The following is a 60,948-nucleotide window of genomic DNA, read 5'->3' as shown; positions in this document are numbered from 1 at the left end:
CCCTCACCCCTCCACACACACCTTCCGGGCCAGGTCCCGCTCTGCCACCGGTGGGCAGGGCCACTCTCGTCGGCCAGCGTCCAGGCAATGACGGGGACGTCTAACCCGGGGAACGAAGAGGACGCTGGCCGTGTCACTAAGAACGAACAGTACCACATTCTTGCTGTGGGGATATTTAAGATGAAGAAAGACACCCACTGGGACTTCAAGGCCCAGCTTCTGACCCGAACAACACAGTGAGAACCGGTCTCCAGCCACGCGGCCCGCAGCGGGCACCGGTGTGGACGTGCAGGCGCCAGAGGCTGCCATCGCGGTGACCCCGTGCTGCGCGGGTGCCGGACAGCAACACCGTGGCGACGGCGGAGTCCCAGAGCCCGGGCCTCCTGTCCTCCCGTCCCTCTGCCAATGACAACCTAGAGCCTGCAAGGAAAGAACGCAGGGGGCCCTAGCATCTCCTCCCAAAACCCACAGCGGGGTGGGTCCGGGGAGCCGGGGACAGTCCCTCAGAGGCCCGAGCGCAGCCAGCGGCACAGAACACGCACAGCCGCGCGGCCAATAGAACTTTATTTCGAAGACCGGCAGAGACACAGCGTGAAGGTGGCCGGGGGCCGCCACCGACGACTTCCGGAAATCACAGCGGGGCCCACGGGCCGACGACACAGCATCCATCGGAGCACGTGGCCCCTCGTGTCGCCGCGGGGAAACCGCCCATCCCCACCCCGCCTTTTGCCTCGCCTTCTAGGTGCTGCCTGCAGTGCGGGGGCCCCGCCGGCACCCCCGGGGCCGCACTGAACACCACCTCTGCCACGGCTTCACCCAAGGCTGGCGTATTAGAAACCACACCCAGTCCCAGTGATGCTGAGGGAAAGGAACCGCATCTCGCTCAGGTTAACTTCAGGGTCGTCGTGGGAGTCGTCACACAAAGCGTTTGCCACGGCGTGGGTTGCTCTCCTCTCGGCGTGGGGCCCAGCGTCGTCGGGGGGAGCGGCGCCCGCGACTGCTGGGGCCCGGGCAGGTCATGTGCACGCTGCTCGGTGGGCAGCTCTGTGCATGTGGGAGCGGCCCCGTGGGGCAGGAGGGGACAGGAGGGGGCAGAAGGGGGCAGGAGGAAGCAGGAGGGGGCAGGAGGGGAGTACATTGAGCCCAGGATGAAGGCCCGGGTCAGGCAGCTCCAGAGGCCCCTCCATTCCACACGTGGCAGGGTGAGCACGGGAACACCCCAGGTACAGCCATCGGGCGGGCGAGGGCTCTCGTCGCTCCGTCCCGGACACCAGCGCGCCGCACTCCGCACGTAAACGTCCTTTCACAGACTCAGGCCTCCCTTGAGAGCGTGCCTATGGAGCAAAACCAAATTTCACTGCAGCTGGAGTAAAGCACGAAAGTCTCTCGTTGCCAGTAAAAACCAGGGCTGTGGGAGCGACAGCTGAGCTCTGGGTCTGGCGCGGGACACCTGGCTCCGGAGCGGCGCAGCCACGGGCCTCCTGCCACCCCTCGCCGGCACACGCCACACTCACCCGCAGCCTCCCCACCGCTCTCGCCACTGTCCTCGTCCTCGTCCCTGCCCTCGGCACTCTCGCCCTCACTGCTGTCCTCTTCAGAGTCTGTCTCCTCCAGCCACTCCTGAGTTCCTGGAAAGCAAGAGCGCACATTCCGAGCGGCAGCGCGGCCCGCGCACGAGGCTCGGTGTGGACGCAGCTGAGCCCTGGCATGCTGCACGCTCAGAGGAAACGCGTTGTCCCTCGGTGTCCGAGCAGAGGCGGATGAAGGAGACGGACCGGCAAAGGCACGAGACCGCATCGTGCTCTCTCCCGCTCCCCGGCTCTAGCCTGGTCTTGCAGGAAGACGGAGGAGTCTCAGAGCCATGGAGTAACTTTCCCCAAAAGCGTGAATTTTAACTTTATTCCTAGTCTCCAGCCTTAAAGAAAGGAGCAGCAGCTTGCGTCCAGCAGCTGCCTGTGTAGGACGTGGAGGTGAGGGACGGAGCGTGCGGACCAGAGCAGAGGCAGCCTGGAGGTTCCCTGTGTCCCAGCCGGGAGGTGGCTATCATCCAACCGGGGGCTCTGGGAGGTCCATTCTCCTACATCGCCCCTCGGAGCAGCGCCAGGACGGGTGTGAGGCTCCTCGCAGTGCTGGGGCAGGCAGCCCACCCCCTCCCGCCCCCGAGACAGGGTGACTGGGCCCAATGAGGGGAGGGGCAGGTGGGCTCAGCGGCACAGGGCGGGGGGGGGCTGCTTGCAGGCAGATGTGGCCGAGGCTCTGACGGTGTGCCCGGCCCACGAGGAGGATGCCCCCGCCCCGGCTCACCTGGATCCATCTCCACCAAAGCCGTCCACCCCTGCATCTTGTGCAGGTCCAGGCAGTACAGGTCGCCAAGCGTGACCTGGCGGTCACCCGCCTCGAACATGCCCCCGTAGAGGTAGAGCCGCCCGTGCTTCACGGCCAGCATGGCGTTCGAGCGGGGGCTCGGCCCCACCACGGGGCCGCCGGCGCTGTCGGGGCTGTCCTCCTCGTCGTCGGACGGCGGCCGTGCAGTCGAGCCCGGGGCAGCCAGCGTCTGTCTGATGGTGACCACAGTCCCGTCCTCTGTGACCACCTCTCTGACCACCTCCAGGGGCCCCTGGGCTCCGGCGCCCCCACACTCCTGCTTGTCGGCACTGTCGGGCTCCGCGGTTTTGCCCCGCCTACGTCTCCTCTTCTCTGACTTAGGTCCCTGTTGACGAAAAGGCCACGTGTTGTACCCACAGACAGCGGGGAGCAGGCAGCGTCCTCGAGTCCCAAGTGGGGGCTGGGCCACACCGGAGAAGCCCCTGCTGCGGTTCAGCCTGGGGGCACGCAGCCCCCGACCGGGTGTGACCCTGAGAGAAAGGCAGAGAGGCCCAGGCGTCCAGACACTGGCCGCACATCTACCGGGTCTGTTGCAGAGTTTTTGCAAGCACAGTGAGTCCCTGCCCGAGTGGGCCGCCGACGCCGTCCACTCATCTAGACCTGAAGCCCCAGGGGGACCCCACTGCGGACACGGCCACCCGGGGGGCCACTGTGGTGTGGACGGACGGAGCACCCACGGGGCCCCACACACTGTGGGGCCCGGGAGGCCCCGGCAACCCGAAGCCTCGCCAGAAGAACTGGCCGGCGCGACGGAGGAGCAGGAGCGGTCCTGCACGGGGCTCGCTCCGGGCCTGTCTCTACCTTCAGCTGCCCTGCGAACCAGCGGTTCTTGGCAGCGTCGTAGAAGTGCAGGTCATTGAGGAAGTCCCCCTCCAGGCTTTCCTCCTCCTCCTCGTCACAGACGCCCCCGAAGAGCAGCGTCTGATGGTTTGGGGTCACGGCCACCGCGAAGCCAGACCTCGGAGTGGGCTTGGCCCCTGCAGGATTAATCCGGGTCCACGCCCACTTGCCTGGTGGAGGAGAGGGAACGTGGGGTTAGGGGGAGCTGCCGCAGGCGCGGCCGGGACCGCCCGACCCCAGTGACCGGGACGGGCGGAAACGCAGAACTGCAGGCAAAAGGCCCCCAGTTCACTCGTGTGGAGCGCTCCGCGGAGACAACACAGTTCATCACGCCCCAGAGTTACCCTGCTCCTGCGTGCACTGACCAATATTCCCACGTGCCCTCTGAGAGCCCCCCAGCCAAGCACGCCCCAGTGGGGGCTCTGATGCCGGGCCGGAGGGAGGCGGGCAGGCCGTGGTGACCGGAGAGCGTAGCGCTGCGCCACGCCCTGCCTGGGGAGACCGCGGACCGGAGACAGCTGCTCCGTGCAGGAGCCTCAGAACCACAGGCTCCCCCGCAGGCAACACGCTCACTCTCAGCGCGTACCCAGTGAACATGGTACCCCACGCCGGCGGTCCGGGGCCTGACGCCTGGGTACACAGGCTGAGCCCATGGGCTCAGGGGCCGGTGCCTCGAACACAGTCCGGTTCCAGCTCTGGCTCCCGGATGTGCACACCAGGCAGGTTTCTCCTCGGCTCCAAATCTTGGTGCCCAAGGAGGAAAAGGCAGATGTCCTCCTCGGTCACTGCGGGGAGCGGCGCTGGCTCCCTGCGAAGCGCCCGGCTTCACGGAGGTCAGGGCGGGAGGGAAGGAGAGGCGCTGTGCCCTGCCGGCCCCGGGGCAGACCCAGGACCAGCCGTGCCACTGGAGTCTGGCACAGCCGGCTCACCCCAAGACTCACAGATGGGCCACTACCAGACTTTCTGAACTTTAGAAAGCAAACATGGGGGCCAGTGGCCCACAGGAACCATGCCCAGGTCCCACATCCCAGCAGTCCCTGCTCTCAAGTGACGACAACCCAGGAAATGGCTTCCACCAGCTCTGACGGGAGCTCCTGGGTCAGCGCTGCTCGTACTGGCCGTCCCCAACACCCGAGGGTGAGCACACCTCGACGGTCCCCCATGAATAACCTGGGGTTATTCATGGAGCCCCCGGCCTGCCTGCTCAGGCAAGGACTCGCCCGTGACTCGGCACAGTGCATGGGGCTCACCGCCACCCCCCAGCCCCCCAGCGCCCCCTCCACGGGGCGGGCGGGCTCTCGGATCTCTGCCCTGCTTCCCGTAGGAGCCTGGGGCCCACGCCCATGGCCCACGCCCAGGGCCCAGTGCCTGTACCTTCTCTTCCATCCTCGGGCTGCAACAGGAACATATCTGAATGCTGGGTGCCTCTGTCCACATCCTTCTTGACTCTCTGCAAGAGAAACAGGGAGCCATGTGAGAACCGGCCGGGCGCTTCCTCCGGCACCCCGCACAGCCCCCTCAAGCTCAGGGTCTGGCTTCCTGTCGGGGTGCGGCGGGGATACCTCCGGAGCCTTCCTTTGGACCAGGCCCCCAAAATATCGGACCCGCAACCAGTTCAATTCTGACCTCATTGAGCAGATTATAATAAAAAACGCTGGTATGATTTACTAACCAAGAAGAGACTCTGCTACAAACTCACCATTCTTACCCGCACCATCCTAGCGGGGACACTCCAGCGCGCTCTTGCGGGAGCGTCTGTGGCTCTGCAGCGACCCTGCTGCAGGTGGAGGGGCCCTTCCCCCGAGGCCACTGGGAAACTCCATCGCAGTTCCCGCGTGTCCCCTGCCCCACCATCTTTCGATCCACGGGCTCAGGCGTCCCCGCAGAATCACACACACCGTCCAAGCCAGCCAGTCACTACCATTTCACAACTTCCCTGAGCATCTCCAACAACGAAACCAAGGTTTCTCAGCCCCACTGGCCGCATGGCCCCAGGCTCCCCCGACCCCAGTGACCCTCTGGAGTGGAGAGGTCGCAGCTCACCTGTGCTGTGTCTCCCGTCTCTCCACACATCCTGACACTTCTCTCGGCCCTGCACGGGGCTGCGCGCTCACAGATGACCGGCCTTCTCTCGCAGCACGCCAGCGGGGCACGCCGGCTCCACGACTCACCACTGCTGCCGACACTGGTCACGGGGCAGTCATGCCCAACCCCCACGCCCCAGCCTGCAGCTCTCCAGTCCTCCAGGGCAGGTGCGGAGAGGGCAACACTCCACGCCTCAAAGGCAGAGTCGGCCCCACAGCTCACGTGGAATTGCCCCTCACCCCTCGCCCCTGACTCATTTATTCATCCAGTCGTCGGCTTGTAATCAAACGGACTCACGGATTTTTACGTGACACTCTGGGCTGTAATCAAATCTGCTTTCCTCACCTTTGTTGCTAAAACAGTTCCAGCTTTGGCCACTGGGAATCCTTTCAGGGGCTCCTGTGTCCATCCGACACGCCCCCCCTTATGGGGGTTTCCTACGGGCCCTTCCGTGGGCGGGGACAGCACAAGACCCTCCAGCCTCATCCCTACATTTTTTGACCCAGGCCTACGATCAGCCATTTCCCCAAGGAGCCCTGGGTCCTTTCACTGGAGATGGTCACAAACCACCATCTGGGCACCAGGAGTGCTCGCTGCTGCTGCACACACACACACCCCCCCCCCACCAAATGCAAGACAAGATCAGGAGACGCACGCACGTCTTCTCTCAAACACGGGTGTGCGTGTACTACAGCGGGGAGAAGCTGGCTTCCTTCTGGAAAACAAAGCCACGATCCAACTGTCCACAGACGGGACATGTGACCTGACCACCCTAACACCCAGGAGGTCGGATCAGCCGTGCGTGGAACCGGCCCACGTCTCCGGAAAGGGGCACTGGGTGTCTCTCTGGTGCTCTTTCCAGACCCATGTGCAGGATTCAAGGGAGGCAATGTCTGCACGCCAGTTACTCAGACAAAACGTTCCCTTTCTCAAGCCGGTCTGCACGGCAGGAGGAGCTGTCATTCCACACCAAAAGGTCCGGCACCTGCAGGAGTGGAATTCCCACGCAGAGGCCCCGCCCGCCAGGGGGACCCGGAAGGAGCTCAGGGACTGCTCCACCTGGGCTAGAGACACACCGGACAGCGGGCCGCAGCCCCCACACTGCTGCACCCGCTGGCCTGTGTGCCGTTCGGCTGCTGGCAGTGGTCAGAACCTGCGCCATGCTGCACCGATTAAACACCTCCTCTCTACGCCCACCAGCCAGATCCCTTTCCGAGAAGGGTGATGCCACAAGCCCCGGGCACGGCTTTGGGGCAGGCTGGCGCGCAGGCCAGGGCTCTGGCTGGAGGGGATCCGTCGCACACCTTCGGACCAGAGTGCACTGGCCCCGGGCTGCCCGTCCCTCCCGCTCCCCAACTCCTCCCGTATACCAGTTTGTCCCCAGAGGGTGGGGGGAGAGTCCACACAGTGCCTGCAAGCAGGTCGAGAGTCAAACAACGTGAAAAGGACCACGTGCGAGAAGCACCTTCAAGGAACCCGTGTTCCCAGGGCCAGTCTCCTCAGCACACCCCGACCGGGGCCTGCGGGGACAAAGGAGGACCCCACATGCCCTTGGGAGAAGGAGCTCCCGCAGCTCCCGGGGAGGGGAGGGGCACGGCGGGGCAGGGAGGCCCACGGCCTCATTGCTCCTGCCCCAACGGCAGAGAACTGGCACGGAACCACCCGCAGAAATGACCCCGTGTGCCAGAGCTGTCCTCTCCGACGGCAGGAGGAGCGACTTTCAAACCAGGCACAAACGCCTGGCTCACCAGGCTACCACGGGCCGGAAGGCTCTGTCCCTCTCTAAGCGGCCAGGGCCGCCAACCAGCCACCTCAGCTTCTTGGCAACGGGAGGCCGGTCCCTTTATAAAGTTAGCGCAATCTCATCCCGGTTCCCTTGGATTCACAACAGCAAAGAGCTCTCAACAGCCGTCCGGGGACAGCTGTGGTGCTCAGGGGGCCGTCTGCGGTGCAGGAAACCATTAAGAGGCCGTCTCTCCCACCGCACAAGTTCAGACCCTGCCCCGCAGGCCGCCCCGAACTGCTTCCAGGGCATCCACACCGGACGCTGTGTCTGGCGGCTGTCCACTCGGCTCACCGCCACGGTGCCCGACGACACCTGCCCTGGGTGGGGACTCGGGGCAGGAAGGAGAACTCCGGCACGCAGGCTCCGGGACCTGGACGCGTGTTCCAGCCAGGGCTCAGGCAGCCCGCCACCCGCTCGGAATGACTCTAATATTTCACAGCAGCCAGAACTCAGTCTTCCCCGATTGTGATCAACCCCATGCAGCCAAACAGAAAAGTTTCTCACTGTGATGCAAACACCAGAGGCCTGGCGCAAGTGACCTCTGAGGGAAGGGCCTCGGCGGGTGCACAGCCCTGCTGGCGTTGCTGGCTGCAGAAAGCAGCTGCCGAGAAGCCCTCCTGGGAGCAGGCAGCGCGGCTCTTTCAAGGGTCATGAGCGTCCCGAGATTCCCTTCTGCGTCCCACTCGGGCCACAACGAAGCACGCGATGTGGGCACAAGCTTCCGGCCCAAACAACCTGTTTCTTGGGCCTCCCGTCAAACACGTAGCTGAGGCCTGAAAACCAGCCTAGGTCCTCTTTTCAGAACAAAGGCTGACCCCTTCCTGAGTGGCAGAGCCGTGACTCACTGGGGCGAGGCGGGTGGGAAGAAGGGAGAAGCGGGACACTCCCCCACTGCAGGACAGACCCCTTGCCCGCGCCATTCCGACCACCCACAGGCGACCTGCTCAGCCCCCAAGTCAGAGGCCCATTCCACTATGTGGGAAATGAGGTTTAAAACCACAGTGAGACACCACACACCCGCCAGAATGGCCAAGAAAAAACCAGACGGGCAGCGTCAAGGGTGGCCAAGGGCGTGGGCGACCGGTGCGGGAAGGGCTGCGACACGCTCCACCCCATGACCCCAGCGGTCCCACTCCTGGGTATTGTCCCAAGAAACCAGAAGGTGGAGCCACACGGTGACCTGCACAAGAACGCTCAGAGCGGCTTTGTTCCGAACAGCCAAGGCCGCAAAGAGCCCGGTGGCCCCCAGCAGAGCCGCGAACCTGCCGTGGGGGCGCCTGCTCGGCACGAAGCAGCGAGTGACTCAACGTGCGACGGGGTCGGACCTCAAAAGTACGTTGAAGGAAGGACGTCTTCCTCCACCGAGCACATCTGTCACAAGCCCCAGAACAGACACGTCGAGGACAAGGGGGAACAAAGACCCCGGCACCTGCCTCTGGGTGGGGGGAGGGCACGGCAGAGGAGGGCTCCCCAGCCCCCACACGCTCGTCTCTGTGACCGGTGGGTACACGCTTAAAACGAGTGCATCACGGCAGAGAAACCGTACATTCAAAATGGGACTTGGAGTGGTGCCCGACGGGCTCAGCCAGAGGAACATGCGCCTCTCGATCTCGGGGTCACGAGTGTGAGCCCCTGACAGATGCAGAGAGGATATAAGATAAAGTTAAACAAACTTGAGTGCTGACCTCCATGCGCTGCTATGCGCGCTCGGGCATTCGGGGGAAGGGCCTGATGCTGCACTTTTCCCTGAAACAGGCCCAGAAAGGACGGCGGATGCTGTGAATGGCTCCAGGAGGACGCAAGGACAGCAGACAGCTAACTACAGAAGGGTCTGGGTGGGCGTGCGTTAAGGGCTCACTAATTCTTTTAAGTCACTTTGCACTAGAGAAATTTTCACTCTGACGACTAAAAAGCCTGCACTGAGCCACAGGCTCCGTGGGCTCCGAGGCACGTGCCAGCCGGGGCAGGGCCGTGGGCAGGCGCAGACGCCGGGTGGGAGGCACGTCCCCGGGGAGGGGGGGACGCAGGGGTGCTCACGCCAGGCCACCTGCACTGCCCTCGTCGGCAGCCCTACCGCCACAGAACGCCGGACCGCGGTAGCTGGCGTCTGGGGCTCAGCACGAAGAGCCCCCGCGCCCCCAAACGGAATCACGCACACTGCGGCAAGCCGGGCCACGTGCGTCACAACGCAGTGTGGCTTAATACGGCTGAAGGAGTCTTCGTACATTCACAGGGAACAGGGGAACACTGCACCCATTTCTACTTCAACAGAAAGTGTTTCTAATAAACCAATTCACAATCCTATTTGGAAGTCTCCATTCCTGGTGACAGCGAAAAAGGCCAGAGAGGAGCTCCTGGGTCCTGCCTGCCACATCCTTACCTGTTTCGAGTAGCCCCCGTAGATCACGATGCTGCCCTGAGGAGTGACGGACATCTGGCAGCCTGATCGTGGTGTGGGCCCGGCCCCTGATGGGGACAGTCTGCTCCACGCGAACGTGTCCAGGTTAAAGGCATACACGTCGTTGTAGTAGATGTAATCTCTGGTTAGAACACAGGGACACAAACAGGGAGGTGAGGACATTAGAAAGTGAACCTGATTCAAATTAAAGGTAAATTTTCTGCCATTTGTAGTAAGTTCCTGGTTTCTTTACAGTTTAAATCCACAAGAAGGGAGGAGGGCGCATGTGAGTTTGCATCTGGGAACTAGAGATAACGCTAGCGTAGTTGCCTTGAGCGGAAAGCCTTTTTTAGCCTGAGAGCTATACCAAACTTCCTTACAAAGTTTACAAAATCACAATCTTGCAAATCATTCCATTAGCTTACCATGCGTGTAATTCTAAGTTCAGGACTTCCAGAGCCAAGGGCATACTCCGGAAGGAGACGCTCAGAGCTGCGCTAGAGCTGGGTGGAGACCCTGAGCTGGGCTGAGCGTTCCTGAGACTGGCGAGCCCACAGGCCCGTGCCCAGAGCCCAGCAGCTGGGCAGCAGCAAGGGGGCCCCGCCGCTACGCCCCGCCTAGCGCTCCTGGGACTTTAGTGGCAAAGGACTTGAGCACAGACAGGACCGTGAGCAGGAGCTCGTGCAGGGGAAAGCAGCGGCTCGAGGAGGCGGTGTTCTGGCATCATGTCATGGACAGCCACGGGCAAAGCCAAGGCCCTGGGTCGGAAAGACACGAGAAGATGCCAGGAGGCGCTCTCCAGGTGTTCAGGACAGCCCGGCCTTGCGTGGGAAGCCGTCCCCCCAGTGTGAGCAACTGTGTCTCTCCGGCTGCAGCTAGCCCGAGTGTGGCGGCCCACAGCCAGCGAGTGGAAGGGCAGCCGGAGAGGAGCGCTGGCGAGAGACCGGTGTCCTCTGCCACACAGAGCACGGGGACACGCCGCCACCTGGCAGGTCCCCTCCTGACTGGCACCCGTGGAAACACACCTTCTGTGGGACAGCTTTTCATACGTGCATGGGGGAACACGGAGGCTCCGAGTTCTGAGAAGGCATCACTCGATTCTACGTTTGCGCAGATTTCGCACTGCAGGCGTTCAGTAAAAAACTATCCAAGGGGGTGCCTGAGTGGCTCAGTGGGTTAAGCCGCTGCCTTCAGCTCAGGTCATGATCTCAGGGTCCTGGGATCGAGTCCCGCATCGGGCTCTCTGCTCAGCAGGGATCCTGCTTCCCTCTCTCTCTCTCTGCCTGCCTCTCTGTCTACTTGTGATCTCTCTCTGTCAAATAAATAAATAAAATCTTTAAAAAAAAAAAAAAAACTATCCAAGGGACACCTGGTGGCTCAGCGGGTTGGGTGTCTGCCTTCACCTCAGGTCACGATCCCAGTGTCTTGGGATCAGGTCCCGCATCGGGCTCCCTGCTCAGCGGGGAGCCTGCTTCTCTCTCTCCCTGCTCGTGCTTTCGTTCTCTCTGGCAAATAAATCTTTCTTTTAAATTCTATTCTACACATAAACATCAACTGCTCCTTGGTTTAAAGCCAAACTAACTTGTTTCCTATGGAAGGTGACTACCCAGGTGGCTTTCCTGGTATCTTCGTCTTTTCCTGCGGGTTTAAGCACTTCTTAAACAGTTTTAAGCGACGTAACAGATTTAATAGTTTTGAAAACAGTTCTGACTGGAAAATGTTGCAGATTACAACCATCACAGACCTCGACGCGCCGCCTAACCTGTGAGCTCCCAGTCCAAGGGCCCGGGTTGGTCCCACCATCTCGCACTCAAGAGGTGAACTACGGTACCAACACACTCACAGACCCGTGTGTGTGTGCGTGTGTGTGAGACAAATATTTCCTTGTTTAAAAAAGAAAATGTCAAGAATAAGTCATAAATGACAATCCCTTAGGTATAAACTTTTACCAACCGCCCAGGCTCTGTCAGCCAACACAGCAATACGCCCTCACGCCGGCGGGGCCGGGGGGTGAGCACTCTCCAGTGGAGGCCACACTCCGCGAGGCAGCGGGGAGCCCGGCTTCCTCACCTAGGACATGCGGTCTCGACCTGCTCCCACACAGCACGGACGTGGAGACTCAATCTTAAAGCATTATTACACCCACGTTACACCTTGAAGGACACAGAATCACTCCTGTTGAACTTGAATTATGTCTTTAAAAAATGCCCCCCAAATCTTTTAAGAATTTATGTCCCCTTCTCTCAAGTAGTAAGACCGTTCACTCACGAAGACGAACCGCAGCTTCAACCGAGCCCCACCCCCACCCCCAACGGAGAGCGGGCGCCGCGGAAACGCCGGCGAGACCCTCCTCCTCCACACCAACATCCAGCGAACGGGCAGGAGCCGGACGCTGTCAGGAACGATCGAGCCAGAGAAATGGGAGGGGCCGGGACGGGTCATAAACGAGTGACTCTGCTACCTGTTAAGGGGTTAGGAGAGGGAAGCGTGGAACATGGCCACCGGGAGAGACCCCCAGCCACCCTCCCCCAGGCGGGGCCTGGTCAGACGCAAAGCACAACACAGGGGCCTCCGCCAGGCAAGACAGCCTCGTTGTGCTGCACAGACCAGCACCGCATGACGATGGTGACAGAACAGGGACCTGTCACGTGTCCTGCTTCTCTGGACTCCACTCAGGACCTTTGAGAGGCTGCGGTGTGGACGAGAGGCTCCCAGCAGCCGGAGAGCCAGTGGGCCTGGCCTGGCGTGAGCACACACAGAACACACGGTCACGGCGGCCCGCACCAACACGGCCACACACAGGCGCGCGGGAGGCCCCTCTTCGGGCGGCGCTGCTCTCGCCCGGTCCCCAGCACAGACAAGGTCAGTTCTAGCCCAGAGGCTCTCCCAGGGGGGCCCTGGCCGGCAGCACCGGCGCCGCCGGCACATTTGCCAGAAGGCAGACTCTCAGACCCCGGCCCTGCCGTGTCAGAAAGCAGAGGGTGGGACCCGGGAACCAGACTTCCCACGCGTCCTCTGGGCGAGCCTGCACCAGGGTCAAGGCGGAAACTCCTGTGTTACGCAGGATCGGCCGTATCTCCTCCAGGTCTCGGTGTAAAACAAGGACACGGAGCCGCTGCTCAGTACTGCGGACTTCAAGACACTGAGAGCAGAGCGGGGGGCCGCTGCTTCGCCGCGTATCCACGGAGCTGCTCCGGTTTTCGGGACGGGCAACGCTTCCTGTGCGTGTTCAGAGCGGTTCTTCCCACAAAAAGAACCTCCTCACTGTCCCAGGAAAGAAAGAGATCTGCCGTTGGTACCAACCTTGTGCTCTCATGGAAGCCACCAAAGAGGACTAACTGTCTCTTCCAGGCCACCATCCGATGCCCGCTCCGGCCCGAGGGGCCTCCCGGCGACCTGAAATGGAGGAGAAAGAGAACAGACCACCTTCACACCGAGTTCTGACTTTTCACACCGAGTTCTGTTTCCTGAGCCCTTACCGAGAACCGTCTAACTTGACCGCAGGTAACCCAGACCGTCTGGAGTCCACTAGCTCCTACAAACACAAGAACCAAGTGGAGACCGTCTCCATGACCTTGGATTAAAGACACCTGAGTGCAAACAGGGCCTTACAGAAACTGGACTCGGTTAAAACCGAAAACCTCGGCTCTTCAAAATAAACCATTACAGAATCCAACAATGGGAGACGGAGAGTGCGAAGAGATTTCTGCACTCACCTGACCAATGACTTGCGCCCAGAATACATAAAAGAACTCTTGTGTGTTTTGAGGAAGATAAACCCAATACAATTACAGGCAAAGACAGAACAGAAGGCTGAGACAAAAACAGGAAAGAAAAGACACGCGAACGGCCAACAAGGACAGCAAGAGACGGTCACCTGCCTCCGCCATCCGTTGCTGGGAGCAAAAGCCCAAAGCACAGTGTGGTCCCTACCCAGGCCACTAGCAGCAACACCCAACGACAGGCTCAAGTTCTCCCGAAGCCACGGGCCGAGCGCTGGCTCACCCGCACAGCGCGGCGGCAGGGGCAAGGTAGCAAGACTGCCGTGACTGCTTATAGTGAGACGCGCTTGGAACACGACCCGGCGACGGGATCCAGATCCTCACTCAGATCTGAAAACAAGTGCATGCAAAGACCCACACACACACTGAGAGAAGCTTTACTCCTGTCAAACACCGGAAGCAGCCAAGATGTGCCTCGATGAGGGAGGCATCGAGCGTGGCGCGTTCGTACAATGGACTACTTCTCGGCAACAGAGGAGGACAGTGCCCTGAGACACGCCACGTGGACAGGTCTCGAACACACCACCCCCAAGGGAAGCCGGCAGCCAAAGAGCGCACACTGCAGGATTCCGTGCTCAGGAGTCTTTTTTTAAAATATTTTGTTTATGTATTTGGCACAGGGGATGAGAGAGCACAAGTAGGCGGAGGGGCAGGCAGAGGGAGAGAGAGAAGCAGGCTCCGCCGGGCTCCATCCCCAGACCCTGGGATCATGCCCTGAGCCGAGGGCGGACGCTTCACTGACTGGGCCACTCAGGCGCCCCTAGGAGGTTCTTAAAAAGGCAAAAATCCATCCGTGGTGATGAGAGTAGCTGCCTGGGGCCAAAGAGTACAAGGGGCCTGACAGCAAGTGGGCAGGAGAGAACTTTCTGGACGGATGCACACCGCATCTGTCCCGAGCACGGCAGTGGTTAGACAGGTCTGTGTATTAGCGGAAACGCCTCTCTACCCGTCCAGCTAAAAGGCTGTCATTTTACTGAATGTGATTTTATCTCAATAAACCCGACATAAAAATACATGGGATAAATAACCGAAAGAAGGGACCTCTGAGCTCTGGTCTGGCATCAAAGGACTTGGAAGTCACCACTTGGTCCCAGCAAGCGGGAAGCTGAACAGACTGAAAGTCGCCACGCTTCCTGACTCGCCCGCAGGTCGAACCGCGGGCCCCGAAGTAAAGGCCGCAGGCGAGCACAGGAAGGCCGGCTTCTGGAAGCAGACGCTCACGGGCGGACGCTGTCAGGAAAGCCTACACTGGACAGACACACTGCAGGAGGCTCAGTGCAGCCACACACGGAGTGGGACGCTCCATGGGGACCCGGTCACAGGGCCCCCATATTGGGAGACTTACCCGAGGGGCTCAATCGCCCTCCCACAGAAGTGCCACCAAACAATCCCCTCGAGTTTCCGGCAGCGGCAGGGAATGGGGACAGGAGTGTTCTGAGAAGCGCCCGAGCATTCTGTACCCTCGGGGGCAAGCAGTGACCCGAGGCCCACCAGGGGCTGCAGTGGTACCAGAGGTGCACGGACCGTAGGACAGGAGACGGCCGGCTCCAGCTCCGTCTGGGCACGCCGGCCCACCTACGAAGGGAGGAGAGAAACCGAGAGGCCCTGGGGAAGTTCCAGGAGGGAGCCGAGCCCTCCTCCCAGGACAGGTGCGCACCTGCCCACACACACGCCTCCTCCCGGCCAGTAATCCCAGCCCGCGAGCGAGGGGACACGTAGGAGGCGCGGCAAGAGGCAAAAATCTGCCTGCAGGTCCAGAGCAAGCACCAGAAGCAGACAGGCAGGGGTGCTGGGACCGCCACACACGGTCTTAAAGCAACTGTGATGAAACGCTTAGGGCTGCGATGGGTAAAGCAGACGGCGTGCAGGGACAAGCAGGCAATGAAAGCAGCGAGACGGAAAGCCTAAGAAAGAACCAGAAAGAAATGTGAGAGATGAAACTACTAACAGAAACGCAGGCTGCCCAGAATGGCTCCGACGGGCTCGCAAGCAGGCCCGACACGGCTAAGAACCCCAGAGCCAGAGGATACAGCAAGGAAAAGCTGGAAAACCCCAGACCAAGGGGAACCAAGACTGGGGAAAAACAGAGGACAAGACCCAAGGACCGTGGGGCAATTATGTTAAAGGTGAAACAAGCATGATGGGCTTGCTGGAAGGAGAAGACAGAGGAACAGAAAAAAAACACGCAACGATGAGAAGTTCCCCAGACTGAATTCTGACATCAAACCCCGATGCAGGTCAGCGGACACGAAGCGGATTAAATGCCAAGAAAGGATGCCAAGGCCTGTCATTTTCAAACTATAGAAAACCAAAGGTAAGGAAAAAATCCCAAAAGAAGCGGTGGGGAGACGACACCTTGCCTACAGAGAGACAAAGATGAGAATCCGCTCCAGCTCCTGCTCAGAAACCAGGGCAGCAAGGACAGGGGACGAGAAGTTACGGTGGTGGGAGAAAACCCCACCAGCACCCGACTCCGCGCTCTGCGAGAGCGTCCTTCACAAGCGAAGGAGAAGCAGGACTTTCCCCGACAAACCAAAATTAACGGACTTGGTGCCAACAGACCTGCCTCACGAGAAATGCTCGACAGTTTGAGAGAGCGAGCGAAAGAACGTGTGTGCACGCGTCAGAAACTCGAACCCACGCAGAGGAAGGATAAAGTGAAGGTAAAATAAAATGTTTTCTTTTCCAGATTCTTCACCCAACAAATAACAACTGGTGCCCAGTGACAGCAGCAGCGATGTGTCTGACTGTGGGAGCTTCTATACACACGTGCTCTTAAGCTTGTTCTCGGGGGAGAGAGGACAGCAATGACACAAGGGACAGGGAAGGAGTTAAGATTATGTCGCTATCTCAATGCATCCGCACAACTCACGAAGTGGTACCAAGTCATTTGAAGGTGGACTTGGGTCAGTTGTACGCGCACACGGCCGACCGTAGGGCAGCCACCCAAAACAGCAGAAATGTTGGTATAAAGGATATACTAAGAAAGGAGAAAACTGGAATCCTACCACATGATCAATTAAAACCACAAAAAACACCCCAAAAAAGCCAAAGACAAACAGAAGAACAAAGGACAAGGGCAACAAACAGTACGGCAACAACACGGTAGACCGTGATCCAGTCTGCCGGGAGTGACAGTGAGCGCCAATGTCTAAACCCACCATTTGAGGACAGAGAGCGCCAGAGTGGATCAAAGCACAAGCCCCAGCCACGTGCTGTACAAGGAGCCCAAACACGGAGACACACGCAGGAGTATACACACGGAGAAGCTGCACACGCCAACAGAGAAAAACCAGAGTAACTACATTTTGGACAGAGCAGACGTCAAAGCAAGGAAATTAACCAGGGATTTAAGCGGGCGCCACCTAAGTATACAGGGATGAACCCTCCAAAAAGATGGAATGGTTCTTACCACGTACAAATCCAACAACAGAATGCCAACCGACAGAATGTCCAACTACGTGAGGCAAAAACTAACAGAATTGCAAAGAGAAGCAGACTTATCTGCTGTTGCGGTGAGAAAACTCTATGACCCTCTCTTAAAAACGGACACAGCAGTGGAAACCGATAAGGACAGAGCTGAACTCAACCCCACCATCAATCGGCAGGATATAACTGACATCCACAGACCACTTCATCCAACAACGGCCAAAAACATTCTTCTCAAGCTCACTTAGAACATTCTCCACGACAGACCACATTCTGGGCCACAAAACACACCATAATGAACTGAAATAACAGAAATAGGACATTGTCTGCTTTTAGACCAGTAGGAATAAACTAGAAACCAGTAATGGATTGCTGGGAAAAGTCCCAAACACAAAGAGGTTAAACAATATTCTTATAAATAACATGTGGGTCAAAGAAAAAATAGGAAAAATTTAAGAATTTTTGAACTAAATGAAAATGAAAAAACAATTTATCAAAATTTGCGGGATGCAGTGAAATCAAGTGCTTAGAAGGAAATTTGTAGGACCAAATGTACTAATTAGAAAAGAAAATATATCTCAAGTCAATAATCTACTTTTCCACCCCAGGAAACTTGAAAAAGAGGAGGAAACTAAATACCCAAAGTAACCGGAAGAAAAGAAATAGTAAGAATGAGAGCAGAAGGGGCGCCTGGGTGGCTCAGTGGGTTGGGCCTCTGCCTTCAGCTCGGGTCATGATCTCAGGGTCCTCGGATTGAGCCCTGCATCGAGCTCTCTGCTCAGCGGGGAGCCTGCTTCCCCCTCTCTTTCTGCCTGCCGCTCTGCCTACTTGTGATCTCTGTCAAATAAATAAATAAAATCTTAAAAAAAAAAAAGAATAAGAGCAGAAATTAGTATTTTTGAAAACTTTGGAAAATACTGAAATATTTGAAAAATAGAGAACAACAAAATCAAAAGCTGATTCTTTGAAAAGCCTGATAAAAATCGATAAGCCTGGGGCTCCGGGGTGGCTCAGTGGGTTAAGCCTCTACCTTCGGCTCAGGTCACGATCTCAGGGTCCTGGGATGGAACCCTACATCGGGCTCTCTTGCTTGGTGGAGAACCTGCTTCCTCCTCTCTCTCTGCCTGCCTCTCTGCCTACTTGTGATTTCTTTCTGTCAAATAAATAAATAAAATCTGTCAAATAAATAAATATCGATAAGCCTCTAGTCAAGCTAAAAAAAAAAAAAAGAGAGAGAGAGAAAGAATACAAATTACTATTAATTAAAAATGAAAGGGGACACCACTACAGATCCTATGGAAACTAAAAAGATTTTTAAAAGCAATACTACTAACAACTCTATGCCCATGAATTTGCTAACCTGGATAAAGTGGACCAATTCCTTCAAAGAGAGAATTTACCAAAATCCGTAACAAGTAGACAATCTGAATGGGCTTACATCTACTAAAGACATTGAATTAGTAATTGATAATCTTCCAAAGCGGAAAGCACCACATGCAGAGGGGTTCACTGGTAAATTGTACCAAATATTTAAGGGAAAAAGGATACCGATCCTCTATAATCTCTTTCAGAGCACAGCTTCTGTCATCCCCCAACACTACCCTAACACCAAAGCCAAATAAAGACATTACAAAAAAGACTACAGATCAGCGCCTCTCACAAACACAGATGACAAAACCCTCAATGCTGACAAACTGAATCCAAGGGAAGTCTAAGGAGAAGCACACACCGTGACCAAGTGGGATCCATCCAGACGTGCGAGGCTGGTTCCACATTCTGAGACCCATTAGCGGAACCCACCGCGTGAACAGACTAAGAAAGAAAAGTCACAAGATCATACCAATAGATGGAGTAAAAGCATTTGTCAAAATCTTACACCCATTCAGGATAAACTCTCTCAGCAATCTAGGAACTGAGGGGAATTTTCTGGACTTGATAAAGATCTACAAAACCCGCAGCTAATATTGTACTCAATAATGAAAACTGAAAGCTTTCCCATGAGGATTAGGTACAGGGCCGGGATGTCCCCTCTTGCCAACTCTTTCAACGTTGTATTAGAAGTTCTCGTAATATGATGGGGGGGAGGAAATAAAAACGATAAATACTGTGAAGAAAGACATAAAACTGTCTTTGTTTGCAATTGCCATGATCTATGTATAAAATCTGAAAGAACTAACCAAAAACTCCTGGAACTAGTAAGTGATTATGGAGACACTGCAGGCAACAAGATTAATGCACGGGTCAGCCACTTTCCTACACACCAGCAGTGAACAAGTGAGATTTGAAATTAAAAACAAAATTACCATTTATAGTAACACCCCCAACATGAAATACCTAGTATAAATCTACAAGACCTATTCGGGGAAAACTACGTCGCTATGACGGACACAATCAAAGACCTAAATAAACAGAGAGACAGTCCCCATTTGTGTACGGAAGACACAGTGTCCTCACGATGCCAGTTCCTCCCACCTGGATCTACAGAGTCAACGCAACCTCAACAACAATCCCACGAACTGCTTTATGGGTACAGACAAATGGATTCTACAGTTCACACAGACAGGTGAAAGACCCTAAATAGGGGCGCCTGGGGGGCTCAGTCATTAAGCATCTGCCTTCGGCTCGGTTGTGATCCCAGGGTTCTGGGATGGAGCCCCGCATCAGGCTCCCTGCTCAGAGGGAAGCCCTCCCCCTGCCTGTGTTCCCTCTCTCGCTGGGTCTCTCTCTGTCAAATAAATAAATAAATACAATATATTTTTTAAAAAGACCCCAAATAACCAACACAATATTGACAAGAACAGAGTCGAAGACTGACCTACCTGACTTTAGGACTTGCTATAAAGCTACGTGATCGAGACAGTGTCGTGTTGGTGCAGAGTAAGCGGACCGGTCGGAGAACGCAGAAAGCGCGGGATCAGGCGCCCAGAAACAGAGTCAACCAGTCCTTACCAAAGGCGCAAAGGCAACACGATGGGGCGAGGAGAAGACTCTCTGACACGCGGTGCTAGAACGGCTGGACAGCCACGTGTCAAAACGTGAGCCTAGACACAGACCTTACGTCCTCCAAAGCGTGGACAACAGAGCTAACTGTGAAACAACTGACAACCTGGACGTCGCTGAACTCTAAAACGTCTCCTCCACAGAAGGCGCTAACAGGAGAACCAGAAGCCACACCCTGGGAGGACGCATCTGAGAAAGGATCAAAACCTACGAGGAACTCCTAAAACTCGACAGCAAGAAAGCCACCGGATTTTAAAAAGAGTGGACACGTGGGTGTGCTTCCTGGACTCTTACAGATCACAAGCTCAACTCGTGCTTGAGAACCGGGCTCTAGGTGCCTCTGCTGGACTCGGTCCAGTCCAGCCCACACAGCCTCAGCAGCTCCAGGCTGCAAAGGACGGCTGCGACCTGAACCACGCTTCCTATATAACATGTTCTTTTCCGCTTATTTTTGCGCATTATACACAGCTTCCCCCAAAACTAGGTGCCGCAAAAAATATATCAACAGCGGCAGCTGGGTGGCGCAGTTAAGGTCCGACTCTTGGTTTCAGCTCAGGTCATGATCTCAAGGTCACGAGACAGAGCCCCACATCCCGCTCCACACTTAGCGTGCGGTCTGCTTGCAATTCTCTCTCCCTCTCCCTCTGTCCCTCCTGCTTATGCTCCTACGCTCTCTCAAATAAATAAATCTTTTTAAAAAAAGATTTTATTTATTTGACAGAGAGATCACAAGCAGGCAGAGAAGCAGGCAGAGAGAGAGGAGGAAGCAGGCTCCCTGCTGAGCAGAGTCAGACGCGGGGCTCGATCCCAAGACCCCGAGATCATGACCTGAGCTAAAGGCAGAGGCTTAACCCACTGAGCCACCCAGGTGCTCCTAAATAAATCAATCTTAAAAAAAAAACCCACAAACCATCAGCACACAGAATCTCAGAATGAAAACGAAGTTCAAACTGCCCAATGTTTCCAGATGAAGAACCTCATCGCACATTGCCAAGAGGACCCCCAGGGTCTTCCCCATTCCAATCCAGAACAAATCCCATTCTCCCCACCTTTCCCCAAATGCTTGACCACGTGTTCTCTCTCTCCTAAGGCCCTCAGCTTATTAACGTCCCAGGGAGTATGTTACTCAAAACGACACCGTACTCGTCGGGAAAGTCAACCAAAAGTAATCCGTACCTGTTCCGGCGTGCCAGACCCTGTGAATCCAACCTTTGCGCATTAGCCTTCGGGCAGCCTCACCACGTGCTGATGCCAGCCAGCATTACAAATCACTAAGTCCCTCCTCTTCCATGAGCAAGGGCAGCTTTTTATAGCCAACTCTTTTAATCCTACATTTATATGCAACCGACAAGGGACACCTCTCCCACTCCATTTCATCTTGCTGGATTTGGTCCACAAAGGTTAATTTTGGATGCTGACTTTGTCAACCAATTTATTTGCTCTCCCTTCCAGCTTTGTATCACCCACAAATTTAGTAAGCATATTTTTAAGTCCAAATTCCTGATAAAAATACCAAATGAACACAGCTCTGAAGGAGGGTCTGGGCCCACCAGGACGCCACCGCCCCCAGATTCCTGCAGTGGCCGGGCACCGACCTCGACTGGCACTCTGCGGACGTGGCAACAGCGGGCAGCCACCTCTGTCCCCAGTGTGCCGGCTGCTGAGAAGATGGGCCACCCTGCACGGCAGCACATGACAGAGGCTGAGTAAGAAGAAAAACACCTTGCATGCTGGTGACAAGAACACTCCCTTCTGAGAGATCTTCTCATCTGATACTTTAAAAGTACAACCTGGGGAACCAATCTTCATTCAACAACTAAGCTAGTATACTGCTTCCGATTCTACTTTAAAAAGTGTTACGCGGAGACCTGAATGCTACGTGAACCTGATGGTCCGCTGTCATGGCCCGAGGACGCCCGGCAGCCAGAAGGCTGCAGGTCCAAGGCCCTCGATCAGCCTCCTGCCCACGAATCCCAGGGGTGCTCGCTCCTCTGGGGAGGCAGGCATGAAACACCAATTCCCTTTTTCTGGCAGCAGCCAAGTATCACTGTTTTGTAACCAAAAAGAGAAAATTTTTCTATAAAAAGACTCTATATACCCCTTTAGAAAAATCAAGCCAACCCCAAAGCCTGTTTCTATCTGCATCTCCAACAGGCACACTCCAGCTGCCACCGCTCCGACATACGGAGTCTTAGGGAATTAGCGTCCTACTCAGCCAGATCTGTGTGCGGCACAAAAACACGTGCGTGGCGCTGTGGGAGTGAGGGCCTTCAAGCGCATCTCAGCTCCGCGCAGCATGGCATCCAACAGGGCAAGCCGCCGCTCCCGTCACCCAGCCCTCCGGAGGCCGGCGGTGACGTCTCCGGGAAACACACGAGCACCAGCCCCCTCTGTGGCCCCCGCACAAACAGCGGTCAGCACCTGGCAGGCAAATGGTCCCTGAGGTCCTTTAAAGTGTCCACCGACGAAGTGCTGCGCTCCAGCATCAGCCGTACCAGGCTGCCCCGAGACGTCTGGGGAGCAGAGGAACCATTTCTCTCGTAATCCCTGAGGTTCAAGGTCACACAGGGAGACCCAACAGTGAACTCAGTCTAGTGACTCATTCTCAGAATAGAAGAAGGCCCTCCTCCAAGAATAGTTATAACATGGCCTGAGGAGGAAACGGAAGAGTACAAGAACATCTCCCTTTTCATTTCAAACAATGTACCTCTGGAATCCGGCCCCACTTTTCCAAGGATCAACAGATTCTGGGCAAAGTAAGCATGAGGTATTCAATCGTACAGATAATCAGTACCGGTCTCCAGAACACAGGCAGCCTAAGACACTATATCCTTGTTTTACCTTTGTTTTAACTGTTACTCTTACTGATAAAACCACTATCTCTGGGGCGTTTATCTTACTGGAGGCACGCCCACATCCGCAACAACAACCAGATGGGCAGGTACTATCCTTAATCCCATTTTATAGGGGAGAACAAGACCCAGAAGTCAAGAAACACACTAGGCTGGCCAATGGGAGAACCAGAACTGAAAGGACAGTCTGCCCCAGAACACACAAGTGCAACCACCAATTAAGACAGAAAGCCGCCCCTAACGAAGCCGGAGGTCTGAGCATGGAACAGTCTATGCACCAGTAAACCTGAGCACTTACCTCGGGACAGTTTCTGCACTCCCCACGCTCTGTGTGCTGGACCCTCCTCCTTGCCCGAGCACGTCCAGAGCGACGGCCAGAGCGACGGCCAACCGGCAGGGCAGGAGGGGGGGGGGGGTCTACACGCACTCCTGCTCCCAGTTCAGGTGCCAGGCTCACAGCCAGCTGCAACGGAGGCTGGAGAGCACGCAGACGCAAGCTCAAAGCTCCCGGCAGACCCCAGAAAGCAGGCGACGTGTGTGCTCACTTCCTTTCCTAGGGTGCCCACGTGTCTCAGGCGCAGCATTCACTTACACACGCTAAGGAGGGCTGACGACCAATGTGCGTGCCTTTCGCAAATCAAGAGAAAATGTGCACACACACGTTTCTGTGTATTTTTTCATTCAACCATTTTTCTTGCTCATCTACTAAGTGCTCGGATGCACACAGAAGTGCCTGAGGCGTACACGAATGTTCCTGGCAGCATTACTCGCAAGACGGAAAAGTACACACAGCCCAAACGTCTGCCACGAACGAACGGATGGGCGCAATGTGGTCTTCTGTGCAATGGAATATTATTTGGTCATAAAAAAGCACCAACTGGGGCGCCTGGGGGGCTCAGTGAGTTAAACCCTCTGCCTTTGATTCAGGTCATGATCTCAGGGTCCTGAGATCAAGCCCCACATTGGGCTCTCTGCTCGGTGGGGAGTCTGCTGCTCCCCCCCACCACTGCCTGTCTCTCTGCCTACTTGTGATCTCTGTCAAATAAATAAATAAAATCTTTTTAAAAAAGGGGGGGGGGCGCCTGGGTGGCTCAGTGGGTTAAGCCTCTGCCTTCGGCTCAGGTCATGATCTCAGGGTCCTGGGATCGAGCCCCGCATCAGGCTCTCTGCTCAGTAGGGAGCCTGCTTCCTCCTCTCTCTCTGCCTGCCTCTCTGCCTACTTGTGATCTCTCTCTGTCAAATAAATGAATAAAATCTTTAAAAAAAATTTAAATTAAAATTAAATTTTAAAAAAAGGCACCAACTACTGATACAGATTGGGCTTTAGAGACTATGCGCAGGGAAAGTCGGTCGCAAGAGCCCAGCAGCTGCAGGCCTGTGGTCATACGAAAGACTGAGAGAGGCAGACGCACAGACAGAGGGCAGATGAGGGCTGACCGGGGGGCGTGGTAATGGGAGCGGAGCTTCTCTGCTCTGCGTGAGCTGGTGGCGACCGCAGCACGACTCTCGGAGCCGTACTTTGTGAAAGGGCGACCTCCCGGCGCACGACTGACATCTGAACGCACAGAGCTCTAAGTAGCCCGGCCTTCCTCTGGGTTTCGAGTCACAGGTAACTGCTGGGGTGGCCCCAGATTCAGAAATAAATAGAAAAGGGAAGCCGAAATCTCTGTCCCCTTGGTGACCCGCCGTGGGCATGCCCACCTTACAAGAGGATGACAATTCTGTTCGGGGGCAGAGCAGGTGTGCAGGCGTCCCCCGGGGAAGACAGAGACTGAAGGAAATCTCAAAACATCTGGGAAAGCGGGTCACACACGCCCCTGAGGCCGCCACCTGATGCGGGCCTTCCTGAGGTCAGCCACCCTGCCATCTTCTCCTCTCGCACCGTCATGAGGTCGAGCGGACGTCTGCTGCTAGCGACGTGAACGGGAGGCAGGGAAGACCCGAAAAGACAGCTGAGTCCACTCGGTGTTCAGGGTGCGAAAGAAGCAGCCACGGACGGCCACGGGGCTGCCGAGCGAACCGGCACCGTGGCGCGCAGATCCGTGCGCCAGCGTGGGCCGCAGCTGAACGTGCACGAGCCTCAGGACCCCGCACCTCACTCGGCTCCGACACACCCAATAGAAACACACGGTCGCGCGTCCCAGCAACATGTGCGGGAATGCGGACGGCAGACCCCTCTGCGCCTACCAGAGCCCGGTGACTTCCCGACGCCCGCCCAGCACCCACGCAGTGTCCTGTGTCCGCAGGAGAGCGCTGCAGAGCTCCGAGGGAGCCTGCTACTGCCGCAAGCCATGCGGACCGGGCTCCCAGCAACGACGCTCAGGAACAACCAGGAGAGGCAAGACTCCCTCCCTGCGCTCCGGGCCGCCCAGGGGCTTCGGGCACAGCGATAACACGCTTTTCCGGACCTAAGCACAGAGGTGTGTTTGCTTTCACGGATTTCATCGAGCTGCACAGAACTATGTAAATTCATCCAAGTGTAATTTTTAAAATGGCACTTTCCCAAAAACCGAGCTGGCATTCGGTCCCTTTGCAGCCAGCAGCAGCACGCGGAGGGGCCGTCCTCTAGCAGGCGGCAGCTGCAGAGGTGGTTCCTGGCAGCGCCCCCACAACCGGTACAGACAGCACTCGGGGCCCTGGCTGCACCCGCTCAGGCCCCGCAGCCTCTGCTGGCAGAACCAGGCGTGTGGTGGGATGGGACTCCAGGCCTGGGTGTCCGCGGCACAGCACGGCCGTGAGACAAGGAAACATGCAGGCACTGGCCGACCGAGGTGCCCTGTCCGGTGACCTGACTGCAGACCTCGGCACAGCGGCTCTTCCCTGACCACCGTCTGCAGGCCCCGACTCTTCTCCCGAACAAGCTGAACTTGTTTCCCCAAAGGCCCTTTCTCCAGACCAGCCCGTGCACGCAGGGATGCGCGGGCACACCTGCCGTCTCAGAGCCGTCAGAAGTCGTCGGCCAGCGAGAGGGAATCCACCCTGCCCTCCCACTGGGAAAACCTGCTTGAAAGCCAGGAAAGGGGTTCGATACACGCTACATGCTGATTTAATACAGCTGAAGCTGGCCTTGACCTTTCTCCGGAAGCCTCCTCAACCAAAAAGCTCACAGGAGTGGACCGAGAAATGAACAGAGCAGCGGGCCGAATCCTGGGCAGAAGGCACGCTGAACTCGCCGCGGGCTCTGCCTGCGCCTTCCGAGCGATGTGGGTTCTGCTGGCCTCAGAGGCCTTCCCTGGGAAAGGGGAACTCAGTCTGCATTTTGACTGAATCTCCTCGCCTTTCTCTGAGATGAGAAGACAAGATTACAGAGGCCACATGGCCACCAGGAGTCCCCTCTCCACGGCAGCCACTGTGCCTGGGCGGGAACAGCCCAGTCCCAGTCCTGGAGCAACGCCTCGGCCCCCGGGGACTCAGCAGAGTCTCTCTGAGGCTCTCTGAGGCGGCCACGGCAAGTGTGTGCAGCCCAGCCGGGATCCAGCAATCAGGCCGTGGGGTGCTCGCGGTCTGCCGTAAGCTACACGTTACAGAAACACTAGCTGGTCCGTTTTACTGCTAAAGGAGCTAAGGAATTGGGCACCTGGGTGGTCAGTCAGTTGGGCGTCTGCCTTCGGCTCAGGTCATGATCCCAGCCAGGGTTGTGGGCTCAAGTCCCACGTCTGGCTCCTTGCTCAGCGGAGAGCCTGCTTCTCCCTCTCTCTCTGCCCCTTCACCTGCTCGTGCTCCCTCTACATCTCAAATAAGTAAATAAAATCTTAAAAAAAAAAAAAAAGGAGCTAAGGAATTTCACCCAAGTTTTCTTACTTCGGAAAGGGCAGCTGACGTGCTCCGTGTTCACGTCCTCGAGCAGGGCCCTAAATAAGCACTAACCTGCCAGTCACCAAGGCCCACGGCCCAGCTGTGGCCGAGGCCCGCCTCCGTCAGGATCACTGAGTGGGGCGGGGAGGGCTTCCGTGAAGGGCCCGTTCCTGAGCCCCATTTGAAACGTGCTCTGAACCAGAGGCGGGCAGGGAGGTAAGAGCCCGAGAAGCGCGAACAGAGATGTGACCTCAGCTCTGGGCCACAGGTCTCCCAGCCACACCACCACGGACTCCTGCTGGGACACCACAACCATTCTCTAGGGAGCCCTCCCCAAGTCCAAGTGAGAAGGGGAAATGACTTACAGGGCCACCGCCCACCATCTAGGAGCTGCTGCACAGAAGGAAGGGGCCCAGAGACCAGCCAACCAGAACACGGAGCGCCAGCTCAGCGCCAGGGACAGGCGTCCTCCCGGCAAGGACGGAGCGTGGCTCAAGTCTCTGCAGGAACAGATGCGAGGGGAGAATCCCAGGGACACGGCTGGCCTCTGGCTCCGCGGTTCTCCTCCTGGGTGGCTCAAATCTTACGGACGGGCGAGGCATAACCCTAACTGGAGAGAAGTGCGAGGCTCCCGGTGGAGAAGACAGCGTCGGAAAGAGGTCCACTCCCCGACGTGTAGGCTACAAGCAAAAGAAGCCAATCAAAATTCTGCTGGAATTGGTTAAAATACCACCTGAAAAACTGATTCTGGAATTCATATGAAAAAATACACAGCAAAGCAAGGTTTTCAGTAAATGAGCAAAACCCTCCGGCTCTCAGAACACCCCGGACGGTGGCAGGGACGAAGACAGCGCGATCGCGGACAGGCACAGACCCGGCTGGCGCAGCACGGCTCTCCTGGTGGGCACACGCGTGTGTACACGCTCGGGCTTTGTTCTCAGGCACGGATTCCTCCCCGCATGGTTTTTGGTACAGATCTCTGTACGGACCGAGAGCGAGTATTTCTCTAACGTACGTTCCTAGAAATGCACTTGGGGCAGAGGCCCGTGTAAAGCCGCACTGGGCTGACACATGCTTCGACATCCTGGCTGGGGGGTCGTCCTGCTCGCCCGCCTCCCCAACCCCGCGCGGCGCCTGCCTTCGTCTGCGGCCGGCCTGCCATCACCCCTGCGCAGTCTCCCCCGAGCCGCGTGGGAGCCGCGTGGGGCTCTGGGCTCGCTCCTCGACAGACTCCGTGGGAACACGCGCTCATGCCCCTCTCCCTGCCGGTCCCCGCCCTCCGTGTCCTCGTGGCACCATCTCCCCTACAAAACCAACGGGTCCCAGGGTCACGTGAGGCAGCTCTCGTGGCTTCTGGAGCAGGGGGAAACCCTTCTGCAGATCTGCCCGCCCCCCGCCCCCCACGGAGGGCTGTGGGAAGCCGGGAGGGCAGGAGAGGCGGGGGCAGGGGCAGCACTTCCCCCTCATCTCAGCATCACCTCTGGGGCAGGCGGGGCGGGAGAAGGCCTGCGGGCGGTCAGAGCCCCAAGCGTTACAGGAAGGCAGAGCTCAGTGCCCGAGATGACACAGCATGCGAGACATCAAGGACACGGACGTGGACAATGGCCATCACCTAATGCCTCCCGAACGCCACTTAGGACTTTCTGCTTCTCGTCAGCCACTCAAGACAGAAAACAGCTCAACGATAAACGCGTGAAGCAGCAAAACACAGAAATCCAGCCGCTCGTTCAGAAGCTCGTGGCACACAGAATCGGAAGCAGGGCTGGGGACAGAACCCTCCCTCTCCTGCCTCGCAGGCCGGAGCTCCTAGTCAGGGGCACACTCCCCCGTGGCCTGTCGGACAGCTCGCGCGACACTCACCCGCCAGACCCGGGGCCCTGACCCAGGAGGAAGGCTGGACGAACTCAGGCACAAGGTAAAACAGAGCAGCTCGGCCTGTTCCAGGCCCGCCGCGCCCCCCGGACGAGCACGGGTGAAGAACGCCAGCGGGACGCACCGTGCAGTTCCGTCAGCTTCTAACGCGCTCTACGACAGGCTTTCCGTGAACTCTGGCATCGCGATCAGTGAGCCTCCGAACCGCGGGGACCTGTGCCGCGGAGACGACGTCCCGCGCAGGACATGAGCCGCGAACGCCGTGCCACGTGCTGGCGCTGACAGCCGGGTCACACGGAGGCGAGGGAGGCTGTCCCGGGCTGGCTGGGACACAGTGGCCACAGCGAGCCCCTCAAAGGGCACATCCCCGAGGGGCCATGCGTCCCCAGTGCCCCCGCTTCCGTGTTCCACACCCACAGTCCACACCGCGGAAGCAGGCAGGTCTGAAGGCCACGAGAAAACGCGCGCCCGGCCAAGCAGCTGAGGACCGCCCCGCAGCCGCCACCAGCCCCAGCCCCGCGGAGCCCGCCAAGGGGGCCGCACGCTCTTGTGGAGCTGAGCACCGCCCCTCACCCACCCAAGAATTACGGACAAAAAGCTACTCAAACTGATAAAAAAGCAAAGAAAATACCTTGAATCAATTCCCCGCAGACAGACAGATGAGCGGTAACAACTGAGCCCGGCACGAGGAACACGGGCGCACGCCCTGGGCCTGAAGACGCTTTAAACTGAGCACAAATGACCAGTTTCCACACGGGCACGACAAAACCACTTTCGATACCAACGTGACTGAACCCTGTGCCCGCCTAGGCGATGAACGTCTCCCAGAGCGAGCGAGGGGACGGGAAAGGACGTCGGTCCTCGGCAGCACTCACAAGGCTCCCCTGTTCCCACTTCGGTAAGACGATCTCGAACCCCGGCAGCAGCTTCGCTGACCCAGGGCCACACGCGCCCTCCCGGCACACAGCAGCCTCCACTGAGCTACCAGCCCAGGCCCAGAGCCGGTCAGAGCAGGCCTGCACAGCCCGGCGTCGGCAGCCTCCTCACACCACCTGCCGCCGCCTCCGGGGAGTGGGGCTCCCTTCCCATCCAAGTCCCAGGCCCCGAAAAGGGTGCTGCCCCATGACTGAACTCTGCAATCCGGCCGCCTGCTCCGGCATGCGAGGAAGCTCGGGTCCGCGGCTGTGACAGCACAGACAGGGCCCGGGGATCGTGCTGTGCGTGGCCCCAGCCATGGGGCACATGACCCCCGACACCGAAGAATAAAGCCAACGAACCCTACTTTCCATCTGTCATCCTGCCGACGTGCAGCTCTGACCGGCGGTGAACGTGCAGTCCAGATGCGACAAACCCACTATCAACGTCCCCGACAGGGCAGAAATCCAACGGCAACGACCGCGGAGCCTGGTTTACTGAAGAGCAGCAAGGACGCTCTCTCCCTGGCCTTCCTCCCCTCGTCCCAGCTCCGCTACATCTAGGTCCACCAGACCTAAGAAGACCAGTCCCTTGTAGGGACGACCACAGTCCACTGCCAGCAGGCGGACACCCAGCGCTGCCTCCAAGGGGATCCACAGACATCCCGGGAGGGGACTGCATTCCAGACGTGCCGCAGAGGGCACACAGGAGAGCAAGCAGGGATACTGAGCTGCCCCAGCGAGCCCAGCGATGCCTTCAACAAAGTCAGGTGGTCAGGGAGCTATTGCCAGGCCGGGCTTCTCCGAGAAGCCTCCAGAGAAAAAGGCGAGCTCTTGCCTGCCTTCAGTCATCAGCTCACGGCTCTGCAATCATGCTCCTCGGAACCCCGGAATTCCAAGAGCTTCGGCCGCATCCCCGTGAACGCAGAATGCCGGCACAGGACCGGAGCCAGGCCTGGAGGTCAGGCTCACTACCCGGCACTTTACCTTACTTGCTCCCAGGTCTTGGTGGCTAAGTGCAGCACCCAGAGATCCTTGTAGTGATAGAACTGCTCTCCGTCAGGAGACGCAAACTCCCCTCCAAATATCCACAGCTGTCCTCCGCCCTGAGGAAGCACCACAGCCTGGAAGAGAGAGAGAGAGAGAGAGGTCAGGGCTGCCATGCAGCTCTCAGCCTGGTCCGCGTCCCCAGGACGCCCCAGAGCACCACACACGGTGGCCGCAGCCAGCACCCACGCTCAGCAGTCATCCTCCCCTGGTCTGAGGACAAGAGGCCTCAAAAATCCCGCATTCGGCAGATCCTCCGCAGTCCAACACCCGCCGCACATCCCGGAATTCCTAGGAGGCAAAACGGACGCAGGCAAGCCCAGGCCCGGTTCAAGCCGATCCAGCAGCGTCGGACGCTCACGAGAGCTCTAACGTGAGCAGACAGAGGACCTTCTTCTCGAGTCCGGATCCCGAAGCTGCCGGGCCGCACGCATTAACCCCTTCCCAGCTATGTGCCACGAGCATCTACAGCCCCACCGACAGCCAAACACGCGTGGGACGCCCACCGCTTACCGACACGTACCTCTAAGGGACAGACACACGACAGCAAAGGCAAGCGAGAGAGGGGACAACGGTGCCCTTGGGACCGCACATCCCAGAGGCTCGGCAGCCGCACAGCCGTGGGCCCGGGAGAGGACGGAGCGAGGGGAGAGTGTGACGGCACACCTGAAGACCGACGAGGGCCTGTTTCAAAGTGTCACTGGGCTGGGGCGTCTGGGCCGCCCCATCAGGGAAGCGTCTGCCTATGGCTAGGGTCGCAGTCCCGGGTCCTGGGACGGAGGCCCACACTGGGCTCCCGGCTTCTCCCTCTCCCCACTTCTGCTCCCTCTCCCTCTCTCTCTCTCCCCCACTTGCTTTCTTTCAAACAAATAAATAAAATCTTTAAAAGAAAAAAAAAAAGCATGGTTGGGCTTAGCAGAGACCAAGCTCTCAGAGCCGCGGTCCCTGGGCACATCTCACAGACCCACACGCCTGGCTGAGGGGAGAGCAGAGTGAGGACGGGGACTCCAGGCTCTGGTCACTCACATGCCCGAGGTCACCACCTCAATGACGACAGAGAATACCCAGCACCCAGAAATACCAGCAGGAAAGCACACACTCGGCCCACGGCAGACCGGGATCACTGTCCTGGCTCGCCCACGAGAGCGCAAAAAGCCAGTCCGATCATGTGATTAGAAAGCATGTGTCAAAGCCAGGCCAAGTCTTCAGGGCTTCCAGCAAAGGGACTCTACGTGGATGGGCACGTGCTCCAGGCAGCTAAAATAACTGTCAACGCTACTCCCTGGAAAACGACCTGTACGGTTGCAAACACACACCGGTTCGGAGGGTTTTAAAGGCCGTCTCTGGACGACGTGGTCCAGGGCTTTGGAGCTCTGGCTGGATGTGCTGGCGGGGGAGCAGACCTCTCTCCGACATAAGCTTCGGTGCAGACGGACACGCGCTACGAATGACACCAGAAGCCACTGCCCAGAAGCCCAGAGCCCGCGCCCCCTTCTCGCCCTGGGGACACCCTGCCCCCTCCGCCGCGCCTCACCTCAGAACGCCGGGCCTCTCCGGGAGCTTGCTGCAGGCCACGTGCCATCGACCACGACCCCGTGAACCCGCGACAGCCACCCCCAGTAGCCACCCAGTGACGGGGAGTCCCGTTCCCCTGAGCTCTAGTCCGATGACACTCCGCCGGAGAGGCGGCGCGGTCCCAAGGCCCGCGGTGGCCCGGCTGACTGCAGGGTGCGGTGCGCCGATCTGCAAACGGTGTGGCCAGGGCACGACCTCACAGAAGCAGGCTGCGCACGCACCCTGCAGACCTGCGCTGTGGCAGAGCGGAGGCCGGGCCGGTCTCCTGCGATCACCAACCAGGGGCACCCGGCCACGACGTCAACACCACAGGAGCGTCCGTCACACCAGGGGGTTCTGGCCCGGGAGCTCCGAAGCAGGGGCCACCGTGGCAGGCGGTGCGGCGGGGGGACTAGGTCCGGAAAGAAAGCGCTCACTGGCCGGGTGGGGCAGCGGCTCCCAGCAGACTCTGTCCCGGGCACCCGCGGAGCACCCCAGAGCTCCTGCGGCAGCACACGGAGCCACTTCAGGACGCCGCAGAGCTGTGGCCCCGTCACCAAGCCACTGTGGCCCTGCGCTAACTGGGGAGTCCTGCTGACGCAGTTGGGGCCACACGGCACCCATCTCCGCACAGAGGACCACCCTGTGAGGAGACGAGCCCGCTTCCTCACACTGAAACAGCAGCACATGTGCGGGGAAGACACTGCCGTTTCGAGTCATTTCCGCAGACGTCCTGATCCGCTGAGGCCCGAATCTGACAGTTTTCGGAGTTAGCGGGTCCGCGGGTCCGCAGGCTGCACGTGACAACAGTGCACAGCCCGCGGGTCCCCACGGAGCAAGGCGCCCGACGCAGGACTCGATTTCGCGACCCGGGACCGGGCCCTGAGCTCCAGGCCGACACGCCACCAACTGAGCCACCAGCTGCCCCAAGTCACGTGTTTAGACGAGAGACGCAAACATGGACGAGGGACTTACCCTGCTTTTTAATTCTTTTCATTTTTTCACAATGAATCTTTATGACTTACGCGGTACGTTTTTCAAGCTACTTTGTAAAAGATCTATTTGACACTGATATGGGGAGTCTGAGAACCAAGACAGAGGGTCACAGGGGAAGGGAGGGAAAATGAAACGAGAGGAAACCGAAGAGGGAGACGAACCATGAGACACTCTGGGTCTCAGGACACAAACTGAGGGCTGCTGGGGGAGAGGGACTTTGGGGAGCGCCACGAGCTGCGTGAGACTGGTGAATCACAGACCTGCGCCCCCGAAACAAGTAACGCATGGCAGGCTAATAAATAAACGATCTACCTGAGAAAGCGTGTGTGCACATGGGGCAGAGGGAAAAAGTCCCAAGCAGACCCCACCAACGGCAGAGCCCAACGAGGGGCTCGATCCCACGACCTCAAGGATCATGACATGTGCCAAAACTAAGAGTCAGACACTTAGTCGACTGAGCCAGCCAGGCGCCTCACTTTTTCTTGTCACTCTGAAAAAAAATGAAGTCAAAGTCCAGGCAAGTAGCGCGCGGTCTTTCACGTCGCATCCCCCACTCGCCCGTGACGGCAGGCCCAGCCCAGTGGGCACCCTGGAGGCTGCACGGAGGTGGGCTCTGGTCACTGACCTCGGAGTCTCATTCAAGCCACTCCTCGAAGGCCGTGAGCACCAAGAGGAGAGCTCACACACAGCCCAGAACGGGCTACAGCTCTGACGACCCAAGTGTTAAACCCGCCCTTCTAACCCGACAGACCGCCGCGCCGCGGAGCACTCCCACTCCCCCGCCCCATCGGCAAGGGGAGCGCGGGACCATCCACGAAGCAGCTGTAACCAGGCGAGAGGAGGGGCAGGCCGTGCTCCCGAGGGTCCGCGATGGGGCAGGACGAGCACGTCGACTTGGGGGCGCTTTCTGCACCTGCCGCAGGGAAAGCAGCCCACCAGGCAGGTGGTCTTCCTGAGCCAAGGAGACACAGGTCAGAGTTCGGGGATGCTGAGGGCTGCTGGTCTGCAGGGCAGGGAGCTGGGGAGACAGCACGCTGCGAATCCCCACGGGGACCCCACTGGGGCCTTCCAACCCAAGCTGCACCACAGGCGGCCGGGCAAACAGCCGCGGGCAAAGCTGAACACCTGCGAATAGCCTGAGCTCACCAGGGGCTCGGGGCCCAGCAAGTTCCAACCAGACAGAGCGAGACATGTCACTGAACTCCAGGGCATCCAGTGGAGACCCCGGAAAGGCCACAACCCGGAGCCGGGCCAGCCAGAGCGACAGCCTCAAAAGATCACGGCGATCTGCGGGTGAAAAGAACCGCGGGCCAGGACCGCCCTCGTCCTTCACCGACAGGAGGACAAAACCCAGACCGCCGGCGGGCGTCCGACCAGCAGCTGACCACACGCTCCTAGGAGGAAACGCGACCCGTGAGAAGAAAAGTCAGAGCAGAAAGAGGCCCAGAAGCGAGATGAGATAACGAGTACACGAGGACGCAGAACAGTTATAAATACGCCCAAGGATTTAAAGGAAAAATGAACAGAACAAACAGACATGGGAAAGGTCATCAAAACCAAACACCCTCTCGGTGAAAAACACCATTTGTGAAACGAAAGCTGCGCAAGTTCACGGCACATCCACTGGGATGGGCAACAAGCACCACCCAAAATGAAGCCAAAAAGAAAAGGCTGCCAGAAGGAACAGACTCACTGACTATTGGACAGTGTGAAGCAGCCTAACGTACACCTCACCAGACCCCCAGAACATCACGAGGGACCTCAAAACCCAGCTGCTAAAATGCCAACAGCAAAGAGAAAATCATTTAAGCAGCCTTAGAGAGGCAACAGACACGTTAGATACGGGAGAGCAAAGATAAAAATGACCAGTAACCTCTCCTGGGAGTGATGGAAGCCAGAGAACGGAACATCTCTCAGGGCTCTCAGTCTAGAATTCTGTCTCTAGCATGTGTATCGCGTAAAACCAAAGTAAAATGAAGACATTCCACTTAGAAAAAGGCTAAAGAACATGGACGTCCGCAGACCTGTGCTGCAAGCAACGGAAAAGGAGCCGCGGGCTGAACGGGAGCGTCCCAGACGAAAAGGGAGGAGCAAAGTGTCCCAGAAACAGCAAATGAGCAAACCGATACTGATACATGTGTCTCTCGTTTCAAGAGTTCTCAGTAACGGCCCAAAGCAAAACCAGCGACGCCATGTGGCGCTCAGAGCACAGGAGAAGACGCGGGCGTTCCAGCGCGACGCTCTCCCGGTTCGCAGAAAGCAGCAGCAGCCTCCGGAGGCGGACGGGGCTAGGTTAAAGACGTGCACCACAAACCCGGGAACAAGCACGACCGCAGAGATGAGGGACAGGTCATAAGCTGACAGAAAAGGGGGTATTAAAATACAGCTAAGCCAAAAGAAACAGGGAAAAAGCGAAAAAGGAGCACAGGACAGATGACATGACAGAGAACGAGGAGCAATACCGAAGACGTTACCGACGGCCACGCTGATGGCCACAGCAACACGACAGAGGGGGCACCGGGGGCTCGGTCAGTAAGTGTCTGACTCCTGACTTCAGCTCAGGTCTCAAGCCCAAGCTCAGGCCCGGTGTGAGGCCGACTTACAAGTGAACAAATGAATGAACGAAATAGGCAAATACACCAGTTAAACAACAACGGTCACACAGAGGAAAAGGCAGGACCCAACGACAAGGCTGTTGAAGAGACGCACTTTGGATGAACAGACACAAACGGACATAACGGACGAAAACACAGGCCACGGAACGGTAATCCTAAGAAGCACGAGCTGGCTGTGCCGAGAGCAGACAAAGGACATGTCAGCAGAGTGGCAGGGACCAGGCAGTGATGGCAGGGAGGGGGCAAACGCCATCAGCCAGCCTAGCAGGACCCCGCACCCAACCACGGGAGACAGCACCTTCCTCTCCAACACACACCGAGGACGGACCAAGACAGATGTGTTAGGCCAAAGCTTAGGTCTCAAAAATTTTAAAAGGTTTGAGATCATACAGTGCTCTCTGACTGCCACAGCATTAGAAATAATAGCAAAAACAAAGCCAGCAGATCCCCAAGTATTCGTAAATTAACACACTTCTAAGGACTGTAATGCATGGGTCAAATAAGACGTCCACAAGCAAATCAGATCACTTCAATCTGAATGATAAAATGCACAGAATCTGTGGGAGGCAGCGAAAGCACCACCTAGAGGGAAACATATACCTTTAAATGCTTGTATTAGAAAAGAAGGGGCGGCTGGGGGGCTCAGTCATTAAGCCTCTGCCTTCGGCTCAGGTCATGACCTCAGGGTCCTGAGATTGAGCCCCATATCGGGCTCCCTGCTCGGCGGGGTCCTGCTTCAACTCTCCTATTCCCTCTGCTTGTGTTCCCTCTCTCGTTGTCATCAATAAATAAAAATCTTAAAAAAAGAAAGAAAACTTAAAATACACGTTCTACATTTCAACTAAGAAGCTGGAAAAGGCAAATTAAACCCAAAGTGAAACAATGAAGAACAGAAATTATTTAAAAAAAAAAAAAGAAAAACGGGGCGCCTGGGTGGCTCAGTGGGTTAAGTCTCTGCCTTCGGCTCAGGTCATGATCTCAAGGTCCTGGGATCGAGTCCCGCATTGGGCTCTCTGCTCAGCGGAGCCTGCTTCTCCCTCTCTCTCTGCCTGCCTCTCTGCCTGCTTGTGATCTGTCTGTCAAATAAAAAAAATCTTTAAAAAAGAAAAATGCATAAACATTTAGACAAATATATAAATTAAGAGAAAAAACAAATCAGTGAGTCCATGTCAAGGAAACAGGAACAACTATAAGAAATTCCTGAACTAAACACGCTTCTGTTTTGGCTCCCGGGCTGAGATTCTGAGTCACACAAAACTTTCCCCATCTTTTAAGAATGATTTCAAAAGTACTACATGAGCGGTACTAGGCAAATCACTTTCCTACCAACCTCAAACCAGACCCAGCCTTCAAAGACTAGAACCTAACACAACCCCACTCATCCAATAAAACGAGGAAATTCAAGTCAAAGAAATGAAGCAAAGGGCAAGTCCCAAGGATGCTGCTCACACACCCAGGGCCCCGCGCCGCCAGCTCCCACCAGCACAAGCAGCCCCAAGAGAGAAGCCCTCCGAGGCCCCAGTTACAGACAAAGCGTGATAAATTCCAATGTGCACTTCCTGCTGAACTACCTTTTTTTAGGTTCTTAAGAAAAAGGTAATAAAGAAAATCTCCCTTCACTTGCCATCCCTAAAGATGAAAAAAACGGGTTTTAGGGCAAACTAAATTCATCTTCCTTTTTTCCCCCTTCTGGGAAAGAAAAAATTCTGTGCAGTGCCCGTCGGGAGGCGCTCCGGCGCGTTACTGATGCTGCTGAAACTGACCCGTCTTAACAAGGTTTTCTACGGGCGACTCGTGCGCACGCCTGCACCGAAATGCACAGCAAGGAAGTCACACGACTGCACAAATACACCCTCGACCAGGCGTGCTTACAAGTCCGGTCATTTCAAATAACCTGCCCCACTCGGACATTTCTAATCGACGGTGAGGAAAATCAACCCACAGCTCTGTATCAAAGCAACTAGGGAAAAATGAAAACAGAAAAGTTTCTTGGCTATGGACAGTAAGGAGCGAAGTGGCTCATTCGGGAGTTCGCGAGGATCTTACAATTTCCGCCCACAAGCTTCAGTCTCGTCCAAGTCAAATTTCCAACCGCTTTGTATTTCATAACTGTTGAGTGAGTGGCAGGGAGACTGCTTCGGAAAGGGTCTAATCCAGGTCACGGATCTGTGCCACATTTCTCCAAGAACTGATTCTCGTGAGGGTCACTGCCAGTGAAAGCTGTTCGCAGATAAACACGCGGTACTCTAAAATGTCCCGCAGCAGGAGAAAAAAATGTATTTCCCAGAAGATAGCCGTAAAATGCACGTTCACGTCAAAACAGAACACAAAAATAATACGTTCAGGACCCAGTAAGGAGATCTTCCAGAGTGTACGTTGTGAAAAGAAGTCTAGCACTCACGAAACGACCTCCTGTGATGTCCTAAGATACGGAGTCCACTTACGGAAGACATCGAGGCAGAGGCTGGACCACCGGGCAGCTCCTCAGGACAGGTCTGGCCGGTTGGCACGCGCACATACACACCGCGGTCCGGAAGGAGCTGCTGAAACCGTCGCCCGGACCTCACGAAGACAAAGCCCGGCCCGCTGACGGGCAGACGGGCACCCTGCTCCGGGGGCGAGGCAAGGGCGGCCTTGCCCGCACCTCGCTCTGACCTGTCCCATGAAGCCTGCTTATCGTTGCATTACCTGGAATGAAGGTATGTCAGGAGAACCCCAAGTTCCCCACTCTCCTTCCAAATGCCAAAAACAAGCCCATCAGAATCCAAAGCATCAGACTCCGAATGGACGTTACAGTACTTCAGCTTCATGAAAGCGGGAGTCCAAAAAACGCACGACGCCACCGGGATCGGAGAAAACACAAGACATGGGACATCATCATCAGGAAAGACATCTTCTCTGTCGCCGGGTCCCAGCCCCGGAAGGGTGCCTCGCATGTAAAAGATGCCTCCTACTTCCTGAGGGAGCAAGCCGGGACCCCCGCAAGGCCCCCTCACTCGGTCGGAGACGCGGCCACTACTCACACGGAGGCCGTCGTGACTTCTGCTGTGTCAGGAGAAAGGCTTCTTCCCGTGTACTAACCTCTCTCCAGAAATGACCTGCTGCTCACTAATGCGCTAGGCTGACATTTTAACTGTCACTGTCTGCTACTTTAGGCGAGAACATCTCGTGTTTCGTGTGCGTTTCAGCTACGACTTTGGCAGAAACCAGCCGGGGACCAAGAAGACACGATCTTACGACGGCCACCTCCCTGCCGCCTATCCCCGCAGTTCTCAGGGGCCCCTCCTGCTGGCGGTGGCATCCTCACGGTCTAGGCAGAGCCGTGTGAACGTGTCCTCCCCTCCTCCAGGGACCGGGGTGCCGAGGAGCGAGCCACTGAAGCCTGCACACGTCCGGCCACAGTCCCAGCAGCACCGCAGCCCTTTCCCACCTCTCGCTGGGCTGTGTTCTCACAGAAAAGTCACGTAAACTCTCCAATGACACACTGAAGGCAACCTCACCCCCCAGAACTCCAGAATCCAGGAGAAGAGAAGGAAGAGTGTCCATGCGGGCTTCCTCTCCCCACACTCCCCGCCACAGTGATAGAGAAGATGAAGAACGTGGCCTCTGACGTCACACTGAACGAGTCTGGAAGAAGGAAGGTTCTAGGTCTCAGAATTCAATGTTGTAGAACTCGGATTGTAATGACCTTCAGGCCAAAGACTTTACAACCAATTTTCTGTTTCCTGTGGCTGTACCTCATTGGGAAATTCGGAGAAAACAGCAAACCAACCTTAACTACAAAGACATTTAGTCCCAGACTGCAAAGTCCTTCTAAGGCAGGCACATGAGTCAGAGCCTGCCCAGCACTCCGGCAGAGTAATGCATTTAAAAATCGGGAGGGCTTTTACACGGATTCTTCGAGAACACAATTAATAACTGTGGTTAAAACAGCTAAGAAAACAAACGCAAAAGAAGCCCCTGAGCTCCCATCACGGGATGCGGGCCAGAGTGGGACTGCTCCATGAGAACGAGAGCGCTCTGCGGGTCCAGGAACCCACGGAGGTACAGGGGAGGCCTGGGGGCATGGAGAGACCACAGCTGGGACAGGACAGGACATGTCCTCAGCCTGGAGGCCTGGGGCAGATCGCGCGTTCTCAAGAACTGAGGGTCTCTGCTGACCTAGGGGTCTCTGGTGACCTAGGGGTGCCTGGGGGGCTCAGTCAGTTAAGCATCTGCCTTGGCCTTAGGTCATGATGCCAGGGTTCCGGGATCAAGTCCTGCATTAGTCTCCTGCTCAGCGGGGATCCTGCTCCTCCCTCCGCCTGCCGTCCCCTGCTTGTGCTGTCTCCCTCTCTCTGTCAAATAAATAAAAGCTTTAAAAGAAAAAAAAAAAGCATTACTTATTAAAATCCAAGCTTACTAAGATCCGATGGCTAGGGGCGCCTGGGTGGCTCAGTGGGTTAAAGCCTCTGACTTCAGCTCAGGTCATGATCCCGGGGTCCTGGGATCGAGCCCCGCATCGGGCTCTCTGCTCAGCGGGGAGCCTGCTTCCTCCTCTCTCTCTGCCTGCCTCTCTGCTCACTAGGGATCTGTCAAATAAATAAATAAAATCTTTAAAAAAAAAAAAAAAAGGATCTGATGGCTAAACCCGCAAGCACATCCTTCTTTTCCACAAGATGAACCAGTCCAATGCCTGCCAGTCTCGGGTGCAGCTCAGGCAGCCAAGTCCTCCTCTCAGAACTGGTCTCAGACCCGCGGGTGCCCATGAGCAGAGAGCCCGAGAAAGGACCCCCACGTGCTGTGGGGGAATGCTTCCCTCGCACCATGGCAGGCTCGCACAACTTTCTCTCTCCGGCTGAAAACATCACTCGTTCAAATTATCCTCTGCACCCCGACACTGGTCCAAGTCCGGGGTCAGGACAGTAACAGGGCAGACCAAGGGCCCTTGCTCGTGGAGTTACAGAACGGACAGCAGCACCTCCGCAGAGGCCCCCGGCGTGAGCAGAATCCAGTGGCAACAAGCCGACCTCAGCCGCTTTGTGATTTCTGGTTACGATTCGCTCCCCAACAACAACGTCGGAACACTGGGCTTCTCCCAAGGAACTCCTCTCTCTGGCCACCAGGTCTGGGGCCTGCGGGAGCCTCTCACTCCGACCGGGATGGGCGTTCTGCCGTGGGGCTGCGGCGCACCGGGCACCACACGAGGCAGACCGACCGGGCCTCTTTCCGCGCTCTTCCGGCCGCCTGGAGAAGGTGCTCAACGCCGTCTCGTAAGTGAACACGCGGAAGAGCAGGAAGCTTCTCAACGCGTCCAAACGGTGCCAGCCAGCGTGCCCGCCTGTCAGTCCCCACCCCCCGAACCAGGCCACGTGTCGTCCGCCAACCCCACAAGCACAGAACACAAGGCTCCCAGGAAGGCAGGCAGGCGGAGCGTCAGCACGGAAACGTACCTGGTGCGCACAGCGTCTGGGAGGTGGGTTGGGGATCTCCACTCGGGTCCAGGCGTCCTTCCTGATGTTGTAGGTGTACAGTTCGTTATACATAAACGTCTGCCGAAGGAAGAGGGACTTCGTGTCATCCGTGAAGCCTCCAACCAAGCGACAGTAAGGGGAAAGCGGGATCTCAATCACCAGCTTTGCCCCGGAAACGCGTTTCCTAAAGCCACATAAATCCCACCCGTGTGGGAAGCCTGCGGCTGGGTCCCTTGGGTCCCTGGGATGATGACAATCATGCCCAGTAGTGCCTACGGTACCAAGACCCTTTGCTGCCCGGCAAGTTACCTCTCAGAGTCCAGCCTGGTTCTTAAAGGCGTGAGAGGTCGGAGCGGGAGCGGACCACAAGGAGTCGCACTCACGGGGCTCCCCGCGCGGAGGGAAGCCAACCCACGCTCTCCTCGTGCTTCCTACGCGACTCTGAAACACAGGCCTGTCTGGCCCGCGCAGAAACGAAGCTGAGCTCTTCACTTCACCGCACTCTCCTCCACGACCCCAAACAACTCCGAGACCCATCACGAGCTCACGAATCGTCCACCCAAAGGGGCGGAAGAGCAGCGACTCTGAGGCTCACGGGAGGAGCCCGGTGGCCTCTGAGGACAAGGTCGCGTGAGGTCCTGCAGGCTCGGGACGTGGGGCCAGTGCAAACTGGGTATCACCGCTTTAAACCAATTTTACTCAAAACGAGACCCATGAAAATTTGAGGAGGAAAGAAAAAATATATAATATATACTTTACTTTTTGGCCATTGAAATATTCACCTCCGAAAAGGATTAACTCGTCTTTCTCGGGATGAGCCGAGAGGGAGGCGTGTAACCTGTGAGACAGAGGCAGCAGTTCAGCACACGATCCAGCCCGTGGCGCCCGGCCCAGAGCCGCCTCCCTTGCGCCAGAGGCCACATCACCTCCCCAGACTTCTGTGAAAGACAAGCCTGGCAACGGGAACAGAAACTAAGGCCCCCAACCCTTAAAATAAACCTTGCGGCCACAGTACCAGGGGGCCCCCGAGCTGGGTGACTCACACAGCTTTCGGGTAAAAACCATCAAGCAGTGAGAAGTCCAGGTGCCCCTGATGTACGTGCCACGTTTCCCACAGCTGACCTGTTTCACGGGCCTGTCCTCTTAAGTCACAATCAAAACTGTTCGAGAGGGCGCCTGGGTGGCTCAGTTCTTAAGCCTCTGCCTTCAGCTCAGGTCATGATCCCGGGGTCGTGAGATCGAGCCCTGTGCTCCGAGTGGAGTCTGCTTGAGAGTCTCTCTCTCCCCCCTGCCCCACCCCCTGCTCATGCTCTCTCCCTAAAATAAATAATTTTTTTTTTTTAAGATTTTATTCACTATGACAGAGAGAGAACGCAAGAGAGTGAACACAAGCAGGGGGAGCTGGAGAGGAAGAAGCAGGCTCCCCACTAAGCAGGGAGCCCCATGTGGGGCTCGATCCCAGCACACTGGGATCATGACCCGAGCTGAAGGCAGACGCCTAATGACTGAGCCATCCGGGCGCCCCGATAAATCTTTAAAAAAGGAGGGGGACTATGCTGTGGAAAACAGTCTGACGGTCAAACACAGAATCAGCACATGACCAGCACCTCCGCTCCTAGGTGCCGCAGAGACCTGCAAATGCGGGCTGGGGCAGCCTGCGCACCGACGCTCAGCAAGCGCGACCGTCCAGTCCGTCGGCGGTCCATCAACACACGAACTTGGTACGGCCACACAGCAGAACACTGCTCAGTCTTACAAAGAACAGAGTTCAGATTCGCGCTATGACAGGATGAGCCTTGAGGACGTTCCGCTAAGGGAAAGAAGCCAGACACGAAAGGGGGGCCGCTGCGGGACTCCACTTCTGCCAGAAACTGGGACGTCAAGGCTCCTGGGGACCGAGAGGAGGGGCGTGGGGAGAGACAGCCCCTGGGTCCAGAGCATCCTGAGGGTAAGGAATCCCAGTGACTGCACAGTTAAAAATGGATGCGATGGGAAATTCTATGTTAGATACATTTTACCACAATTTTTTTTTATTTTTTAAAAATATTTTATTTATTTACTTGACAGAGAGAGAGATCACAAGTAGGCAGAGAGACAGGCAAAGAGAAAGAGAAGCAGGCTCCCTGCTGAGCAGAGAGCCCGATGCGGGGCTCGATCCCAGGACCCTAAGATCATGACCTGAGCCGAAGGCAGAGGCTTTAACCCACTGAGCCACCCAGGCGCCCCCCATAATTTTTTTTTAATTTCTAAAGAAAACCATCTGTTTCCCAAAGTTATTTAACCCCAAATCTTTTTTCCCTTAATACCTATTAAAATTTTCTACATAAAATTAACAAGCACAGCTGGGAAACAGTAATCCAAGTGAGGGCCGCAGCCCCCACCCGGTCCCCGCAGGGTCCCTGCCCCCCACAGCAGGCCACGCCCACCCCCCAGCCCTGCACCTGCGGCTCTGCTGCCCCTGGGTCTACGGCCCCTGCTTCCCGACTCAACTACATCGCCACCAACACGCAGGGACACGTGCACTCGCAAAACCCAGTAATGGTCACGGTTTTCCTAGAATGTGATGGAGAGGGAGGAGGGACGTTACTACGGTGACTGAGCGGAAGGTCTCACTTCATCCCAGCTCCATCACAAACAACTCCCGGCTGATGGGGAAGCACCAAGGTTCCTAATTACATCCGAACGCTAGACCTGGCTTTTTAGGCACATTACCTCAGGACAAGTTTTTAAGGGTCAGCGAAAGGCGGGGGACCGGGGGGGTCGATTCGCATTCAGAATGGCTTCCCCCGGGTGCCGCAGGCAAGAAGCCTCCCCCATTTCAAGGACTCACTCGCCTTCACCACTCGAGGACGGCGCGCGCCGAGCACGTGCTAAGTGCTGCGTGGCCCTGCTCCCTGACGCTGCTCTCAGAGGAAGACGGGGACATCGCACAGCTCGGGGCGCTGCTGGACAGCTCTGCGTCCCCTCGTTCTGCACATGGGCCCCCATGTCGTCCCCCACCTCTGGACGGGGGAGACTAACCGCATGTCTGAGGTGGTGCGACTCAGGCATCAGAGGCACGACCAGCACCCCTCCTGACGTGCTGGACCCCCGGCCCCCACCCGGGCTGGCAGCAGCTCTAGTGAGATTCATCGCATTTCTTTCTTTTTTTTTAAGATTTTATTTATTTCAGAGAGAGAGTGAGTAAGAGAGAGCACAAGAGAGTAGAAGGTCAGAGGGAGAAGCAGACTCCCCACGGAGCTGGACGCCAGATGCGGGGCTCGATCCTCCAGGATCACGGCCTGAGCCGAAGGCAATCACTTAACTGACTGAGCCATCCAGGCGCCCCAAGAGTAATCTCATTTCTAACAACACTAGTGAGATTAATTTTTATTCTGAGAGAAAGGAAGCAAATCATTTTCAACCAAACCAAACACTCTCCCGTGCTTGTGAAGTTAATGCATTTCCCCTTCTATGAAGAACATGATATCTTTTCTAGATATCTTTGTCCTTTCACGATTCCTGACTCAATGCATTCCAGGTGTTCCCTGCTAGCTCATCAGTACCAAATACAAGAATTACAAGGCCCCGAATCCACTTTTAACAGAGCTGCAGCTCAGAAGCCAAGAGGACAGGAATTGATACCAAAGAGTAAGAAAGAGGAAAACCAAAGCCTGCTCATTCTGGCTCATTCCAAGTATGTGAAATCCTGCAGAAGACTCTGGAGTTCCCCACATAATTTATAAATTCATTTGAGGGGCGTCTGGGTGGCTCAGTGGGTTAAGTCTCTGCCTTCGGCTCAGGTCATGATCTCAGGGTCCCGGGATTGAGCCCCGCATCGGGCTCTCTGCTCAGCAGGGAGTCTGCTTCCTCCTCTCTCTGCTGCCTCTCTGACTACTGTGACCTCCGTCTGTTAAATAAATCAATAAAATCTTTTTTAAAAAATTCATTTCAAACGGCTTATACACGCTTACGTTTGAAAATCGCGCCTGTCGCTATGAACAAATAGAACAGGAAACTACGCCTGTGACATTCTGAAACGTTTCAAGAACCTAAGAGCTCGCTGGGGCAATGCTCCCGTGCGTGACTGCGACCAGCTGGACAGCTCCTGAGTGGCGCTCCCTGCAGAGCGGCTGAGGGGCCCCGTTTCTGTGTTTCCCGTGATGCCAGAGCTGAAAAGCCTCACTCCCATTCTTCAGGAGGAAAGTGAAAAACCATGTTATGGGAACTTGTCTGGAATGGAAACAGGTTTTAATGAGGAAAACATTCCACGTGCCTGGTTATTTATGGGAAACACGGTCCCAGGGCGCCTGGGTGGCTCAGTCGTTAAGCCTCTGCCTTCAGCTCAGGTCACGATCCCAGGGTCCCGGGATCGAGCCCCGTGTTGTCAGGCTGCCTGCTGGGTGGCTCTGCCTCTCCCGCTCCCGCTCCCCCTGCTTGTGCTCCCTCTCTCGCTGCGTCTCTCTGTCAAATAAATAAATAAAATCCTTAAAAATATAAAGAAAACACGGTGCCAATTTAAAGTGGTTTTCCAATATAGGTAAGAAATCGATCAGCTGCTCGAAGAGTCCTGCTGACGTACCTTGGGGAAGGCGGGGGGCACGGGGTCTCCACGATCTGAGTCTTCGCGGCATCCAGTGTCTGGAAATGGGCGATCAGAGCTTCAAGGTCTTCCTGCAGACAGACAAGCAGCCACACCTGAGGCACAGTTTTAAACCTGCGCCAACCTGCCCGCCCTGACTGACCCGCCCAGGGTCCAGTCACACCCGGGGAGGAGAACATGCTCCCCCATGTCAGGGACACAGACTCTGGCACTGGCAAAAACACTCCGAGCTTGACCCCACAGGCAGCGTTCTCGGAAGGGCACAGAGAGGCACACACGCTGCACGTACGACCTCATTCCACACCCTCAGAGTCCCCACCCAGGGCCTCCCATCACACAAGCCCTCCCTGACTTCCGCCGGCACCTTCAGCCACTTCTCACACCGCCACGCCGGGCCACCCCGCTGCTGGCTGCAGAGCCGCGTCTGAGAGTCCCCTGCTCACTTACTCCCTTTGTCCCCACCTCCCTCCAAGGTGATAAAAGGGGAGCTCCAAGCAAGACTGCCTGCTGAGAACCGCGCCCGCGTGGCGAGAGCGCGGCAGCCGCAGCCGAGCTGGGTAAGAAGGCTCCGTTCCTACAGCTGCCGAAGCAGATTTAGAAGTGAAGACGCAGTCCACCTGCCAGCTGGACAGCACCGGAACCTGGTCTTCTACTCCCTCGAGTCCTACCCCGCATCCGCCAGTGATCACACACACGAGCGACGAGTGACCTGTGCATCATGGGGAAAGCTCCCTTCCATCCTCATCCTCTTCTGGAACGCTCTCTCCTCCCCTCGCTCATGCAGGGATCTATGTGTCCCGCCTCCTCCTTCCCTGCTTCTCTCTCTCTCCAACCCCCAGCCTCATGCCCCAGTTCCAGCTTCCACAATGTGGGTAGATGTCCTTCCTGAACCTAAAAACCCTTCCAGACCATCCTGCCCATTTCATCTCCCACCCCACCTCCTGGCTCCAAGCTGCACAGGCTGCCTGAGTTCCTTTCATCAAAACGCCACGTTCCTCAGCCTGAACAGCCGCCTGCAGCCCTCCGCCTCCCCTGTGTGCACCCATGAGCCCCGAGGAAGCACCCACTTTCTGGGACAGAGGGCGCCTTACTCTCACGCATTTCCTTATACTCTTACGGCACGTAAACGTACCCCAAAGTAACACGGATGAATTATCGTTTCACACTTTTCAACTTCACGTCGCCAGCATCAGAGTGAGAATTCTCTGGCAACCTGCTGTGTGGCTCGACGCTGCTGAATGAAGTCTGACATCCCGACCCCAACTCCTGTTCACCACGGCAGAGTTACCCCTCCAGCCCGGCTTCTCCGCCCATCCTGCTGCTGCTGGACATGTGGTCAGATCCAATGGTTTGTTTTCACAAACACTACTGTGGCCATTTTTGTGAAATGTCTTTGTGTAGCTGGAAGTTTCTCCAAGGTAAGCCTTCAAGCGCGTAACTGCTTTGTGGCAGCTCACTCTTCTCGATAGGGACCAACTAGGGTCCAAAGGGGCTCTGCCAATTTTCACCCTCATGCCGGTCTTCAAAAGCACCCACTATCCCACCACTTCTATGTGAGCAGATGCCTGAAGGCTCTCCTATCGACCACCACATCCCCCATGCAAAACCGATGCCTCGGGCGGGCAGGGCAAACCGCGGGCCCACTGGGACGTTACGGAGAGCTGGCGAAGGGACTGCCTGTCGGGAGTCACGGTTACTCCAGAGCGCCTGGCCCAGTGTCCTGCATAGAGAGACTACCTTCAACACACGGAGCGTAGAAGCGGGAGGAATGCGTGTGACACCCAAGTCAAGTTGTCACCGGGTTCACATGAGTTCTGCGGGAGTCAGAATCCCAGCTGTCCCCAAGACACTCGCCCTCGGCCCCGGCCGGGGAATGATGGGATGCACGCTCATGACGAGATTACACGTGGGACATAACGGACTTCAAGAAAATATCCTCCGTGGGCCTGACCTAACCAGACGACCCGCGGTTTTCAAGATTTGTTCTGAGCACTGATGAAGGCACCATGCAAAGTCCCAGACCCCAGACCGGACAGGCTCTCCTGGTCCACAGGGGAGCCGCGGTCATCCCCCAAGTACAGGGCTCTGCAGAGAGATGGCAACAGGAGTGAAAGGCAGCCCCCTGTCACTGAGCGCTTGCTGTGTGCCAAGCACTGTTCTACAGGTGCCCCAGTGGCCTGAGCCTGTCTTCGGCTCGGGTCATGGTCTCAGGGCCCTGGGATCAAACCCTGCATCAGGCTTTCTGCTCAGTGGGGAGCCTGCTACCCCCCTCTGCCTGTGACCTCCGTCTGTCCAATAAAGACATACATAATCTCTAACGGTGCCCCACAACCTAACTACCTTCCCGCGCCACGACCCCACGCAGGCCCGAGCGGTCCCCCGTGAGCCATGAGACGCGGAGGCTGCACCGACAGTCATCCGAGGCCGTCGGGCCAGCGGCGGCGGAGAGGGGGTGCAAACCCAGGCCTGGGGCGGCACGGCCCGTGCAGGCGACCCGCGAGGAACCGTCCGCCGGATCCGGCGGAGGCAGAAGGAAGAGCCGACCCCGTTGCTCCAGACACGAGCGACTCTGAAGAAAGCGCAGCGCGGAGTCGGAGCTGGGACCCGGGGACACCTGGTCGCACGGCCGCTGGCCCCGCGTCCCCGCTGACTTGCCGCTGAGTCCCGCCGGCAGCCCGCGCGCCCCAGCGGCCGCGCCCGCTCGCGGTGCCGACCGAAGCCCGGGCCGCCGGAGAGCACCGCCCCGGGGAGCAGGGCGCGGGGCGCTGAGGGCCGCCCAGCCCCTCCGCAGACCCGGCCGGGCAGGACGCGGAGGCCGGGAGAGACGGAAAGGAGACGGCGGTCGCGGCACCCGGCGGCACGCGCCCTCGGAAGCCCGCGGCTCGGGCTGCAGTGCGGCTCGCCCACCCCCTCTCGAGGGACGGGACGGGGGCCCGGAGGCTGCGACCCTCGCCCAGACCGCGCGGCGCCTCCCGGCCGAGGGGAGCCCGACGGGACCCGGGACCCCGGCGGCGGGCGGCGCGCGCGGAGCCCGGCCCCGGCCCCGCTCACCTCCTCTTTCCGCGAGCGCTTCGACACCTTCTTCTCCATTTTGGCGGCGGTCTTCTCGGCCCCGCGGCCCTTCTTCTCCTTCTTGCCCTTCCTGCCCATCGCGCCGGCCCGCGGGGTGCCGGGCCTCCCCGAGCCGCACCGGGACTCCCGAGCGGCGGGCGGCGGCGCGCCGGAAACACGCGCCCTCGGGGTCGGCGCGCGGACACGCGTCACTTCCGCCCCGCGCGCGCGCTTCCGGCCGGCGGGCGGGCGCTCCCGGGGCCGCGGGCGGCGGGAATCCCGGCGGGGAGACGCGGGAGCGCGGCGCGGAGGCTGGAAGCCGCGGAGTTCCCCGCGCTCCGGACTCTCCCCCGCGGGCCCCGAGGCGACGGCCGCCCCGGCCTTCTGCGGCCCCGCCGAGCTCGCCGCGCCCCCGCCGCGGCCCGCGGAGCGACCTGCTGTCCGGGCGGCCCCGAGCCCCGCGCTGTGCAGGGAGCGCGGGAGGCACGGCGGGGCCCGGCCGCCTGCAGGAGGCTCGGGCGCGCGGGCGGAGGACGGAGGACGCGCGGGCGCCCGTCTCCTGGGGCGCGCTCGCTCGGGTCGGGTCGGGGTCGGGGTCGGGGCCCGGGGGCCGATCCGCGTCGGGTTCTGTTGGGGACGGGCAGCCGCGCCCCCGCTCTGCCGGCTCGCGGTCCGTCTGCCCGACGCACGGGGAAGTCGGGAACCAGCACGCCCGACCCCCTCCTGCCTTCCCGGGACTGAGTCACCGGGAGGCCACGCGCGTGCGGCCGAGTGGCCCTAGCGTCGCGGAGCGTTTGTGGGACATTGGTTCCCGCGGGGCTCCGGGGGCTGAGGAGGGGAGCGCGGGCCCCCGTGGATCTCAGAAGCGTCCGGTAGATGCAGGGTTAATGCTGTAACCCGACCCGTCGTGAAGCGAGGTGAAGCTCGCGGGGCCGGTGGCGGGGCCGGCGTCCCTTACCCGGAGAGAAGCCGGAACCCTTGAAAGACCAGAATCCCGGGGCGTCTGGGGGGCTCAGTGGGTTAAAGCCTCTGCCTTCGGCTCAGGTCATGATCCCACGGTCCTGGGATCGAGCCCCGCATCGGGCTCTCTGCTCTGCGGGGAGCCTGCTTCCCTCTCTCTCTCTGCCTGCCTCTCTGCCTGCTTGTGATCTCTGTCTGTCAAATACATAAATCTTAGAAAGAAAGAAAGACCAGAATCCCGAAATGGTAAGATTAACTGCGTGGCCCTGTTGCAGTGAAATCACGTTTTTGAAACTTTGATGGGTTATGGTAACAACGAAGATCCTGGACTGTTACAGTGTAGCTTTTCCTGCGGCCAGGCGCCCTCTGCGGCCTTCAAGCCGGGACAGGAGAGAAGAAATGCGGGACTCGATCCGTGTGCCTGGGAGATTCTCCCACGTGTGGTATGGGTGAGGCGGTTCTTTGCCTGTTTCCCATCCGGAAAAATGAGTGTTTACCAGCCCTCCCACTGTGCAGCATTCTTGGGAGAATGAAGCAAAATAACAAAAAAGCTTAGAGAAGTTTAGCAAAATACAAACTTAGGAGATTCCTGGGCTGTGGAGTCATGAATCTCAGCGGCTGGAGAGCAGGTCAGGTAAGGTAACAATGTCAACATCAGCAGGAACATTGTATCAGAACACAAGATACAAACACGCATGCTGGCTTCCAGGAGCTTCCTTCTAACATGACAGATAAAGGTATGATACCTGCAGTGTAGCCCCTCCGATGCTTTCTGGTTTTGTTTTGGTTTTTTTTTTTTTTTTTTTTTTTTTTTTTTTTTTTTAACATTTTTATTTATTTAGTATATATATATATATACACACATGTACTTCACACAGCAAGTTTTTTTTAATTTTTTTTTTTTTTTATTTATTTGACAGAGAGAAATCACAAGCAGACAGAGAGGCAGGCAGAGAGAGAGAGAGAGAGGGAAGCAGGCTCGCTGCGGAGCAGAGAGCCCAATGCGGGACTCGATCCCAGGACCCTGACATCATGACCTGAGCCGAAGGCAGTGGCTTAACCCACTGAGCCACCCAGGCGCCCCCCTCCGATGCTTTCTGAAACAAAGCAAGGAATGAGGAGGGGCGGGGGCGGGGGGGGGGGGGGGGGGGGAAGGAGAGGAAGGGAAGGGAATAGGGGAAATCAAGCCATTGTTTCACACATTCATCTAGCAATCAGGACGTCCAAGGAGAAACAAAAAATCCAGTCTCGTTGCCGGAGCTGAAAGCAAAATTCTCTCCTCGTTAAAGTGTGGTGTTTAATTTCCAAATGTTTGGGGACCTTTTTGTTATTTTTTTCTAATTTATTTCACTTATCTGAGATCCCAGAGTTTACCGCTCTTGCTCTCCCTTTAAATGCTGCTTAGGGTGAATCTTAAAAATTTTAATACGCTCTGTTTTGATTTTTCATTCTGTTCAAGATACTTCCTAATTTCCCTTTTGAATGCTTCTCATATCCCCAGGTGACTTAGAAATGTGCTTTCATTTCCAGATATTTGGAGATTTTCCAAAGATCTTTCTGAAAAGTTTGGTTTTCCTCTTAACTGCTTACGTGCTTTTATCTTCATTCTTATTGCCTGTAGTTTCATTAAGGTACATTTGGATGTTAGTTTCTTTTTATTTATCATGTTTGGGGTTCAGTAGGCTTCACAAAGCTGGAGATGGCTCTATCGTTTTCTCTTCAGAGAATGCCATTCTTTCTCCCACTGCTCTTCTCCTGGAGCTCTAACTCCATGACAGCCCTTCTCAGTCTCTGTCCAGCTTCTCTTAACAATCTTCCCCATTTTCCGCTTGTTTGTCTCTGTGCTGCATTCTGGATAATTCTTTCTGATTTATGTACTAGTTTGTGGGCTCTTTGCCCAGCTCCATCCAATCTGTCTTTCTGACAGCCCAGCCAGTGAGAACTTAGGCTGAAAGTCCAAGGAAGGGCTGGGATGTGGTTCTAGTACCCCAGGATCTTTGCTTCTCACCCTGCTCAGCACCGAGGTAATGTCCTTGTGCCCCCCAAAGTACCAGAGGGCAGTGTTGCTTCTGTTCTACTCTCGCCTGTAGACGCAGCCCTTACGACCTCAGCTTCAGCTGCGATCTCTTACCCTTCTAGATCCCACCTGGGCAGCCTTGGACTTGACATTTTTCCTTGCCCTTTGAGGCTGTCAAAACCAAAGTCAAACATGGCAACCCTTGCTCATGCCTGGAAGCAAAAGCCATTCGCTTTTGCTAGAAACTAGAAACCTAGTTTCTACCCAGTTCTTTTGTTGTCCTTTCTGTTGGGTTCCTATTTGGTTAGTTCTGAAATGTCTTTAAGAAACTCGTTACAGGGGCGCCTGGGTGGCTCAGTGGGTTAAGCTGCTGCCTTCGGCTCAGGTCATGATCTCAGGTTCCTGGGATCGAGTCCCGCATCGGGCTCTCTGCTCGGCAGGGAGCCTGCTTCCCTCTCTCTCTCTCTCTGCCTGCCTCTCTGCCTACTTATGATCTCTCTCTGTCAAATAAACAAATAAAATCTTTAAAAAAAAAAAAAAAAAAAAAAAGAAAAAGAAACTCGTTACAGGGGCGCCTGGGTGGCTCAGTGGGTTAAGCCGCTGCCTTCGGCTCAGGTCATGATCTCAGGGTCCTGGGATCGAGTCCTGCATCAGGCTCTCCACTCAGCGGGGAGCCTGCTTCCCTCTCTCTCTCTGCCTGCCTCTCTGTCTACTTGTGATCTCTCTGTCAAATAAATAAATAAAATCTTTAAAAAAAAAAAAAGAAAGAAACTCGTTACAACTGATACAGCATTTTTAGTCGCTTTGAATGGGAAGGTTGGTTCACATAACCCGGTCTCCCGTGTTATAGCCTTGCTTCCTTTTTTTAAATGGTACTTTTCAGTATGTAATTAACACATGCTAATTTTTGAAATTTGGAAAACACAGGTCTAAGAAGGAAACTTCAGAGTTGCCCCCGGGCTTCCCCACCATGTGCAACCACTCTGGGCATCTGTGGACTTTCCTGTTGACTGATGGTCAGCAAGGTCTGTGTTGTCTTTCCCTCACCCGCTTAGCTCCTGTGTGCGGGACCCCCTTCACTCTTGCTTCTCCCCTGTCTTCTTTATCACTGGATCTCAGAGCATCACATGAAGATCTAGAACGGTCCGTAGGTTGTCAGATGTAGACACCGGGGAGAAGGAAACACGGAAACCTGGAAGAGAGCACAGAAACTGGAACAGAAGACAGTAACCATGCTGGATATGGTCATTGCAAGCACGGAAGCAACTTTAACATCACACGGCAGCGATGGGTTGGCGAGCAGGCTGCAGTAAAGCCTTGGCCTGTGCGTGTCACCCCCGTGAGCCTGTAAGGTCCCATCCATTCTGTGGCGAGTGTGTCCCATCAACCTACGCAGACACAGCCCAGAGTTAGCTTTCCTGAACACAGTGGTCAGAGGCACCAGACAAGAGAAAATACAGTCAGAGAAACAGTGCCAATCTGTCCCTACTGACACATTTGATTTTAAGAAGGTCAAACTCCTTTGCCAAACAGTTGGAGACACTGATGACTCCTAAAGGAACTTGATTTTTTTAAATCCCGATAAAAAAATAAAAGCAAAAATAAAATCCCGGTAATATCATTATACTGAGCGCCTGGCCCTTGAATCCCAGGAACCAGCTGTTTCCAAGCTCACTCACCTCGCAGGCAACAACTTACACCAAGGGCTGTTCGCGGTATCCCCTTACGTTCCAGCTGCCTGGCTATCAAGTTCAATCACACCCACTAAAACCTCCCTGCTCTCAAGAAGGGCTTTTTGTGTCATTGTTCGTCCACATGGCTCTGGTCTCGGGCCACCTGGCAGCGGCAGGTGTTAACCCTTTACGGAAGCACGGTTGTGGAAACTGCGTTCTGGGCACAGAGCTCACCACATCCTCCTTCCCTTGTCCACACTAATGAATGATGCAATTCATAGAAAACAGGTGCAGTTAAAGCAAAGCCTTCTCCATCAGAGACTCTGAGGACTGGTCTCTGCTAAGACGCGCCCCGCGACTGGTCTGGTGAATTGGTGTCGTCTTGCCCAGTTGCCCAACAACACGCCAGGAATAACAGTCAGAGTATCTGATTTCCAAGTAAGTCAGGATTTTCCCACTATCACGCTTCCTCCAATGGTCCTGAGAATTCACTAGAAACCCGCTGTGTTAGAATCACCCACGTGCTGTAGCTCTCTTCCCCTAGATTTTAATCTCCTTTCCGCCTTGTCTTGTTCACTTTCCTCTCCCCGGATGGCAAGGTCACACTCTGTTAAATGTTCACAAACTATGAGTAAACGGTGAATGCATAAAGTCCCCTCGTGACAGACAAGGGCTGCGGAAAGCGTGGTCCAGCTCGGGCAGACGAGGGGAGGATCGCAGTGGTCAAATGTTCTAGATTAGCAAGCCGCACTACACACAGATCTTCTGTTCCTGAAGAATAAGAAGAGCACATGTTGGGAACTCGGGTGAGATGCGGGTGGGGATTTAGGAAGGTCCAGCAGAGGGACACAGGGTCACTGAATGAATTCACAGTTGCTAGAATGAGAGAGAAGCCCACAAAACTCTGTTGAGTTTTGAGTAAAATGCAAATCCCGTCTTCCCTGTGAATGGACTTTGCGTGAGGCTTGATGGTCTCAAACCTTTATTCCCATCCTTTACCGGCTCTGCCATGAGGTCTCTGAACCAGGCCTCTCGTTTCCCATCCTTCCTTTCTACCCCCTTCCCTGTTGATGTTTTGCCCGAGTGGGAGAAGGGAGGCCTTAGAGGGGAATTTAGCAGCAACAGGAGACGGTTAGTGCTGAAAACAAACACGCCAATTAGTCCTCCCGGAAAATGGGCGGAAGCAGATCTGAGGCAAAACCCTAATGCCAGTGACATTGGTGTGAAGCCACGGGAGGTCCTCACACTCGCGCTCTGCCCCGGGGACCCTCCCACGAGGGCCTCCGCTCCGGGCCCCTCGCATCCCCTCCAAGAGGGTCCCAGGTCTTAGGCTCTCAATGTCCCCTCTCTACAAAGACACAGTTAGTTCAGGATTTTATACGTAATGAAGATTGCCCCACGTCATAGGTCATCGGGAAAATGCAAAGTAAACCGAGGAGGCACCATCATCTCACACCCGTTAGAACAGCCCAGAGCACAGGCAACACCGACTGCCGGCCGGGGTGCAGCTCCTGTTACTGTCCCCAGGACGTGCAGAAACAAGTAGCCGGCCTGTGTGACCAGGGCTGGGAGCAGGGACAGCAGGTGTGGGCTGGGCCGCCAAAGCCAGGCTCTGGGAAAGTATGGTCAGGGGACACCCTCCCACCGTGGGCCCCCAGGGCTGGCACACACGGCTCTTGGTGTCGTTCCGAGCTGCTTGCTGACTGGTTGTTACTCATGCGCCTTAAAGGTTGCTTCCCGGCAGGCAAAGCCCGCGACCCGGATTTAGCTGAGGTTTCCAGACAGGGAAACGCCCGCCGCCAGGCTGCGCAGCCAGCAGGGGGCGAAGACGACCCCTCCCGGGGAAAACCGGCTGTGCCCGCAGGCACTGGGCCCGCGCTCGCGTTGATTTCTATTTGGTGAACGTAGGGACGTGCGGTGGGGCGTGTGACTCTTGATCTCTGGGTGGGGAGTTTAAGCCCCATGTTGGGCGTAATGATCACTTAAAAATAAAACTTAAAATGTATATATTTAATAAACACAATAAGAAAAAAGAGATTAAAACCTAGCAAAGAAGAGAAAAGCATGCCCTCAGGGACACCTGGGTGGCTCCGTCAGTGAAGCGTCTGCCTTCAGGTCACGGTCCCGGGGTCCTGGAACTGAGCCCGCCATCTGGCTCCCTGCTGAGAGCTTCCCTCCCCCCACTCCTTCCCCTTCCCCTCTCACCACCCCCGCCGCGCGCGGGCGTTTGCCTGCTCTCTCCCAGACAAATAAAATAGAAGATGAAATAAAATAACCAGGGATCATGAGAACGGGGCATCTTTTCTCTGCCCCCCCCCATCCCCATTTCTGACCCTGGCCCCTGCCCAGTCCCCCGACCCCAGCTCCCACAGGGAAGTCCAGGGGTCTGCTGTCTCATTTCCTCTTGACGTCAGATCACTCGGGTCTGTGCCCCGGGGGCCATTGCCCAGAGACAAAACGACCCTGTTTGGGGCCAAGGTCGTGGGCAAAAAGGGCGGAGGGACAGGACGCCAGCGCAGGTAGAGCAGCAACAGAAGAGAGGTCCCAGGCCGTGGTCCTGGTGGACACCCCTCCCGCCGCCCCCAGCCAGGTGCAGGGCTAGGGGACTGTGGACACAGTGCCCACGACAATGACAAAGAAGCCTGGGAGGTGAGCATCACCCCAGCACCTGCACCTTACGACCCAGCAGCCTCGAAGGGCCCTTGCGCGGGGCGGGGGTCCGGGTCACACGCCCGGAGCCGCCGCCGCCGCAGATGATGCAACACCCGCTCAAATTTGCGAATGAGCCCCGAGCCTGCACCGCCACGAGCGGCCACGAGAGGGCGGCGCTGCGCCGCGGACGACGGGCCCGGGCCGCGAACCTTGCATCAGCTCCCACGTGCGCGGTGCCCGCTGCAGGCGGCGTCTGGCCGGGCGGCCTTCCCGGGTGCACGTGCGGCCCGCGGTGGCTCCCACGCCAGAGGTCCTCGGTGCGCCCGCGGACCTCAGCTGCAGGCCGGCCGGGAGGGGTCCCCAACGGGGAGAGCCAGGAAAAGTGGCTTTTCCCAGTGTCGCAGCCGGACCTCCCGGATGAACCGTGTTGGAAGCCGCATCTCGGTTTCCCTTTGTGCCCGGAGAGGGGCTCGGGGACGACTTCCCCCGCGCTTCCCGGGTTAACTGAGGGAGGAAGTAGAGCCTGCAAGGGGGGGGGGGGGGTGCTTGGCTGCAGCCCTGGGCCCCGGGGGAGAGTCTGGGGAAAAGGGCGGCAACCAGGTCCCAGGATGTTTGCCGTCCCTGCCGTCCCTGGCGTCACCACCGCCCGGTGGCTGTGGAAGCCCGCGGATTACGTTGGCTCAACTGTTCCGAAGCCCAGCGGTGCAGAGAGGCGCCCGGCAGGTGAGGGAAGCGCAGGCCGAGGGTCGCGGAGGCTGTCGCCCCGGGATCCTGACCGTCCCCGTTAGCGTCTCCGTGGTCAAAGGGCTCCGGCTCTGCTGGGAGGAGGTGGCTCCCGGCTCACAGCCCTTCGCCGCCGCCTGCCGGGGGCTTTCTGGCGCCTCCCGCCCTGGGCTCGCCTGCCGGCCCCCTGCCTCTGCCCCAGGCCTCCGGCTCTTTCACCCGCGGTCAGCCGGCGCTTCTGTCCCTGCTGTCGTGCGTGCGTTTTCCATCAGATGCACGGGTTTTCCTTCGCAGTCATTTTAGACTTCCAGAAAATTTGCCGCGACCTTCCCAGAGTCCTCGTGTGCTCATCGCCCGCCACCAGGGAGTCAGAAGGAGAAATGCCCCCGGGGGCCTGCCTGTCCGCCGCACTCCACGGCCCATCCACAGACGTCCTTGGTCTGGTCTCCTTGGGGCCCCCATGCTGGAGACGGCACCGCATTCAGGCACAGCTCGCTTGGCCCAGAGCAGCCCCTCACCCGCCCCGCCCCGCATGGGGCCTGGGCCTGGGCTCCAACTGCCGCTCTTGGGCGACGACATCTCGTGCGTGGGAATTCCCAGCATCTCCGGGGTGCCCTTGGACTATGGGAGAAGGTGGCTGTGGGCATTCATTTGCCATTCTCCCTACCCCCTCCCCTGCAAGAACTCTCCTCCATCCTTTCAAGGAGCCACCGGCATCCTTATCCTGCCAGTTGCACTGCTCTTGAGATTCAAAGTATCAGTCTTTCGCTACTTAGTATAAACCACAGGCTGCCAAGCCTCGCCTCGCTGAGATGGGCAGATGCAGAGTCCTCTGGGGGTGAGACTCATCTAGAATCCGGCGTAGAAGTGGGATTAAAGCCTCTTTGAGACTCTCCTTACTTAGAGCCCCCTCCTAGGCCCGTCTGTGACTGTCCTTTTCCGCCCCACTGGATGCCCAAGGTAACGTTTGCAAGCATCTCCCTACAGAACCTTCTGCCGGCTGCTGCCCCCCGTGAGCTTCCCCAGACCTCACAGTCAGCACCCTGACACAGGATGTCATCAGAGACTCCCTTCCTAGCCCCACAGAGAGGCTGGCAGGAGGAGCTCTTCGCTCCAGAACACGAGGGACAGTGTCTTCTCACCGAGGCCGGACCCTCCTGAGGACCTGCAGCCTAGCAACCCCATGTCTTTGTCCAGCTACCCCTAAATCATTGGGTTCAGCTCAAAACATCCACAGGAACTCGGGGGTAAGATGCAGAAACCAGAATGTCTCCCAGCCATGCACCCAGGACTCCCAGCACTGGTTTCTGCCCCCAGGGACTCCCGAGCACACCGGTACCAGAAGGTCCGTGATTTCGTTCACGAGATCACCGTATTTCACCATGACAGTGCAATGGGGCCAGAACGTTTGGGGCTCCGAGCTGTGCCGGTGACCCGAGGAGACTGCTGTCTGAATCAGGGACAACAGTAAAGCCCATAACCCGTGGGGCCATCCATGGGCAGGGCAGAACTGTATACCCAACGTTGCCCCTCCCTGCTGGCCCCAAGGGCAAAAACAGGACATCCTGACCCCCCTGGGGCCGGCGACAAGAAGAACTGCCCGGAGAGCCCGGCACAGGGAGCCCCCCGCCAGTGCGAGCTCTTGTGGCCCTGATGGGGCACCAGGGCGATGGGGGCTGGCCTCCCTGTCCCTGTCCCTGGCCTAGGCTGGGCCGGTTCCCTGCTCCCCCGCTCCCAACCCCGCAGAGACACAGTTGATTCTACTTCGGCCTCCCTCCCCCCACCCCAGGCCCGTTACAGGCTGGGCTTGCAGAAAACCCTGCTTTATTTTGCAAATCAGGGGACTGAGCACAAAGAAAGGAAGCGCTGGTTCAGGAGGCTGCCGGGCGGCAGGGATGTGGTGGGGAGGGGTCCTGTACCCTCCTCCCAGCCCCCAGGCCGGACGTGCCGCGTTTGCTTAGGCTGCTGTGTCCCCTCCGCTGGGGAACATTCCCTACCTGCACCCACGGTCCCCTCGGGCTCCCCCCACGGCTAACCCTCTCCAACCATCGCTGCTCCGTGTTCTGCCCAAAGAGACCAGAACAAACGCCTTCTGGCCCCAGCAGTGGTGTGAGAAGTCCGACACCCAGGGAGAGTAAACACCTTCTCGGAAGCACAGAGGGGGCTGGGCGACGGCGACGTGTCCCTGTAGGCCCTGATGGTAGCCCGTTACTGCTCCAAAAAAGTAAAGTCCATTAAAAAAAAAAAAAAATCAAGGCAAGTCTCTGTAGCTTGGCTGGTGCTGTTCCCATGGGGCTGGGGGTCCTGTGCCCTTGGGGCAAACATCGCCTCTCTCCGCCTCCACGCCGCAGGGGGTGGGCGGCGTGGTTTCTTTACAGGGCATGACACCACGTGCAGGCAGGGCCCATGCAGCCCTCTGGGCCTGAGGGCCTGGTCAGGCTGCCAGGGCCATGCGGGACAGACCCGCGGTCTCTCTCCCAGGGCTGGAGGCAGGAAGGCTGAGGCTGAGCTGTGGGCGGGTCCTCTGACGGGTCCCTCCTTGGCCTGCCCAGTCCCGGGGCGTCAGGGGGTCGTCGGTCATCCCTCCGTGCCACCGTGAGATTTCAGGTTAAGGGATCTGCTTAATGACAGGTTAACCAACCCCTCTTGGGGGCCCGTCTCCGATGGTGGAGACCTGCGAGGAGATGGGGCTTGGCTCTTCCACGTGTGAATTTTGCGGAGATACAATTCTTGCCTTGGGAGCCACATGACTCTGTGCTCGCGCTCGCGTGTTCTCTCTCTCTCTCGGTGATGCCAGGGCCAGGGGTGCTCGGGGCCTTCCGCTCTCTTCACGGATCCCATCACGTCGTTCTCATCAGGAGGCTGGAAGCGTGGGGAGCCGGACCTCTCTGGAAGGCCTGGTCTACTGCTTGCTTGCTGGGGTGTATTTCTTTGAGGACAGCCGGGACATATTCTCGGTGCTTTGCTTCATCTGCCTGGTGTGCGAGATGATGGGTTCTCTGCCATGGTCAGAGTGTGATTAACGCCTGTTTGCCCCCATGCCTCCCGAATGCACAGATTCAGATGCATCCGAGGGGTGTCGGCGTCAGTGCAAGTCCTCACGTTCAGGAAGGTCAGATCACCCCATCTTCAGCCACCAGGAGCCCCCCCAGAGACGGCCCCCCGCTCCTGTAGTGTCTGAGGCCCCAGTCGCTGGTGTGTCAAGATGTTTCAGACTTGCCTGTGCCCAGACCTGGAATCCACAACTTCCCCGAGCCCTCCCTGCCTTTTCGGTTTATGGAGAGGGAGTGAGAGGAAGAGTGGGCTGGGAGCAAAAACGGTACCTTAAGACCATGGTCCGGGCTGCAGAGGCACCCGGTGCGCGTGGGAAGGTTTCCCTTGACTTCCTTCATATCCCATCTTCATCCCTGGGAATGGTGCGGCCGGCGCGAGGACACCCGGGATGACAGTGAGACGCTCGCTGGCTACCCACTGGCTTTGTCCACGCCCTGCATGCGGTGCTCTCAGAAGCCAAGTCCCCGCTGCCAGCATTCGTGGGATGTGTCCACGCTGTGTGGGGCCCACGAAACCCCTTCTAGCAGGCTTCCCAGGAGGCTCCTGCGAGCCTGCGTTCTTACATGGCAGAAGCCCTTTCTGGGCTCTGCGTGGGAAGATCCATTTTGCTGGGTATAAAAATCTCGGGGTCTGGTTTCTAGGACCTTCCAGGCGTGACTCCCCTGTCCCGGCATCAAGGGCTGCTGTGGAAACGTTGGTGACGATCTTGATTTCTGTCCCGTCTAAGCCAGCGCGCGCTCTACCTAGAGGCCCCAAGGAGTCTCGGTTTCTCTTCAAATGCCCGTCGTTTTGCTAAAGTATGTATTGGCATTGGTCATTCTGGGCTGGATTTCAGGCAACTTTCCTTGAATACAGGCCTCAGAATTTGTTCTGCTGTCCTGCGTTGGCGCCTTCCTCAAAGAGCCCTGTTATCTGTCTGTCGGAATTTTTTTGCCAGTTTTCACAATTTTAAAGTTTCTTTGACATCCTTCAAATCATGGTTTTCTTCTTCTTTTGAATTTTAAGCTGTTTCTCCTTGTCATCTCCTCATCCCCTGAAGGCATCACTTCCTCGTGCTGCCTTCAACTCGTAAGCTTCTATTTCATCGACATTTATGCAATAATCGTTCTTTTGTTTTTCATTCCTTGCTTGACCGTCTCTCCTCACTTCTGAGTTTTGAACATTAACTCGTGGTGCCGGCATTTCCACCCCGAGGTTTTCTATCATTTTCTCGTTTTTAGTTTATTCTGGAACAGCATGTCGTGATTTTGATATTTCCTTTTTTTGCTTGTTTTGAGCGCATCCTTCTGCTGCGCTTTCTTCTCTGTAAGGAGCGTCATTCTGCGGCACACTCTCATTTTCCTGGCAGTAGCTTTGTATGGGATTTACCCTTGATGCTTTTCTATCGCTTGGTGTCAATTTAAGGCCCTTGAGCCTCTTGAAGAAGACCTGCT

At 57.1% G+C, this 60,948-nt stretch overlaps 1 protein-coding gene across 3 annotated transcripts; it reads right to left on the bottom strand.

Moving 5' to 3' along the window:
- Nucleotides 1-545: 545 nt before the first annotated feature.
- KLHDC4 (kelch domain containing 4) lies at nt 546-48,597 on the bottom strand. Of its 3 annotated transcripts, XM_045988574.1 has the most exons (12): nt 48,437-48,597; nt 45,365-45,456; nt 41,563-41,641; nt 40,783-40,881; nt 30,126-30,262; nt 12,798-12,890; nt 9,477-9,636; nt 4,600-4,675; nt 3,187-3,395; nt 2,305-2,710; nt 1,515-1,628; nt 546-1,334 (listed from the first exon to the last, which is right to left on the bottom strand). In XM_045988574.1, the coding sequence occupies exons 1-12, from the start codon at nt 48,533-48,535 to the stop codon at nt 1,312-1,314; spliced, it is 1,587 nt and encodes a 528-aa protein (XP_045844530.1). In that variant the 5' UTR covers nt 48,536-48,597; the 3' UTR covers nt 546-1,311. The 3 variants fall into 3 exon arrangements, with proteins under 3 accessions (XP_045844530.1, XP_045844531.1, XP_045844532.1); XM_045988575.1 differs by lacking the exon at nt 48,437-48,597 and having other exon boundaries at nt 41,586-41,641; nt 45,365-45,449; XM_045988576.1 differs by lacking the exon at nt 48,437-48,597 and having other exon boundaries at nt 41,558-41,641; nt 45,365-45,420.
- Nucleotides 48,598-60,948: the final 12,351 nt, after the last annotated feature.

Source organism: Meles meles, chromosome 19 (assembly GCF_922984935.1).
Source record: "Meles meles chromosome 19, mMelMel3.1 paternal haplotype, whole genome shotgun sequence".
Taxonomy (NCBI): Eukaryota; Metazoa; Chordata; class Mammalia; order Carnivora; family Mustelidae; genus Meles; species Meles meles.
Note: the sequence above shows the minus strand (reverse complement) of the source record. Positions and strands in the feature narration are given on the sequence as shown.

Excerpts from the sequence above, each read along its gene's own strand:
- KLHDC4 (XM_045988574.1), bottom strand. The coding sequence starts at position 48,535 with ATGGGCAGGAAGGGCAAGAAGGAGAAGAAGGGCCGCGGGGCCGAGAAG. Across the intron at positions 45,457-48,436 it reads AGCGCTCGCGGAAAGAGGAG|GAAGACCTTGAAGCTCTGAT; the intron begins GTGAGCGGGGCC and ends GTCTGTCTGCAG. Across the intron at positions 4,676-9,476 it reads ACGGGGGCTACTCGAAACAG|AGAGTCAAGAAGGATGTGGA; the intron begins GTAAGGATGTGG and ends TTTCTCTTGCAG.